At 41.8% G+C, this 72,089-nt stretch overlaps 4 protein-coding genes across 4 annotated transcripts; all 4 read left to right on the top strand.

Moving 5' to 3' along the window:
• Positions 1-40,453: 40,453 nt before the first annotated feature.
• On the top strand, positions 40,454-43,859 carry LOC124308921 (uncharacterized). Its single transcript, XM_046772090.1, has 2 exons — positions 40,454-40,577; positions 43,400-43,859. The coding sequence occupies exons 1-2, from the start codon at positions 40,471-40,473 to the stop codon at positions 43,857-43,859; spliced, it is 567 nt and encodes a 188-aa protein (XP_046628046.1). The 5' UTR covers positions 40,454-40,470.
• Positions 43,860-46,131: 2,272 nt separating this feature from the next.
• Positions 46,132-47,703, top strand: LOC124309454 (uncharacterized). The gene is made up of 3 exons (XM_046773117.1): positions 46,132-46,349; positions 46,782-47,396; positions 47,456-47,703. Exons 1-3 carry the CDS (start codon positions 46,145-46,147, stop codon positions 47,701-47,703), a joined length of 1,068 nt encoding a protein of 355 aa, XP_046629073.1. The 5' UTR covers positions 46,132-46,144.
• A 185-nt stretch (positions 47,704-47,888) lies between these two features.
• On the top strand, positions 47,889-50,067 carry LOC124308920 (uncharacterized). The gene is made up of 5 exons (XM_046772089.1): positions 47,889-47,930; positions 48,758-48,917; positions 49,013-49,121; positions 49,260-49,367; positions 49,956-50,067. Coding segments are annotated over exons 1-5 (381 nt in total). The 5' UTR covers positions 47,889-47,927; the 3' UTR covers positions 49,957-50,067.
• A 6,538-nt stretch (positions 50,068-56,605) lies between these two features.
• Positions 56,606-57,037, top strand: LOC124309453 (protein bfr2-like). The gene has a single exon (XM_046773116.1). It carries the CDS (start codon positions 56,606-56,608, stop codon positions 57,035-57,037), a length of 432 nt encoding a protein of 143 aa, XP_046629072.1.
• Positions 57,038-72,089: the final 15,052 nt, after the last annotated feature.

Raw genomic sequence — 72,089 nt, 5'->3', positions numbered from 1 at the left:
GGTGGTAGAAGCCGCTGCACCCATTCCCTTGGAGTATCGCGCCATCCGTCGAACGGAACTGCACGCAGTCGTGACGCGCTCCGAGCGCAAAACGTATAAACCGGTGTACGTGAAAAGGCGTTGTTGCGTTACGAGTTTCGATACGCTGCCCTACGATTACCGTACTGGATAATGACGAAGAACCTGGACTCCGAGCAGTTGCACACCACCGCCTCCATCTTCTCACCCTGCGGTAGTACAGACACCCGGACGGCAAGCCACGCGCGCGTTTGAGCGACAGACAGATAGACAGACAAACAAATAGACAGACAGACAGAGGACACCGTAGGGATTCTTACTCCAACCGTCTGTTATTCCAACCAGCGAGACACCAGGCCAACCCATCAGATACTCTCTTGTCTGTGTCCCACCAAACTGTATAAAGGTTAGTACCACGCTTGAACCCTAGGCATGGAAAATTGTGAAAAATTCTCGCATTGCTCGTAAAAATTCATCTCGTAAACCGCGGCGGGCCGCGCTATTTTCAAGCTGATATCACTGCGCGCACGCGTACGAATAAGCTCATGGCGTACGCGCCTCACGCACAATCAGCTCGACCGCGCCCGCGCCGATGAGCTCGTACCTGCGCGGTTACGCTTCCGCGTGCGTTTGAATAAGCTCATGGTACAGCGCACGAAGGGAGTGCCGCCGCCGCCGCTACCGCCGCGGCCGCGAGTAAGCTAACGTAGTAAAAGAACGTGTTTTCAATTGTTTCAATTTTTTATAGATCCCGCATCATCCCTGGATTATTCTTCTTCTTCTTCTTTTTCTTCGATGACGGACACACGTTGGAAACATCCGTTTTCGGTCATTGTAGCCGGGCCATCAGGATGCGGTGAATCAAATTTCGTCAAGAACTTGCTGCGTCATGGAACGTCAATGTGCGACACAAGATTTAGTCGTGTGATATGGTACTTTGACGAATGGCAGCCGTTGTACGGCGGGGACAAGAGTATAGAGTACCGCGAGGGGTTACCGCAACACGCCGATTACGAGGGTGACAAAAAACCGAAACTTTTGGTAATCGACGATCTGATGCGAGAGGCTTCAAACAATGTCGTCGTTGATCTTTTTACCGAGGTCTGTCATCATAAGAACCTCAGCGTTTCCAACATAACACAAAATCTCTTTTACAAGGACCACGGTCAACGAGATATTTCCCTCAACGCCAACTACATAGTCTTCTTCAAAAATCCACGGGATCGTGCCCAAATTCAACATCTTACCAGACAGGTGTATCCCGAAGATCCGAGGTTTCTTCAAGAGGCCTATCACTACGCTACCGCAGCGCCACACGGATATCTGCTTTTCGACCTGAAGCAATCCACTCCGGAGAATTGTCGTTTCCGATCAAACATCTTCCGTTCGGACGATAATCACTATGTCTACGTTCCGCGAAAGGATGTTAAGGTCACCAATGCGCACCGGGTTCCAGTCGTTCAACTGTGATGCCTCGAATACGCCGTACCGCGTCCGGCCGCAGAGCTCGTGCCGATTTCACCAAAGCAAACGCAGTAGCGCTGCACGCTCTGCAGAAATTGAACCCGTCGCAGAGATCGGCATTGCTACGCACGGCCGACAATTCGCTGGTAAAGACCATTCGTGAGTGTGCATTGAACACCTTGGAGGGTAACGTAGCACGGTCCAGAATTCGAAAAAATCGTCTGACACGTCATAAACAGACATTACAGCGGTTGGCCAGCAACTTCTATGGTACGACAGCGAGGATGGAGTATCGGATGTATACGACACCGACGCCGTCGGTGCTGACCGAGGTTTCATCGAACGCAAACGGATCATGAGCAATGCATGTACCGTTGATCTGATTGGAAATCTGCACTGTGACGTATTTAATCAAGACAAATTTTTACTCAACGGTGTGGAACTGCGTCTTCGACTTGTGAGATCAAGAGACAGTTTTTGCATCATAGAAGCCGAAAGTCGCCACAAGCTGCACATACTGGAAACTTCACTGCTCGTTCACCGAATGAAGATCAGCCCTGGAATCTTGCTGGCGCACGCACGGACGCTAGCCAAAGGTACGGCAAAATATCCCGTAACCAGAGTCGAGGTGAAATCTTTCACCATACACGCAGGAGTACAGGCAGAAACCCCCGATCTCTCGGCCAACTGTACATCGCACTGGTCTCTCATCAAACATGGAACTCTCTGGGTCGAAGAGCTGTTCGACGATGCCCTCAAAGAAACTGTGAATTGTCTAGTGTACGCTGAATTTGATAATCTTATTGAAGTTGATGCTGCACGTCAGGTCATTACAGATTTTTCGGGCTAAGAAAGAGAGAGAGATCACGCCCCTCCTATCACGGCCGCTTCCATGACATACCAGGTGGTGATTTCCGTTAGAGAGAGAGAGAGAGAACACTGTGACTACAGCACGCCAACGTCTTCAAGGGGAGCAACAGACCGGCTGGAGACACCCGATGAACAAAAATTGAGACGGGGATTGTAACACAAGGCTGTATATGTATAAACACCCGTAACTACGGTGCCGAGCCAGTCAGCATTCAAACTACGCCACTGCAGGTTCACTCTTTCGGCTCTCTATCCATTCAACTACATTCTTTCAAGTTCAAGTATGGATTACGTGATAGATATTCAAGGGTTTCGAAACATCTGTTACGCCCCGACGTACCGCCTTGGCGTAACTTTTTCAAAATTCCATTTCATTTCATTGCTTTAATTTCTTTAATGCACAGATATCATTTCATCAAAATCTCATATTCTAATAACGGCGAGTTCCACCCCTCCTGGCAAAAGTCACGTAGAGACCAACGATGATCCCTAGTATAAGGTTCAACTTTATTCTATTTATCTGGTACCAAGAACTGAGATAGGAGACTGCTGAATTAGCATAAGTAGCGCTCAGCCTGGAAATATCCCTCTTTTTAAATTAAAACTATAATCAATAACTAGGATAAACCACTACCTTTAGAACCACCAAATTAAAATAGATTACTTATTGGAATGTATGAATGAATGTGTGAACATTGCATGCAAATATCTTTTGTTCATATTTTCAATGTCTCACCGACGGGATTGAGAATCGTCGGAACACCGTCGAAGAGCGAGAAGTAACGCTGACCATGTGGATTTGGGCACCAGGAGGTCGCCTTCGCACCTCATTGGCTAATTACCGTTGTAACCAATTACAATTGCAGCTCCTTGGACCCTCGGGCCCAAGAAGCCGCGTCTTTCGTCTGTCAAGTCGCGAAGTGCGTGGACGTAAACCCGGATTAGCCCTCTCGAGCAAGAGTAGCGTTTGGAAAATCTTAATTGTGACCGGCCTAAAGTCTCGCGCTAATTCGTCAAATTCGAGCATTCAGTTATTCTGTTAATTGCAAAAGACTCACTATCTTCTACATTTCCATCTTTTCTGTTCTTTACTAAATCTCATTATTTCGCGAATAGACATTTTTATGATATTCCATTTTCCTTAGTTAAAATTGAGTTCGGCCCTGATTCAAACGAATCAGGTAATCTTAAGTAAAAATAATAATAATTACACTATCGTTTTTAATAAATAATCGTTCCAATCAATTTTAACTCATCATCAAAATCAGAAAACAGACACGTTCAAACTTTCGATAACAAGATATCATTCTAAATTCACAAAGACTAAGTGACCAACGTTCAACATCATTCGATTCATCAACTCTTCCAAATTTGAGGTGAGGGCCCTGGTCCAGCATTCTACCGACGCAGACCTACACGATCCGACGGCTCTCAATCTCATCGACCGATTCACCAAAACGCTAAGTCAATCCGAGTGTTAATCTTCGAAATTAGACGAATTCTTGTTTCACCTTGATAATCAAAAACTACATCAGTAAATTCACAACAACTAAGTCTAGAATTGGCGGCTAGCTTCACTACCCCCAATTAATTCGCACTTATTGTTTCCAAGATTCAACGAATAAGACTTAACAATTATATATATATAATCGATTTAAGATAATCTAAAAAGAGAGATACAATACAATAATCACGACCAGCTAGTTATAACCATCGTTCAGAGTAGATGTTCCTGGTACCAAATGGTACTATCCTCTAGAATAGTATAACACATGATTTTTATAAACTTGAAGACTTTATAAATTGTTATTTTCGGCTCATATATATATATTTATCACCATTGATTGTTACCAAGCATTTCAATAACCAAATCGAAATAGAATATACTTCATCTTTTACCAGTCAAATTATATTAATCATTTATTTTGAACGACCTTCTTCCTATTTTTATTATTGTAATTGCCTCAACAATTTAAACAAACCTCACAGACCTGTACAGGTCTATAGCAACACGATCCTACAAATTACCGGCTTATCGAAAGGTAGGTCTTCTCTTAGTTTTAATTATTATTCATTGTCGTTACGTGGGAGCTAGATTATTCAATTAATCATCAACTACCACCGCTCAGTACACCCTCACCCCCACGTAACACATCTATGGTAAATTTATACCAAAAGAGGTGGCAGTCGTCACCATCGATCACCGCTACTCGGCACATTGGTTAGTAGAACCGCCATATCCCTTCACGGATCTGCCGCTCAAAGAACGTGGCGTGAACAATTACGTAACGTGTTACCATCATGGCATCGAGTGGTTTGAAGGTGACATCTCGCTGCTTCAATTAGACGTTAACCTCCGAGAAATCGCACGTAACGCTCATCGAATCTTTGCCCGTGAACACGAGAAATCTAAATATATTGAAAATGGTACCGCGCATCAAGTATTCAACTTGGATGACATCGATTGCCCGGCGTTCGACAAACTGGAACGGTCTTCGGTATGGCGCTCCTTTGTCACGAGCGTCGCATATTTACTCAAAACTATAATATATTACCGATTATATCAATTATTAGTTTATATATTATTATTATCTTTAGAAACAAGGAAGCATAGTTTTAGTTAGTCTATACAAAATATTTTATTATAACCAGTTCGTGGAATAACCAAGCGCAACGGCGTAGTTGGACAGCCAGCAACGTCAGCGTCTTCGCGCCCGCCAGATCCCGGGTGTAATCAACACCGGGATGAGGCGAGCGCGAAATCACGCGCTTCGAGGATGACTGTTGCGAGGCGAGCCTTTGTTCGAAATTGTGGATTTGGCGAAAACGCCGAATTGTAAATTCAGCGGAAACTCGCTCGCCGCCCGACGTTCCAAGGGATGTCGGACGAGCGAGCGAAGTCAGTCCCCGTTAGAGACAGCTAAGAACGACATCAACGGAACCCAGGCTCCTTCAGAGCTGCTGTGTGAAGAGTATCAGACTTAGAATCACCGACGATTAGAGCGAGAACACCTCTGAATCTACAAGCGGTATTCCGGAGCATCTCGCGTCGTGGCGTCAGTCTTTGAAGCTAGCAATAAGCGCAATTGTATAAGCCACGAACTCTATAGAGCAGTGTAGCCAGTAAGTGAGTGTGTGAAGGTGTGATACTTCGGCATCATCGAGGCTGAAGCAGCAAGAGAGCGAGAGAGGGAGAACGTGAGTAGAATAAGACCAGAATACTGTAAGCTTCCTTGTTTAGAACCATTTCTGCTTTTAGTTTTGATCCATTAAACATTTCTTTACTTTGCTTCCTTCGAAATATTCGCACTTTCAATTGTAATCTTCCAAACCTTTTCCCAGGGAACGTCCTGTAGAGGACGTTCGCCTCCTAACCTGCCTAAAAATTAAATATAAACCTCTGAGAGATCTAAGAGGGTTGAAGTCGTCGCGTGGGAGACCGCTCCGCACGTGACACCTTCCACGGCGTTAAGAAGGAGGAAAATTTCGCATGTGCGATGAACAACGCACTCGAACTGAAAAAATGGATCAACAATAACAATATTCTAACTAAATACGATTATACAGAAGCATTGTCAGCCAGTAAGCGCAACATCACCGGAGAGGGGAGTTCGACTAGTAATCTGCCACGCCAGGTACCAGAAAGAAATTCCTCGCTACAAGCAGTAATACCAGAGTCAGTCGCTTCACTGAAAATTTCTCCTGATCCCTCTGCGCCTACGTCAGACGGCGAAGTTACCGTTCCCTACGACATACTTACTACTGCGATTGACTCACATACCTCCTCACAATCTTCTATGAGTGGTATGATTATCTCCGATAACGAGGGCGAAGAAGAAGAAGAAGACGAGGTACAAAATGGACAGGATACAGATATGGAGCGCGATGCCAGCGATTCCGAACGGGCAGCCCGGGGTTTTTGCAGCGGATCAGATACCCCTCATCTGGACACGCCCGACAGCCTTTGTGTCAAACACGGATCATCACACACGCTCCGGTAGCCACTGGGTGGCGTTTTTCGTCAGTTCCTCGGGCCACGGTACATACTTCGACAGCTTCGGATCACCACGATTCGTCCCTTACCATAAGCGGACTTTACGAAGAAATTGCAGACGATACGACTGGAACGACAGACAGCTTCAAAGCCTCACTTCTGATGTATGTGGACAATTTTGTATTATGTTTATGCGCTTTATGGCTGCTGGTTTTTCTCTGCGGGAGTTTCTCAATATATTTACTCTTGTCCTCAAAAGAAACGATCGTATCGCAGAATTATTCCACAATCGAATAGCCCATGTCACAAAACGCAAAACTAACACCATCAATTCAAATCACATTTATCCTATAAGTTGTATTCAATGTTGTACCTCTAAGAATTGTAATGTTGCTGATTATAAGACTGGCAAATAAAAAAAAAAAACCTTGCTGACATATCTTGTGTAATTATAAGAACATTGTAATCATCATTTATTCGTTATCTGTAATAACCATGTATGTATTTGCACCTGTGTTAACCGAATAAACCTGTGAGGATGAGATTTAATTTTTGTACGCAATTCATTATTGAGTTCTGTTTCCTGAGCCACCCGCCCGCATCCTCGTACATCTAAGTATTCCTATAGTCTTACATTAAGAAAGAGAGAGAGAGAGTGATCAGGTCTATATTTCCTAAGCACACGTAAACCTTAGGATAAACACTAACGGCTGGGTAAGGTCAGTGAGGGGTGGAAGACCTGTAACCCCAAACGTCCAAGTCACAGAGTTCGCTTCATGAACGGAGGTAGCGGGGCAGGTAGGTAGGTGGCCCCAGAGTCTGCCGCACGGCCAGGGGCACCAGGGTAAGGGGAAGTAGATCGTCCCATGGTCAGAGTGCACAGGCCCAGAGGCCATCCCGTAGAGTCCGAAATCTGATTCGCGGTCAACGGTACCCGGGGTAAGGGGTCGCCACACGATATTCACCACTTGGCGAGAGGGTCGCAGGCGAAGGGCTGACGAGCTGCGGAGCTTCGAGGCGGAAAAACCGCTCCTTGGCAAGGGGTTGCGGGAAAGGGGTGGTCGCCCGGAGAAGCTTCTAGAATAAAATACCTCCTGGACGAGGGGTGGCGAGGGAAGGTGATGGCGTCTCAAAGTCACTCCTCGGCGAGGGGCGGCGGGGAAAGGGGAATGCGTCCCAAAGTCACTCCTTGGCGAGGGGCGGCGGGGGAACGGGAAGGCGCCCCAAAGTCGCTCCCTGGCGAGGGGCTGGCGTCAGAGAGGGGTGCGAAAGGGGTTTATTGTGACGCCCCAAAGTGCCCCTATACTACTTCCCTATTATCATATCCATAAAAATTCTGGAAAAATTTTAGAATCGTAACAAAAAAAAAAAATGATTGAATGGAAAAGAGGACCGTCAGACTCCCCACCCAATTCACCGCCGCGATCGCCGACTTATAAGCGGGTGTGCAGAGAGGTGGGTTACGAAGAGGAGGAGGATGATGATGAAATGATCGATAGTGATGCCGATACGTTCATTATCGACACCAAGCCATGTATTGACAACAGTGCTGGTGATGATGATCGCGAGTTTGAGCGAAATTTGGCTGGCGAGCATCATCATTTAGAATCATCACCATCACCGACTGATGTGGAGGATGAGGAGGGGGAGGATGAGGAGGAGGAGGATGAGGGGGAAGCGGACGTGGAGGGTGTATGGAATGACGACGATATTGATGAGGGGCGGGTGGAGTTTGCTAATGATTTTGACGGTTGTGAAGATGTACACGTCAGATTCAGATTGCTTCTTGATGAGATTGATCAAATCCATCAAATGCTGGGAGACATCGATAGAGCTGACGATGATGGCTATTATTCATTAAAATTAAAAAACATTAAAATAAAAATTTAGTATCTTCCATACTTTCGTCGTATCACTCATTTTGAATATGTGGAAACTTTTTTGAGTTAGAGATTTATCATATATATAAATGGTGAGTGCAACAGCATCAACTTTTCCATTTCGGTTTGCTCTTTTTACAGATTTATCATCACGAGTCAATTTCGAAAAAATGGCATCTAATTCCCATCACGAGTATGATTCAAGTGATGACGATGATGGTGACGAATGGGCAATCGTTGATTGGGGTGAGGATGAAGAGGTTGAGGAAGAGATAATTATAGGCTTTTCCGAAGCAACACGCTAGTTCTCGTTGGAGGAGCTTCGGGAACTCGTTGAAGACGCGCGAGCTGCTCGAGTGAGGCCAAACAGCCAACATTATATGTATAAATTACGGGGATATATGTATAGAAATAATTATTGAAAAACGGGCGAATGAAACTATTGTAATAATTATTCTATAAGTTCGGATGTTTTTGTAATCTGAGGTTGTTCGATTCTATAAGATTGATTGATTTATTTTGTATATAAGTAAACTAAAGATTTGTATATTTCCGATTGTAGTATAAATTTCTGTGTTTTCGGTTTTGTCGTGGGTGGAGTCACTGTTTGAGGTGTAGGAAAAGGTTAATCTTTTGTTATTGGTCAGTTTCCGTCTGGGGGGTTGGTCGGATTTAGTCTATGAGCTTATATAAGGGTCGGTCCTGAGGAGTTTATCGTAAATTTGGATTTGAGTTTCGTCGAGAGAAATTTACTTATTCAAAAAAAAAGTTGAAACGTCGCAGGTGTCGATCGCGGTGGATGATCTGAAGGTGAGTTTTGGGTGTTTTAGTTTTTTGTTATTGTCGAGTTTTTCGATCTTGATTATTTGCTTGTTTTAGACCAATCTTAGATTTCGTGATTTGAACGTGAATTTGTGTTTATGTTCTAGGTTTAGTCTACGAATAATGTTTTTCGAGTACCGTGTGGTTTTAAGTTTGGTTTATCTTGATTGTTTTAGTTTATCAGCATCGAGAAAATGAAGATGCGGCGGCTGCGAAGGGCCGCGTTGCGGGCCGATCTCGCATATCTGGAGAGTTTGGCCGAAGTGCCGGGGATCGGAAATGATGACTATATTGATCATTACGGGATCAGATGGATGATGGAGGGCCGGTGGGGGCAACCCAGTCCTCACGACGACTGGTTCCATCCAGCATGGCGTTCAGCCAGGGGACTGTGGTCGGTATACGACTGAGATTTATAAAAAAAAAATTTTCGAGAAGAAAAGGGTGTTTTTTTTTGAATAAATAAACAGTCCTTTGATTTCATCGTACTTGGTTCGTGTTCGTGTTGGAACTTACTTTCCCTCCTGGTAGTCTATAAGTTAGTACGTAGGTTATTTTTAGGTCTTAGTTTTGAGAGAAAGCGAATTATTATGTGTAAGGTTGTTCGTCAGTTCTGTCCTGATATATTGAATTTGGTTCTAATATTCCTGATCGACTCCTGTCTTCATGGTCTTGTGGCAAGTACAAGGTAACGGTTTTATTATTTGTTTTAAATATAGTGACCTCCGTCTGAACCACTTGGTGTCGGTAGAGTTTGTTTCGAAGTTTTGTTCAGCTCTGATTTTGATGACTGTTTTGAGAGTGCATCAATATTATTTTGATTTTCTAAGATATTTGTATTACTCGTAATCTCGATTATTTGCATTTCTACGTCTGAATTTTGTTCTCGTGTTTGTCTAACTTCTCCCGATATTTTGCTCAAGTGTAGTAATAGATTTGTGAGAGAATCCCAAATTGCGCCGATGAGCCATATGCTACATCCGTAAACTGAATGTAACGCGTAGCCGTGAACTAGAGTGTCGATTAAAAACTTAATTCCTCTAAATGTTATCCATGCCCCTAATAAGGTTGCACTGAATGTTCCGACTGTATTAAAAAAATTGTAAACTTTTCCCCAAGCTTCTTGCAAAGATCTTTTGATTGCTTCCTTACCTATAAGTGAATTAACAGATAATCCGTGATCAGCTGAGATTTGACCTGATGCTTCTCGGGCTATTGTATTTAACACGGCTGGTTTTTCTACTGGAAACATTATATTTTCGTGCAATTTTTCTAGATCTTCGTTCGAGTAAATTCCGCCTGTTGCGAAGTTTTCTGGCGTAACGTATTTCCAAGATTTCTTTGTATTCGTAGATATTTCGTCGGGAGCTATTGCAGGTATTAAATTAGGTGAGGTACTGTACCAAGCATTATTGATGTTGAACATCGGTGATAAAAATATGTTACATTCGATTTGATTTCCTGATTTTACTAAAATGTGAGTTCTCGGTAGCATAAATAAACTTTCGTTGCCTCTATAAATTGGAAGTTCTTGATAGCATTCGTTAGTTTTTCTCGTTCTAACGTCCACTGGTACGCATTTTGCTATACGTACTACTTCTCCTGCGATGTAAGCGATATATCCTGGTTGTTTCATCAGATGGAATGCAAATTCTGCAGGTGCTAGTGGGGCTGTTGAGAGCGCGGTGTGTAATACTTTATTTTCTAATTCGCACTGTTGCAGTATGGCGTCGTTATACAGAGCAATGATTTGATTTCTGACGTGTCTTTCAAGATAAATTAGTTTAGAATTTACGTATGTAAAGATATCCATATTCCTTACTGTTATGCCGTTATTTTTCGTAAAAAAGTTTCCGGTAATTTTATCTAAGGGGCCGTTCAATTATTACATAAGCACTATGGGGGGGCGGGGGGGTCTTTGCTTTGCTTATTTTGGATGACATGGGGGGTAGGGGAGTCTAGATGATGATTACGTCATCGGTAGTTATTTTCTTTTTTACACGAATGGCAACCCACACATTGTCTTTGCTTGAAAACGAAAAGCATTTTCGGGGATTCCCGCAAGTAATACATACATTTAGTGAACAGTGCGCGGTAATTCCCCTACTCGCTTTAGAACCGAGTAAGGGAATTACCGCGCGCTGTTCACTTGTCTAAATTTCCTCTATCAGTGTATTGTTTCGTTTGGCTGCTATAGCGAGTAGACGTATTGTAAGCATAGTAAAGCAAGTTAACATTTGTGTTACCATTCATTCCATTATCCAAAGTTTAATGTTTGAATAAGATGTCATTTCAAATAGACAAATCCAAGTTATACCAAAAATTGTTTGAAAGTTTTAAAAAATCTCATACAAGTACGAAAGTACAAAATGTACAAAAGTTAGTTAACGAAGTGTGGCGAAATTATAAATTACAAGCAAAATCCGACAAGGAACTAGATATTATTGTATCTAAGAGAATCGAAGAAGAATTGCAAGCAGCGACTAAGAATAAATCCAATTTACTACATTTTTTTTCTAAGGTGAGTGACGAAATCATTTTAGGTACCTATGAGTACCTACTAGAAATATTAGAAATCGCCAAAAAGTTTCTCTTTGCTAATTAGAAAATATTATGGCCTATCTTAAAGTATAGAGGTAATATTCATTATATAGATTTATTTCTTATAATTGATTCCGTCAATTGGTCACAAAATACAGGATGTCAGTTTTATACATATATATATATATATATACCTACAGAAAACTATACTCTATTCAAATAGGTATTTAACAGAATGTAAACAATCTTTATATGTCTTTTTATTGAAATATGTGGTTTAAAATTGTAAACTGTGTAAAATCTGTTGTGATTCATTTAAAAACTCAACCAATATTAAAAAATTGCTTTTCTGTAAGTACATAAAGGTGCGTACAAACATCGTGAGGCGTGCGCCGCGAATGGTTCGCACGTATACATGTGCCGTAGCATGCCACAGGTTGATGTATGCGAGACGAACCATTTGCGGCGCAAGCCTCGCGATGTCTGTACGCACCTTTACAGATATCTGATTTTATAATTGCATATTTCAATAAAAAGACATATCAAGATTGTTTATATTCTTTTAAATACCTACTTGAATAGACTATAACACCCTGTATTTTGTGACCGGAACGATTTGCTCGTTTAAAGATATTAGATTTAAAGCCATAGGGTTTTGTATTTACCATATTTATTGCCATACTTTGTATTTATGTAGCTTAATAAGAGAATCTTTAGCAGAACCCATAGAAAGTTTTTATTTTTAGGCAACCTGTAAACCTGCAGAAAAAACACAAATTACACAGCCTGCTTCAAATATTAAAAAACAGGAAGAAGATAAAATAAAAACCGGTAATGAATCACAACAGCAATGCGAAATTAATAAAAATACAGATAAACAGAGACCAAAACCTTCTCAGGAAGCTATGAAAAATAAGATTGCTCTACTCGAAAAAAATTTGAATGCTTTGTATTCTGCCAGAGATACTATGTCAATCCGTGCTGAAGTTGATAAACAGATCATTAAGTTGCGCGAGGAAATAAAAACAGCAAAACAGTCTTTAAACAGGAAGGTTCAAAACGCAGTTGCCCAGAAGAAACACAGGGATGGTATGAAAAGAAAGTTAGAAGATATTTGTCATGAAAATCCAGAAATGAAAAAAAGACTATCTCTGAGGGATTCAGTGGGACGTTCTAATCTTGAAAGCAATCAACCTTTACTATTGAAAACAATCGCGGATATAGCTTTATTTGGGAGTGCAGCAGATGATAGAAGACGAACGGAATCAATTCGCAGCGTAAAAACTCTTGATGAACTCACACAAGAATTACGTAAAATGGGATTTGACATTAGTCGCAGTGGGACATATCTTCGTTTGATTCCCAGAAAATCTAATTCTGCAGAGGGACGAAGACATGTATCGACAGTCCCTGTTAAGCTCATTCGGGCTCAAACTGATCACCACAAGAGCCACTTGGATAGCAAGTTCGCTGAAACATCAATCCATTATTTAGAGAACATAGCATCCATACTAGGACCAGATCAAGTATTTTTCATATCTCAAGATGATAAAGCTCGAGTCCCTATTGGCGTAACTGCGGCAAATAAGCAAGCACCTCTTCTAATGCACATGGAATATAGAATCAAATTGCCTGATCACGATTGGGTAATCGCTGAGCGTCATAAATTAATACCATCTGTTTATGCTGGTATCAAAATCACTTCCAATATGCTAGGACAACCGCAAGCCGTTGGATATTCTGGACCAACATACATCGCTATTCGAAGTGGAAAGCATAGTTCATCTACTGCTAATACTCATGCTCAGGATTTCGAGACGCTTCTCGAACTTGAAGAGTTTCGACCATTAGCTAAAACTGACCATGGACTAGTAAAACCAGTGGTAATCATGACGGTTGATGGAGGGCCAGCTGAAAATCCGCGTTATCAAAAAGTCATAGGGTTTGCTATACAACACTTTGAGCGACATGATCTCGATGCATTGTTTTTAGCTACCAATGCTCCCGGAAGAAGTGCGTATAACAGAGTAGAGCGCAGAATGGCTCCTCTTAGTCGGGAACTGGCTGGTTTAATATTGCCTCATGACCATTTTGGGTCTCATTTGGATGAACGTGGCGTTACAATTGATGAACATTTAGAAAGATCTAATTTCGAATTTGCAGGAAAAGTATTAGCTGAAGTATGGAGTTCAATGGAAATTGATGGCTATAATGTTAATGCAAAATATGTTGGGGCAGGTGAACAAGATCTTCCTGATTTTCCAGACATTAAATGGTATTCAGAACATGTGCGTGAAAGCCAATACTTGCTCCAAATTGTAAAATGTAGAAATACAGAATGCTGTCGTCCAAGAAGTGGACTATTTAGATTACTAGACAACAGGTTTCTTCCACCACCTGTAAAAGTAAAACAAACAGTTGATGACTTGGTTTTAGATGAAGGAGGGCAATTTCTTAATCTTCCAGTCAATTTAGCTCTACGCTTAAGTGCTTCACTCAAAGATTTCCTGCAAATGCCATACGATTATTTTTGTCCGACGGTACAATTGAGGCTATCAAGTCGAACATGCAAAACGTGTGGTCTTTATCATGCTTCCGTCAAGTCACTAAATCGTCACATCGAAAAGATCCATAAGAAAGTAAACACGCACACTGATAGGAAAGTTAGACCTGTAAGAGTCGCTGCTCGTCGTGCTAATGAACTGATGTGCATTATTCAAAATTTAGAGCACCATGATGTTGAATGGCTCGATGAGAATGACGTAGACATTCCAAAATCGGATGAAAGCGAGCAGACTCACAACACTGAGCAGCAATCGAAGCAATGCAATGTCATCGAAAACTTAGAATCATGGATTCGGGTTTCATGGACTGAAGACTGTTAATTTGAATTTAATATATGTACCAAAAATTTAAAATAAGTTTGTTATGTTAGTAAGATATAATATTTTTGTCCTTTACTCTATGTTGAATACCGTTTCAGTAAAATATAATCTCTATCCTAAATCTATTTTCTTATTTTTCAAATTATAATTATAACATTATAAAATTAAAAAAACAATACATTAATTGACAAATGTTTACGTAAGCATGGGGGGAGGGGGTAAGAGCTTTGCTTACTTTTGCTGACAAGGGGGATGGGGGGGGTAAATAATTGCAATAAATCTGCTTACGTAATACTTGAACGGCCCCTAATTCCGCAACATCATTCCTGCGTCGAATAATGGATGGCGTTTTCAAACCCACTGCTATTCTTAAGTGCACATTTAGTGGACGCCCTCCTAACGCCCAAGGAGCTGAGAGACAATCCACCAAAGTTGAGGCTTTAAATCGAGACGCAAAAAAAGCTGTTATAGGTTAATAATTATATTATTTTTTTTTTATTTGATACTATATAATTCACTAAATCATTATATTGAAAATATTTAGACGTAAATATTCATTGAACTAAGAGAACTAATTTTTTTTGTTTTGAATACTTAAATGATGAAACATCAAGAAAAAAAATTAACTTGATATTCATAACCTAGTTGTTTAATTATCGATTTTATTTAATGAAACTGATAAAACTAATCATTTTTAATCAATAAAAAAGTACGTGCTACGTATTTCAATATAATTTATAATATATTTTAATTTTTGCTACAGAATTTTGCGATGATTACGCTTCTAAGCAAGGATGGTCAAAAGTAAGCCCCGCAAAAATGCGCAGAGCTATGTCTCAATGGGTTGGAGAAAAGAAGAGATTAATAAGCAAAAATATTGATGAGTGATTAATTTTATTGATTTTTAAGATCAATATTTTTATATTTTATTATTTTTCGTTTTTACTAATTCGCAACATTTCTCAGAAATATAATTTAAAAAATTTTTTTTATATTTTGATGTAGTACACTAATTTGATAAGACTGTTTTAATATGAAATTATTCATTAGAGGATATACTTACGTCGACTGAGCAATGTGCATTATCTTCTGCATTTTTATTTTTGGTGTAATATAAGAAATAACTCGCTTGATCTCAATTTAGATAATGCATAGCAGTAAGATGAGCATTATATTCAATGAAAAGTATTACATATTTAATTTCTTCATCAGTGATTTAGTAATTTGATAGGTTAATAAATCTAATAAATAAAATAAAATAATCTTAAATCTAAATGCGATGTGATAATTATCTACATATGTGGTGCAAAACAGAATAGTTGATACTTTAAGTTAAAATAAAAGTAATTATTGCACTGGAAGTCACTATAAATAGAAAAGACGCATATATAATAATTGATAACTATAAGAATAGATTGGAGTTAAATTAAATATCTTATAAGTTTTATAAATTTTCATTAATGTGTATCTTAAGAAGAAATTTTAATTTTGAATAAAAAAACTAAAGTATGTCAATTGAATACCAATACTTTTTTTGACGTTTTTTTGTATTTAGATTAATACAAATAATTTAGATTTTTCAGAAACAAAAAAAGATTACATATACAATTGAATCAATTTATACATTAATTATACACAATTGTATATAATTGTATTCAATTTCACGGACTTATTATAAACCGATCTTATTGCATATAATTGTATACAATCGTATATAGTCACATACAATTGTATATAGTTGTATACAATCGTATATAATTATATACAATACTACATGATTTTATACGATTGTATACGATTGGATCGGGCCATTTTTTCTATGCAATTTATATACAATTTTATACAATTATATAAAATCTTTTTTAATCGGGAGGGTTGTCTAAAAGTTGCAAATTTACATTAGTATGCTTGAGCATCGCGTCAAAAGCAAGTCCCGGTGCAGTGTAGTAGTGCAACGGATCTAAATCGTATGTTTTGAAGCAGCTAGCGCGGAAATTTTCGAAAATATCGGCAAGCAAAAGAACATCGGTCTTTAAATATAAATCTGAATAGCCCCCCAATGACTCTAAATGGAATTGCCTCCAAACAGTTTGCGCGTGCTCGTAATCGGTGTCCGAAATATTTGCATCGCAGAGGTGCGAGTAGAAATGCTTCTTTGCAGGTAATCGCGGTTCATCGAGTTTCCCCCAACAATCGACGTATTCATAGGGAAAAACGCCTTTGCGGGTCATCAAACTGAACTGAGTCGGGTTATTATAAAATTTACGTGTTATGCGTTTATCGGTATCGGTCAAATATTTGGAAAGTTTATCGATGCTGCTAGCCATAAATCGGAACGAATCGATGAATCTCAAGTGCATCATTGTTCCATCGACGCGTTTCGTGAAGGATATATATTTTTCCTTATTTATGGGTAGCAGCGTAATTTTACCGGGAAAAGTTGACGCGAGGGATTTTATTAAAAAGTGAGAATCGTAACCGGACAAATTGTGGAAAACTATTGGAATTGTGTGCGACTCTCTGAAATTCAAATTACACCGATTATGAGCAGGACCACGATATTTACCCGTGAAGTGACAGTAATCGTAACACTTTTTCTCCTCAGGGGTAAACGGTTTTTCACAAATATAACAATTCTTTGCGCGCATGTGATGATCGCGTTGCACTTGGGTAAGAGACTTCATCGGAATTATGTTTTTGATACGTGACTCTACTTGAAGTGATAAATCTTTAAGCTGTTTCATGAACCAAGCTATGCAATCGACACCGCGTTTACCGTGAAACTCCGATGAAGTCTCATCGTACGCGCAATGTACATAGTACGCTACACTGTGCGGGATATGCTTTTGAATTCCACAAGTCTTACGAGTTTCAAATTCATCCACAGGTTCAGGGATTAATATACATTCGAGATCGGCGTATACGACAAATGGAACGGTGCCTTTGTTTTGAAAATTGGAAAATACTAAATCTTTACACTTGGAAAACTCCATGCGTACTTTATTTAGCGTAATACAATCCTGTCGATGATTGCCGTAGGCGTGTTTCACGCTAAAGTGGCACAAACAATTGTCACATAACAACAGCTGGCCATTATGATCAGACAATTGTTTGCTCACCAATCGGGAAAGATCTTTAATCCAAGCAAAATGGAATCTCGGTGCAAACTCACTAGTCATATCGTCTTCCGGATTACTCTCAACCATTAGAAGATGAATCGTGTCAATGTTTACGCTATGCAAATTTTTACTCAAATAAATTGGCACGATGACGCTTTTATTTGATTTTGCATGATGCGAAAAAGTTTGAGATTCTATACCATATACATTGATACTCAAATTATTCAATCTCTCAAGCTTTTTCACATCATGTAGAGTAGCAGGGAATTTGATACCTGTACAGCCCAACTCGGAAATATAGCGACGATAGTTGGGAGTCCTTTCAGTGTGGGTGTTGACTGGGTGGAGGGCTGCTATGACGGACCAGAGAAGACATCTTTCGTCCTCGTTCCTCACGTTCACCACCGCTCTCTTCCGTTGAATGTCTTGGGGCAGCTCGACGAATGTTGAAGCCCCCGCGGCGAGAGGCTGATAGCGATTGATATTTACAGTGAGGTTAAGGATCTCAATCATACTCCAGCCGGAATCGCGTTGCTCGAAATCTTCCACCTTTGACTGCAGATCACCCCGTGCACGTGTAAACCAACCATTTATATCGCTCGATGGGAGGAGAATCGCCACGTTGGAGGTGTTGAAACTCTGAACTTCGGTCGAGATCTCTTTGTGCTTGACATTTTCGAATTTGCACGATAATATGAGGTTGACCTTCACATTTCCCTCCTCGCGCAGTATCAGCTCCAACTTCTCGGTGACGACGCGCTGCACATCGTCCAGAGAGGCGTCCAAATTTTTATGACGGAGATTTGTGACAACCCCCGTTCTGATTCGGCTGGCAAAAGCGCTATCCACGTCGTCCCATTGTACACCCGCAGGAGTACCGATATTTCAGCCCGTCACCACTGTGCGCTGCTGCAACTGCTCGATCTTCGTCACCCAAGATTGCAGGAGTGCGATCGTATGTTGGATCCGTATTTTCGCACCAACGGTTGTTCCTCGTTGCATGGAAATATCGCGCAGAACTTGGATATTCGCAATTCCAATATCAGCCCAATGATTGATGGCGGCGTCATTCTCTTCTCCGGGTGGTTGCTCTCTCAGCAAATTGTACGTCCTCTCCATCTGCTCCGCAAGTCCCATATACGCTTCGACTGCCATGACTTTGACGTTGATATAAGCTGAACTTTGTATAACTTTTTTGACTTGCACGTATCGTGTAAGACTGACGAGTCTGCATCGGATGCGTTGAGCTTGTATGTATATAGACCGATAAATCGCAAGAATTTGGGAACTGTGCGCACTGCGTTCTGCGCATATCGGAGGATAAAATGACGTCAGAGATGCGGTGCGCACTGCGTTCTGCGCATATCGGAGGGTAAAATGACGTCAGAGATGCGGTGCGCACTGCGTTCTGCGCATATCGGAGGGTAAAATGACGTCAGAGATGCGGTGCGCACTGCGTTCTGCGCATCTCGGAGGGAAAAATGACGTCAGAGACGACTGGGCCCACCCTTTATCCGACCCGCCATCCCTAAATTTTTGGGTTTTATTGCTCTCCCGGCTCTGCAGAGATGATGAAATTCATGTAAAAAATGACGTCAGAGGCGACGGGGTCCGCAGTCCCCCTCCCACCATCCCTAAATTTTTGGGTTTTATGAGTCGTTAAGCAGCGTGAGCCATGTGGTGGGAAAAATCGGTCAACGAAAAGCGAGTGGCGAACAGTGTTTGGTGTCAGAAAAATCTTATCTTGCCCGCTCTTCATCACCCTCCCGACTCTGCAGAGAAGATGAAATTCATGTAAAAAATGACGTCAGAGGCGACGGGGTCCGCAGTCCCCCTCCCACCATCCCTAAATTTTTGGGTTTTATGAGTCGTTAAGCAGCGTGAGCCATGTGGTGGGAAAAATCGGTCAACGAAAAGCGAGTGGCGAACAGTGTTTGGTGTCAGAAAAATCTTATCTTGCCCGCTCTTCACCGGATGGTATGTGCACATGCAGTTTTGGGGTTTTACGACTCTTGATAGCGAGCAAGTCCGAGCCTGCACATCCCCAACCATATTAGCGTGGGGTATGCAATGGAAAGCTGGCGAGCTCTTGAGAAAATTTTCTCCCAGCTTATACCGCCTCCCCCGCGTCACTCTTTCGTCTCTATGTCACGTGATGCGTGCTCTACGAATGATTGGCCGGCTGGGTTTTGCTCGGTGGAGGGCGGGTGCGAGTCCTTTAGTATTTATTCAAACAGTGGTTTGAAAACTTCTCTGGTAATTTTCAAAAATCCTTCGTGTCAAAACAGACGTTTTTGATAAAGTGAGCTGTGAGAAAGAAAAAAAATCAGTGTTCATTGGAAAAATCTCAAGACTTCAACGAGTTTATATTTTTTGTGAGTACTTTATAGAATACACATGTATATGTATATGGTGCTACGCCAATCCTCTTACGATACTGTGAATATTGATTTGAATTCCTTAATGATTATCGCATTTGATTAGTATGTTAACAAAAGTTTTTTTCGATTTGTTTTAACTTTTCTGTATTCCCTATCATCGTATCCATAAAAATTCTGGAAAAATTTTAGAATCATATCGAAAAAATATGAACGGACAGAAAAGGGGGCCATCAGACTCCCCACCCCATTCACCACCACGATCGCCGACATATAAGCGGGTGTGCAGAGGGGCGGCTTATTATGAGGAGGATGATGAGGATGAATTGACTGATAGTGATGCTGATAGGCTAATTATCGACCCCGAGCGATGTATTGACGATAGTGTTGGTGATGATCATCGCGAGTTTGAACATAATTTGGCTCGCGAGCATCATCACGAATCATCATCATCATCGAGTGATGTGGAGGATGAGGAGGAGGAGGAGGAGGAGGAGGAGGAGGAGGAAGCAGAGGTGGAGGGTGTTTGGAATGGCGGTGATGATAATGACGCACGCTTTGAATTCGGTTTACTTCTGGATCAGATTGATGAAATCCGTGAAATCCTGGGAGACATAGATAGGGCTGACGATGATGGTTATTTTTCGGACGAGGATTGGTGAGTAGCACCACATTAAAATAAAATTCTAGTATCTTCCACACCTTCTCCGTATCACTCATTTTGAATAGGTGGAAACTTTTTTGAATTGGAGATTTATCATGCATATAAATGATGAGTGCAGCAGCATCAACTTTTCTATTTCGGCTTGCTCTTTTTACAGATTTTTCATCGCGAATCAATTTTGGAAAGAAAAAAAATGTCATCTCATTCGAGTGATGATAACGACGAGTGGTCGAGCATTGATTGGGGCGAGGATGAGGAGGCTGAGGAAGAGATAATTATCGGCTTTTCCGAAGCAACACGCGAGTTCTCGTTGGAGGAGCTTCGGGATCTCGTTGAGGATGCGCGAGCTGCTCGAGTGAGACCAAACAGCCAATATTATATAAATTACGGTGATACATGTATGCAAATAATTGTAGAAAAATGGGCGAATGAAACTATCGTAATAATTATAGATGTCGAAAATAGCGATGATGATGATAATGTTAACGAACAGGATAGCGATAATGATTTTATGGATTATTTCGAGGAATAAACCACGCTAAATTCATAATTATTGATTATATACATTTCACCAGTAAAAATTCATAACATTTACATTTTGTATGACGAGAATGGGTAAAAGTTATAAAGATATATATTTGTAATGTATCCTATTTCTAGATTATAATTTTATTGAATAGTAAATTTTTTTAATTCCATGTATAAGCTATGATATAATTGAGATTAATTCTATCGAATATTCTACATATAAACGCGAATATAATTGTATATATCGTAATAAATTCTATTGTTATTTTGGTAAATATTGTCCATATTATCTATACACGCGATTGCAAGCTAAACAGTCTTTAATTAGAGGATTCGGTCCATCCACGATATCGCCATCGGGTCCTGGTGTGTAATGTATGCTACATCTGCGGAACCTTGCGACCGCGTGGTCCATTTTCATATTCTCTGGTAGTTTATCCCACGCATCATTGATGGAGTTTGATGCGAACGTGCAGATAAATTCTTTTGGTAAAAAAGCTATATCCTCGGACATCATTCCCCTTAAACCGTCCAATTCTTTGTACAGACGGAAGGATTTCTCGAGGGAGCTGGTACACTCCTTCGAATACCAACTCCTTAGTCGCTGCACATTTTCAAAGGCGCAGTTGTATGCCGGGATGTATTCAGAGTTGTCATCATACCAAATTGAGCCTGGTGCTGCTGCTTGCTGGAGGTTATTCGCTGGAGAGTATCCATGGTTCGCGTCGTGCCACGATGCCGCTTCCATATACCTCAATTTTTCCAGTGCAGGGGGTATGATATGCAAATCTTCCACATTAATAACCCTCGTTGTACCATCGACGATCTCCGTCAGCCATGCTTTCTTCTCCGCCCCTTTGACGTATACGTAACACGCATTTTCAACCATTTTTCTCACAATCTTCGTCACATCCTCGTGAGATTTGTTGCCCGCATTACATGATATTCCGTGGTGATTGTGCGTCAACCATACATTGGTAGCTCTACATTTAAGTGGTAAGCTTGCCAAATCATAGGGCGGCTTGAAAATGATGTAATCCAGACCCGACCCGTTTACATTCACGACTGCGACTTCCTTGGGTACAAACTTCATGTTATGACCGATAAAACATTGCACGTCTAGGATCATCGCCATGTTGGGGAGTGGGAATGTTGCGCTCGATTATATACTGACGGATTGTATGTGGAAGACTGACTATTTCATCTCCAGCACACCCGCTTTTACCCCCTCGTGGATGAATTTTGTGGAAGTAGACGGGGATCACATAGTTCATTTAAGGCGCATAACTGCATGAAAATTCGAACTTGTTGAATTCTCCACCAAGGTATTTCATTTGCAGACGATTTTCTCCGGCCATGCTACACATTTCAGTCAGCTGACTGGAATCTTCTTGTAGAACTCTTGCGATTCTCGGTGGTAAGAAGACGTTGTATTCTCCATCGATTGTCGCCAGAACACGTACCCCGAATTTTGTTTTGACCAGTCGTAACCCGATGACATCATACACTCCCCCAATTTCGAGTTCCGACATCTTCTTGGTTGGCAGATTCTCCAGGCGGCTGACGTGGTTAACTTTTGCTAGATCCATCGCGTTTCGAGGTTGTTTCACGAGCGAGAACAGTTCACAATGAGAATACGATGAGAACAGAGTGACGATCACGATAGACGTACGCTTTATATACCACCCACCCCCACTACAATTTTTCCATTGAAAAGTCTCGACACGCATATTGTGCGAGGAATTTTTATGGGGACCACTCCCCCACTATCCCAGATTGGTTTGAGTGCATTGTCGGCACTATCTCAAAGAGCAATTTCCTGGAATTTTTTCAATAGATCTAACAAGTTTTTACCCTATCTGATTTATGTGCGGCTTTCCGGCGCCAAACAAATCTCGACAGGAATTATTTTGCGTGCGTGCGTGCATGTGTGTGTGTGTGTGTGTGTGTGTGTGTGTGTGTGTGTGTGTGTGGGTGTGCGCGCGCGTGTGTGTGTGTGTGCGCGTGTGTGTCAAATCCTATGGTAATAGCCGCCGAAAATGACCGGGGGGGGGGGGTGCGCCGTGAGTCCTGGGGGGGCGGGGGGGGGGGGGGGCTAGGGGGGAGCTAGGGGGGAACTAGGGGGGAGCGCCGCCATCATTGGATTAGAACTCTCATATATACACTACTGTCCGCAGTACTGATACCCCGGTACGTGCAATTCAAGTGGGAGATGATTGATGATTTTATTTAACAAACTACCACCGCGTTTCTTCCGTGTGCACGTCCTCATAGTCGGGCAACAACTAACGTGACTTCTATAAAAGGAGGAATTTATATACCGTCATCTAAGTTGTCGTTGTCATGCTAACGAAACATCACGTGATTTCAAGATCAGCCCGATAAACTACCTATCGCGAATTTTGATAAAATGGTTGGACGTGGAAAGAGCAGGATAGAAAAACGACATGGAAAATTGCTGTCAAATACCGTGAGAGCAATTTTTTGCGGGCTATCCAATTGTGGTGAAACTAACACTCTTCTCTCACCCATCACCCACGGCAATGGATTGCGTTTCGGAAATGTCTACGTCTATTCGAAATCTCTCATCCAGCCAAAGTATCAATTTTTGCAAAAGTTACTAAAACCCGTGCAGGGAGTGGGTTATTTCCCGTTTCGCGAGAACGATGAGGTTGTAAAACCGGAAGATGCTCGCCCCAACTCGTTTCACGTCTGTGAAATGCAAGATAATATCAGAGCATACTTCAGCATGGGCAGGCATCGCGATATCGATAGCTTTTATCCAAGTCAAACGTATGCGCGCATTCCAAAACACCTAGTGTGTGACAATGCAAACTTATTGGTGCTATTTCGGCAGGATAATATGAATCTGAAACATATGTACAACGATCATGTGAATACGGACATGACGTATCAGCAATTTAAAGACTTGTGCTCGGCATGCTGGAGTGATGACAATTACAGTTTACCGTAATTGACAAGGATAGCGAAATCAATGGGGGGGCGATATAGGAAGGGGTTTTACTGCTTGATAAGCATAAACCAACATAAACTTGCACAGTTTCATCGCAACAATCGGTTCGGCGACATGGAGAGTGCCAAGATTCGTAAACATAGCGATAGATTGAGTGAAATATCGAAAGCATCCGATGTCATACGGTGGAAGCATAAGATGCTCAAGTTGGACAAGGACACGACCGAACAGGTTATGGGAGAGGTATTCAAGCCTTTAGTAACACCGTTGCAAGAATTTGTTAATACCTCAAGACAGCAGCAGCAGCATATTAAACATGAAATTAAAACGGAACTACCGGATGTGACAATGAAAAAAGAAGAAGAAAAAGATGACGAGAGTACCGGGGATGATCATGATGATGAGGAGGATGAGGATATGGATAAGGGGAATCTCATGGATGCAAATGATAAAACACTGAAGTTTGGTGAAATTTCTGCTACAAGTACGCCAGTGAAGAAAACAACGGATTCCACGGCGCAATATTTGAAAATGTTCAGCACAAACAAAAAGAGGGATTTGGATACCACATACGGTGTTCGAAAGTTGACAAACGGTATGATGATTGGTGATACGCTGATCAATTTCACTGATAATCTGGTCAATGTGGGGGATAAAAGTTATGAGAGAACACCTGGATTACTCGAATTACCGTTTCAAAAATCACCTGATGCATCGATTGTAAATGATGCGGATAAGAATAATTATATAAAAATTGTAACGATGACAAATGCGCATCGAAAACGTTATCAGGCCGATGGGAGCATTCGAGATAATTTAAATAGCGCAAAGTATAGAAATTTCATTGCACAACACGTCGGCTCGCCGAAAAAATCAGGTAAAGGCTTACCCGACTATAAGATTGCGCGAAAGGAGGGGCAAGTTTATGACTCGTTAATCAGTGTGGGGCATGTGATAGGAAAAGTCGGTCAACTAAAAGCATGTAGCGAGCAGTGTTTGGCGCGAGAATGTGCACATACAGTTTTTTCTGCTACAAGTTGGTAGTATATCTCGTTTCCGTTTCTGAGGCTGGTGCGAACAGATTCAGTCTATCAAGGGATGTATACGTAATCATTGTAACAGAAGAAAGTTCATGAGAAGAGTTGTGGGTGTATACAGCATGGACCCATGTTATACTCGTGATGTTTGGGCCTTGCGTCGGACAGTAGGCTGGTCCCCGCTTTTCCGACGTACAGCCTTAGGGGTATGTTGTTTGTTATGCCTTAGTGGCCGTTGAAGGAATACGAAGGGAGGGCATCACCGTGTATACCATTTCAATGTCGCAAGATGAGTCTACAATCTCCATAGGTCCAGTATGCATTAGGTCTATAACTCGTTTCCTATTCTGAGGGTGGTACAAACAGTTGCAGTTTATCAATGGCGGTATACATAGACGTCGCATGAGAAGAATATTAACATTATTCTTAAGTACACTTATTTCTAACCGTCACCAACCGCCGAATCAGCTCCACGATTTGAGGTGAGAATGGCGAGTGAATCCATCGGATAGTTTTCTATTTTATCTCTAAATTTCATATGTCTCGACGAATACCCGTTCGCCCGATAATCGAAGTAGGCTTTAGGGTATGCAAGTTTTTCAACAGGATAAATGACGTCAGCTGTACAACTTTGTTGAATTATGAGAAAACCATGATTATCGCTGTCAATAGATTTGTTTTGTCAGACGAAGCAGGCAGCCTCCGCGTTGGGTCCGGGTGGCTTTGGTTTATCTTTCAGCCCGGCTGCGGGTGTCTCACCGCGAACTGCCGCGGAAGGTTTACGCTAGTGGACCGTAGTAAAATTTCGTACTCTTAGCTCAAGAAGTGGTGTGGTAACGTATTGTAATAGCATTTGGCCTAAACAAAACTCGACCTGCTGAACTTATAAATAGTTGTGGGCCCGGAGATCTTCTCAGTTAGAAAATCGCGGTGTTGCTGAAAACAACGATTCTCTCTGTTTCAATTATTGCTATATTCTTAAAATAATGCAACCCATTAACGATCTCCGTTACGCGGTGGTGAAGGCAGCTAGCCAGGCTAGTAGGGTCAACGCGAATCTTGTGCGTGTGTGCCCTGTTTTCCGTCGGGAGTTTTTGTTCCGCATATCACATGCGGGATTGCTTCGGCATTTGCGACAGCTTCCGGCGGTCTGCGGGGCACGGGCCCTGGCGCACCTCCACAGTATCGGTGCGTTGCGGGGTTACAAGTGCCTTAGTGCAGCCGCGAGTGTGATTCGCCAGCGGGGTGACAACCGCTTCTCCGTTGTTCGGACGCTGATGGCTGAGTACAACGAGAGAACCCGTAAGTTGGTATTTGTGTTGTGCGCAGTGTACGTTTGGGTGGAGTTTGAATTACCGGATCTTCAGAGTCGGGTAAAAAGATAAAAGAAAATATGTAATATGGAAAAATTTAGATCAAGTTTTCCAACCGTTAGAATTCCGCGCGATGCTGGGGGGCTCCGCGGAGAATGAGGCGGCTCTTTGCGATGTCGTCGTCGACGTCGCCGATGAGGCGATTGCGTCGCAAGGAGTAGCGCTGGGAAGGCCCGCCAAGGAGCCGGTTTCTACCGCTCGAGACGGTAAGTCCAGATGATTGTCCGTACGCTGTGCCGTAGCAGGGAGTTGTCGCGTATAAATACGTTGTGCGCGAGTGGTATATCAAAATTTCCTTCTGTTAGAATTCATGATGGTCGATACCAGCGAGATCGAGGCAGCTCTTCTCGAGGGCTGTGTTGCCTGCGAGGAGTTGGCGCTTGCGGAACAGACAGGAGTGGTTGAGGCGATGGTGGACGATAGGACCGCCGAGGAGCCGATTTCTGTCGGAGCTCGTGACGGTAAGTCCAGATGATTCGTCGGTTCGATATGCCGTATACCATGGAGTATCCGTGCGTGAATACGTTGTGCGTGAGCGGTGTTCCAAGAGTTCTAGAAATCTTCTTCCACGCGTGTACTGAAGGTTATTGTGTCCGTTGCAGAAATCGATTCATCACAGGCGTCGACCTTAGTGTTGTCACGTCCAGGTTCGTCAGCAGTGTTGGAAATTCAAGGTATTTACGAAAAGTTTGAAAACAAAAATGCAGACCGGGTATTCTGATATGAACTCACGAGCAATTTCTTCTCTGGTGGGGCGGGTAATTAGATCCGGTCGTTGCTCATGAGCCGGCGATAGCAAAAGAAGAAGAAGAAGGTGACAATTATTCTATATCCCCAATGGATGAGGCGATAATATTCTCGTGGCCGCAGACGCCCGAGAGTGGAATATTCACTCAGATGAGCTATACACGGCCGGCAATGGACGAGGATATTTTTTAGGGGAACTGATCACGCGGGTACTCTAGGGTGTGCGTTTCTAGTAAAACCGCGAAATTCAACTATACTTGCGGATTGACGACGCTTTACCATGGAGTTTAGTCTTATTTTTGTTCTATATCTACAACAGGGGGCCTTATGCAAACTGTTGGACCGTTTCGCGTGAACGAGGGCGCCAGTACCTCGGGCATACAGATCGGCGGGGGTAGGGCCCGGAAGGCTCCGAGTTACGATTCTGACGTGACATTAGAGTCAGGGGATAACAATGACGATGCCGATGACGATGACGAGACACAGACAGCTTCCGACGTGACGTTTGAATTCGACGACGATGCCGACGACGACGAGACAGAGGGTGCATACTCTGGAAACATGGGCAGAGAATCGGAGCTGGAGAGTAAAGCTGCGAGCGAGATGGAGTCAAGTCAGGCATCCGATGACGGGGCTGATTCACTGGGTAACCGTTTCACGGTTATCGGTGAATCAACGAAATTCATTCGTAAATTCGCGGTCACAGAGCGTGAGTTGCGAATGAAGATCGCGGCCCCTGAATCGGGTGGTAATCTAGTGGAGTAGCTGGAGGACGCGTTCAGAGATCTGCATGCGTATGCCGTAGCAACGTGTCGGAGTAGCGCCTACATAGATTTCACGTTTAGCGCGGAGAGTTTTAATCATGGTCCTGCGTGGTTATCGTTCCGGCCGGTGAGGGACTCGCGGTACAGTGACCTCTGGAAGTTAGTTTTCAGCGTAGCCCAGAGCGCATCAGAGTTTGGCGTCGACAGCGTCTTCACCGTGACGGTACACAGTGTTGGAGTACCGGAGGGTCGCGGAAAGCCGAAGCCGATCACGCACGCGGGGGTACTTAAAAAATCCGTCGTGCAGATTGTCAACAGTGACGGGTTGTGTTTACCTCGTACCCTCGTTGTAGCCAAGGCTCACGCCGAGTGAGGCCCGAACCGCAGTGGCGCTCTGTACGAGCATTAAGAGATGGTGAGATTCGCTAGGTCCAGTTTCCAGCGTGCAGAAGCGCGTAATCTTGTTGCGAACGCCGGTGTCGAGATTCCGCTGTCACGAGCATCCCTTTAAAGAACGCGAATCTAAAGGAGGGATACTTACCGCGAATCGAAACTCAACCGGGTGTGTTTATCGGAGAAGGTATCGTTGCTCCTACGGGAGGATCGTGCTACGTCTTAGCAATAAACACGCTATTCGACGATGTCGAATTAGAAATCGAGCCTCAGGAACTCGAAGATTTCGAGCACTATCGGGAGAACGGCTATTGGAGCATCATAGGCAATACAAACCGGGCGGGATACCAAGGAAAAGGGAATCCAAACCGACCACCTGGTCATCTTGGGGGGAGAAGAGGCTCCCTTCTTGATAGACTACAGGAGGTTGACCAGGGCGATGATTCCCGCCGTCCGTACGCGGATCCTGGGTCGCTGGATCGCCCTGGAAAGGGAGATAGAGCAACTCCTGGGACCCGCAGAGGAAGAAGAACCGGCAGAGGGGAACCTCATCCAGTGGGAGGAACCACAAGGCGAGATTCCACCCGCAACGCCAGGATCTCCGGCGAACCTCGCGGACGTCCTGGAGGACGAACCGGAGGTCGTCGAGGACCTCATCCAGTGGGAGACTCCACCCGCAACCCACCAGGCCGAGCCGGCACAGACGGAAGGAGACAATAACACCAAGGCTGTCTGAGGAGACCTGAGGACCAAGCTCACGAGGGCGACGCGGCTGGCGAGACGCAAGGACGACCGAGCGACGAGCCAGTAGTGTGGTGACAAGTGAGTGATAAAGCCAAACGAAAACAAAAAAAAAGTGTTGTGTGTGTGTGTGTGCGGGTCATGAAAGAGCGTATGTGCAACACACAAACAATGTAAATACCGAATGTATGAAATATGCGGTCAGCTGTGAGCCAACCCTCCAGTGTCCGTGTCACCGTCGGCCCGGCGCACCGAGTCGATGAGGGCATCGACACCTAAGGGGGGAGGGATGTCACGAGCGCCGCACATTTACCCAAAACTGTAATATATTACCGATCATAACAATTATCATTTTTCATTATTATGTTACATCCTCGATCTCCTCTGCCCCTACCCACTAGTTTTATCTTTTTATTACCTCTTAATTTAATACATTTATATTTTATATTTTTATCTTTTACTTTTATTTTTGCGTCTCCGTATGCATTGCATGCATACGGCTCTCTTTATCACCTTTTTATAACTTCTGGAAATGAACACGTGCAACGGATAGATCCGTATGGGTCTATCTCAAGTGTCTGTTTAGGCAATATTGGCCCGAACATTAAAATAAGGATATCTTTATTATATACAAACATAAAACGGAAATTCCTACCCGCACGTGTGGTGAAGGCGGGATAGTTAATGATAAATTCTCATGCTACACCGTACCCGATGGGCGGGGGTAGTCTTGACGAATAGAAAAACTCAAAATTTTATCAGGCCCTCCTGATTGGTCCAGCATCCCTTAAGGATACTGGTAACCAATCAGGAAGTAGTTCAGACAAGACCACCCGAATCTTTTAAAAGAGATTAGTCAATGAGTAGTCAATGGGTAGTCAATGAGTAGTCAAACAGTAGTCGATCAGTAGTCAGTCAGCTTTTAAGAAGAAGTCTTTCTCTCAGTTTTTTATTACAAAATCCAATCACGTCAAGCGCTGAGCGAACTCCGCGTTATTTTACTCAAACACAAACTTCCTTTCTACCATAGTACATAACTAACCTCATTTTTATCGAATAAACGTATAATTGTAATTAAACCCATATCGAGTGTAAACCAGTCATTTAATACCGTATACCTCCTCGCCGAGCACGCAGAGCCGCCCCACAGAGCCCGAAAATCAACTGCTAACAACAAAGGTAAGTGACCATTTTTACATCAAAGCCAGTTTAATTAAGGGGGGAACGGTGTCAACAAATTCAAATAATATATCCGGAAAATTTAGTCTCAACTAAGCGTTATACGTATCGAGTGGTTTGGTCTTCAGCCAACCCAGCTCATAACAATTATTATCTTTAGAGACAGGGAAGCATAGTTTTAGTTAGTCCATATAAAATATTTTATTATAATCAGTTCGTGGTATAGCCAAGCGCAACGGCGTAGTTGGACAGCCAGCAACGTGAGCGTCTTCGCGCCCGCCAGATCCCGGGTGTAATCAACACCGGGATGAGGCGAGCGCGAAATCACGCGCTTCGAGGATGACCGTTGCGAGGCGAGCCTTTGTTCGAAATTGCAAAGTCAGCGAAAAGCTCGCTCGCCGCCCGACGTTCCAAGGGGTGTCGGACGAGCGAGCGAAGACAGTCCCGTTAGAGACAGCATCAAACCAACATCAACGGAATCAGGCTCCTTCAGAGCTGTCGAGTAAAGAGTTATCAGTCTTGGGTCTCCGACGATTAGAGAGAGAGCATCCCTTTAAATCTACACGCGGTCGTCCAAGCATCTCGCGTCGCGGCATCAGTCTGTGAAGTTAGAATTAAGCGCAATACGCAAAGCCACGAACTTAATCAAGCCGTGTAGCACGTAAGTGAGTGAGTGAAGGTGTAAACTTCGGCACCTTCGAGGCCGAAGCAGAATCCGCGAGAGAGAGTGCGAAAGAGCGAGAACGTGAGTAGCATAAGAACGTAGTGTAAGCTTCCTTGTCTATAACCTTGCTGCTTCTAGTTATTTCATTAAACATTTCTACTTGCTTCTTTCAAAACATTGGTACAAAATAATTGAAATCCTTCAAACCATTTCCCACGGAACGCCCTGTAGAGGACGTTCGCCTCCTAATCCACGTAAAAATTAAATATAAACCTCGTTAATAACAAAGAGGGTGAAGTCGTCGCGTGCGAGACCGCTCCGCACGTGACACTGCCAACGGGGTGCACAGTGCATGAAATCGCACAGTTCCAGAACTATCTGGCACGCGAGGGATTGCTCATCATAGTGTACGAGTTGGGGAGGCTAGGTACCGGCGAAGCGGCATTTTACGACGGCACTGCCGTGGTGAGAGCAAACGGAACAGGCGATGTCAGGCACCGATTGAATCTGCTGTACTATCCGGAAGAACAGCATTATTGTCCAATTGTAATATTAACCGCGGCGACAGCAGGGGCCTTTTTCTGTCAACCCTGCAATAGGAAATTTAACAACGGGTACGAACACCGATGTTCCGTGAAGTGCCCACAGTGCCTCGCATCGCCACCGTGTAACAGCGAGTCTCGCGAAATTGAGTGTCCCGATTGCAGACGGGTGTTCCGCGGTAGCGGTTGTCTGGAGTACCACCGCAGGATCGGCTCCTTCAGTCTGCGTTCTCCGTTTGTGCAACGCTGCGTATATGCCAGAATTGCGAGCGATTCGTAAATCTTTGGCGGAGGGCACACATTTGTGAAACTCGTTTTTGCGTCACGTGCCGGTGCAACAGACCGTACAATCACTACTGCTTCATGACGCCACCGAAAGACGCGACAAGACCGAAACGTTATATCTTCATTTTTTATGGTTTTGAAACGCAGCAATGCGACACGGTAGACGGTGACGCGACAAGAAACATACATGTGCCGAACTTGTGCGTAGCGCAACAAGTGTGTACGCAATGTATCCACGATCCCGATATATCGAACGGCTGTTTCGCTTGCGGGCTCGTACGTGAGTTCGTTTTTCAGGAGGGAACCGATGAAGGAGTTGGTAGACTTTGCTACTCGGCCCGTTCAGGACTTTGCCCACATCGTATGCATTGCGCACAATGCAAAAGGTTTTGACGCACAATTCATACTGCCGCATATGGTTGAGCGGATTGGAAATCCGCCGCAGGTCATCCTAAGCGGCAGTAAGATCATTATGCTCGAAACGGGTCACACCCGATTTCTGGATTCCTTAGCATATATGCCTATGGCATTATCGGCGCGACCGAAGGCTTTCGAACTACCGACTACTTCCGTGAAAGGTGTATTCTCCTACCTTTTCAATACCCCTGAAAACGTGGGTTACGTGGGAGCGCTCCCCGCAGCGAAGTTTTACTCTCCGGATAACATGAGTAGCGATGCGCGAGCAGAGTTTTACTCATGGTACATCGAGGCTGTAGCTAACGACCATCGGTTCGACTTTGACGCGGAATTGTTGTCGTACTGTCGGTCGGACGTGGATATTCTGCGACGTGCGTGCGTAGCGTTCAGGGACATATTTCTGGAGTGCGGCAGAGTGTGTCCCCTTACCTAGAGCACGACAATTGCCTCGGCTTGTTCGGTGCTGTTCCGTAAAAATTTTTTACAACCGGAGCGAATAGGTATCCTGCCACCGGGCGGCCATCGTCTTGCCGATGCCCGGTCTTGTAAGGCTCTGGAGTGGTTGGTCGTGAAAGAGCGCGAGCTGGGTATTGACATCAGGCATGCCGGAAACGGACGTGAGTTTCGGATTCCGGAGACGGGTCGAAAGGTGGACGGATACCATCTCGCGGGCGACGGTACGCGACACGTCTACGAGTTTCACGGTTGATTCTGGCACGGCTGTCGTAAATGTTTACGAATCAACCGCGATAGGCGTAGCGTCAACGGCGAGATGTTGGATAGGCGTTACGAGGACACTCGTGCAAAGATCAGCCGTGTGCGCGAATTGGGTTACCGCCTGACGGAACAGTGGGAATGCGTGTTTGATCGGAGCTTGAGGGAGAACGAGGAGATGAGGGAGTACGTGGCAACACACCCGCTGACCGCTAGCACTGCCACGAGCGAAGCACTCAATCCGCGCGATGCGTTCTACGGTGGTCGAACGGGGATCGCTTCCCGATACTAGAAGGTGAAAACAGATGCAACGGGCAACGCGTACGAGGAAATACGATACATCGATGTTTGCTCGTTGTATCCGTTCATCTGTAAGAATGGATGGTTTCCTGTTGGCCACCCGATGGTCTACGTTGGAGAGGAGTGTAAGCTCTTGACAGGGTCAAGTGGTTCCGACATCACGCGAGTTGAGGGGCTCATCATGTGCCGAATTTTACTGCCTTGCAATTTTTATCACCCTGTTTTGCCGGTGCGCATGCATGACAAACTCATGTTTGCCTTGTGCCGCTCATGTTGTCAGAGTTTGAGCCAGGACGAGTGGAGACATGATGACCAGGTTACGCGAGAATTCAAGGGCCCGTGGGTATCGATCGAATTAAAAAAAGCCGTGGAAATGGGATACAAGATCAGGAGCATGCGCGAGATCTGGTCGTATACGGTGACATCGTTTGACCCGACTACTCGTCAAGGTGGGCATTTCGCCGGCTATATCGACACCTTCCTCAAGATTAAGGAAGAGGCAAGCGGCTGGCCTGCTGAATGCGAGGACGAGCCGGCTCGAATGCGCTACCTTGATGAGTACGAGCGGGCCGAGGGTATACGGGTAGATCGCGACCGTGTTGCTAAGAATCCCGGCATGCGATCAGTTCCCAAACTATGCTTAAATTCGTTTTGGGGCAAATTCGGGCAACGCGAGAATCTGGTAAAAACAAAGGTTATAAAGACGCGTCAGCAGCTGCTCGAGCTTTTGACCAACCCTGAAGTCGAGGTGTCCGGTTTGCTGCCCGTGAATGACGATGTGTTCTACGTGCGTTGGTCACACGCGCAACACAGCGTTGAACCGTCAGCGCTGGCAAACGTCGTGATTGCCTCGTACACCACTGCCCAGGCTCGGCTGAAGCTCTTCTCGTTCCTTGAGAAGCTCGATCGGCGCGTGCTCTATTACAACACCGATTCAGTATGTAGGAGTAAAGAATATTCTCTATGTTAAGTTTATATTTTAAAGTAAAGATAAGATTGTGTTTATTTTTAAGTGTCGTAAATTTAAGGATTATGTTGTGACAAAGGCTATCCAACATGCTGTTGCCAGATGAGAAAACGTGGCTAGTTGGTGAGTCTCGGTCACTAAAGTATTGTATAATTGAGATGGATACGAGTCGTGTGAGAGCGAGAGAGAGAGCCAGGTATGAAGTATGGAGTACAAAGTATAAGTAAGGGTATGAGGGTGGGGGTGAGAAAAGGCCAAGAGGCCCTGCATGTACCTAATAGCTAAGCAAAAGTCAGTCTAAGACCATCGGGACTTCTGTAAAGATGTACTTGTCACTTTGTCATAATAAAGAAATACTTTTATAAAATTCAAACCTGCCGCCACACTGCAAATCTTCTTTAGTAAAATTAATAGCATCAAACCTATTATTATCATTATACTACAAGTAATTTATACCTGAAACCTCCAGAGGCCAAATGAGTATGAACCTCCCACGGGCAACTTTCTTGGCGACCTGACGGACGAGTTGGCGTCTTACGGCCGTGGAAGTTTTATACGCGCTTTCGTCTCGGGAGGGCCAAAATTCTATGCTTTCATCATTAAACGTCCGAATGGTGAAGAGGTGGAAATTTGCAAGGTGAAAAGCATATCACTGAATCACACGACGAGCTCGAAAATCAACTTCGAGGCCATCAAGCGGATGGTGGTAGAAGCCGCTGCACCCATTCCCTTGGAGTATCGCGCCATCCGTCGAACGGAACTGCACGCAGTCGTGACGCGCTCCGAGCGCAAAACGTGTAAACCGGTGTACGTGAAAAGGCGTTGTTGCGTTACGAGTTTCGATACGCTGCCCTACGATTACCGTACTGGATAATGACGAAGAACCTGGACTCCGAGCAGTTGCACACCACCGCCTCCATCTTCTCACCCTGCGGTAGTACAGACACCCGGACGGCAAGCCACGCGCGCGTTTGAGCGACAGACAGATAGACAGACAAATAAATAGACAGACAGACAGAGGACACCGTAGGGATTCTTACTCCAACCGTCTGTTATTCCAACCAGCGAGACGCCAGGTCAACCCATCAGATACTCTCTTGTCTGTGTCCCACCAAACTGTATAAAGGTTAGTACCACGCTTGAACCCTAGGCATGGAAAATTGTGAAAAAATCCCGCATTGCTCGTAAAAATTCATCTCGTAAACCGCGGCGGGGCGCGCTGTTTTCAAGCTGATATCACTGCGCGCACGCGTACGAATAAGCTCATGGCGTACGCGCCTCACGCACAATCAGCTCGACCGCGCCCGCGCCGATGAGCTCGTACCTGCGCGGTTACGCTTCCGCGTGCGTTTGAATAAGCTCATGGTACAGCGCACGAAGGGAGTGCCGCCGCCGCCGCTACCGCCGCGGCCGCGAGTAAGCTAACGTAGTAAAAGAACGTGTTTTCAAATGTTTCAATTTTTTATAGATCCCGCATCATCCCTGGATTATTCTTCTTCTTCTTCTTCTTCTTCGATGACGGACACACGTTGGAAACATCCGTTTTCGGTCATTGTAGCCGGGCCATCAGGATGCGGTGAATCAAATTTCGTCAAGAACTTGCTGCGTCATGGAACGTCAATGTGCGACACAAGATTTAGTCGTGTGATATGGTACTTTGACGAATGGCAGCCGTTGTACGGCGGGGACAAGAGTATAGAGTACCGCGAGGGGTTACCGCAACACGCCGATTACGAGGGTGACAAAAAACCGAAACTTTTGGTAATCGACGATCTGATGCGAGAGGCTTCAAACAATGTCGTCGTTGATCTTTTTACCGAGGTCTGTCATCATAAGAACCTCAGCGTTTCCAACATAACACAAAATCTCTTTTACAAGGACCACGGTCAACGAGATATTTCCCTCAACGCCAACTACATAGTCTTCTTCAAAAATCCACGGGATCGTGCCCAAATTCAACATCTTACCAGACAGGTGTATCCCGAAGATCCGAGGTTTCTTCAAGAGGCCTATCACTACGCTACCGCAGCGCCACACGGATATCTGCTTTTCGACCTGAAGCAATCCACTCCGGAGAATTGTCGTTTCCGATCAAACATCTTCCGTTCGGACGATAATCACTATGTCTACGTTCCGCGAAAGGATGTTAAGGTCACCAATGCGCACCGGGTTCCAGTCGTTCAACTGTGATGCCTCGAATACGCCGTACCGCGTCCGGCCGCAGAGCTCGTGCCGATTTCACCAAAGCAAACGCAGTAGCGCTGCACGCTCTGCAGAAATTGAACCCGTCGCAGAGATCGGCATTGCTACGCACGGCCGACAATTCGCTGGTAAAGACCATTCGTGAGTGTGCATTGAACACCTTGGAGGGTAACGTAGCACGGTCCAGAATTCGAAAAAATCGTCTGGCACGTCATAAACAGACATTACAGCGGTTGGCCAGCAACCTCTATGGTACGACAGCGAGGATGGAGTATCGGATGTATACGACGCCGACGCCGTCGGTGCTGACCGAGGTTTCATCGAACGCAAACGGATCATGAGCAATGCACGTACCGTTGATCTGATTGGAAATCTGCACTGTGACGTATTTAATCAAGACAAATTTTTACTCAACGGTGTGGAACTGCGTCTTCGACTTGTGAGATCAAGAGACAGTTTTTGCATCATAGAAGCCGAAAGTCGCCACAAGCTGCACATACTGGAAACTTCACTGCTCGTTCACCGAACGAAGATCAGCCCTGGAATCTTGCTGGCGCACGCACGGACGCTAGCCAAAGGTACGGCAAAATATCCCGTAACCAGAGTCGAGGTGAAATCTTTCACCATACACGCAGGAGTACAGGCAGAAACCCCCGATCTCTCGGCCAACTGTACATCGCACTGGTCTCTCATCAAACATGGAACTCTCTGGGTCGAAGAGCGGTTCGACGATGCCCTCAAAGAAACTGTGAATTGTCTAGTGTACGCTGAATTTGATAATCTTATTGAAGTTGATGCTGCACGTCAGGTCATTACAGATTTTTCGGGCTAAGAAAGAGAGAGAGATCACGCCCCTCCTATCACGGCCGCTTCCATGACATACCAGGTGGTGATTTCCGTTAGAGAGAGAGAGAGAGAGCACACTGTGACTACACCACGCCAACGTCTTCAAGGGGAGCAACAGACCGGCTGGAGACACCCGATAAACAAAAATTGAGACGGGGATTGTAACACAAGGCTGTATATAAACACCCGTAACTACGGTGCCGAGCCAGTCAGCATTCAAACTACGCCACTGCAGGTTCACTCTTCCGGCTCTCTATCCATTCAACTACATTCTTTCAAGTTCAAGTATGGATTACGTGATAGATATTCAAGGGTTTCGAAACATCTGTTACGCCCCGACGTACCGCCTTGGCGTAACTTTTTCAAAATTCCATTTCATTTCATTGCTTTAATTTCTTTAATGCACAGATATCATTTCATCAAAATCTCATATTCTAACAACGGCGAGTTCCACCCCTTCTGGCAAAAGTCACGTAGAGACCAACAATGATCCCTAGTATAAGGTTCAACTTTATTCTATTTATCTGGTACCAAGAACTGAGATAGGAGACTGCTGAATTAGCATCAGTAGCGCTCAGCCTGGAAATATCCCTCTTTTTAAATTAAAACTATAATCAATAACTAGGATAAACCACTACCTTTAGAACCACCAAATTAAAATAGATTACTTATTGGAATGTATGAATGAATGTGTGAACATTGCATGCAAATATCTTTTGTTCATATTTTCAATGTGTCACCGGCGGGATTGAGAATCGTCGGAACACCGTCGAAGAGCGAGAAGTAACGCTGACCATGTGGATTTGGGCACCAGGAGGTCGCCCTCGCACCTCATTGGCTAATTACCGTTGTAACCAATTACAACTGCAGCTCCTTGGACCCTCGGGCCCAAGAAGCCGCGTCTTTCGTCTGTCAAGTCGCGAAGTGCGTGGACGTAAACCCGGATTAGCCCTCTCGAGCAAGAGTAGCGTTTGGAAAATTTTAATTGTGACCGGCCTAAAGTCTCGCGCTAATTCGTCAAATTCGAGCATTCAGTTATTCTGTTAATTGCAAAAGACTCACTATCTTCTACATTTCCATCTTTTCTGTTCTTTACTAAATCTCATTATTTCGCGAATAGACATTTTTATGATATTCCATTTTCCTTAGTTAAAATTGAGTTCGGCCCTGATTCAAACGAATCAGGTAATCTTAAGTAAAAATAATAATAATTACACTATAGTTTTTAATAAATAATCGTTCCAATCAATTTTAACTCATCATCAAAATCAGAAAACAGACACGTTCAAACTTTCGATAACAAGATATCATTCTAAATTCACAAAGACTAAGTGACCAACGTTCAACATCATTCGATTCATCAACTCTTCCAAATTTGAGGTGAGGCCCCTGGTCCAGCATTCTACCGACGCAGACCGACACGATCCGACGGCTCTCAATCTCATCGACCGATTCACCAAAAAGCTAAGTCAATCCGAGTGTTAATCTTCGAAATTAGACGAATTCTTGTTTCACCTTGATAATCAAAAACTACATCAGTAAATTCACAACAACCAAGTCTAGAATTGGTGGCTAGCTTCACTACCCCCAATTAATTCACACTTATTGTTTCCAAGATTCAACGAATAAGACTTAACAATTATATATATATAATCGATTCAAGATAATCTAAAAAGAGAGATACAATACAATAATCACGACCAGCTAGTTATAACCATCCGTTCAGAGTAGATGTTCCTGGTACCAAATGGTACTATCCTCTAGAATAGTATAACACATGATTTTTATAAACTTGAAGACTTTATAAATTGTTATTTTCGGCTCATATATATATATTTATCACCATTGATTGTTACCAAGCATTTCAATAACCAAATCGAAATGGAATATACTTCATCTTTTACCAGTCAAATTATATTAATCATTTATTTTGAACGACCTTCTTCCTATTTTTATTATTGTAATTGCCTCAACAATTTAAACAAACCTCACAGACCTGTACAGGTCTATAGCAACACGATCCTACAAATTACCGGCTTATCGAAAGGTAGGTCTTCTCTTAGTTTTAATTATTATTCATTGTCGTTACGTGGGAGCTAGATTATTCAATTAATCATCAACTACCACCGCTCAGTACACCCTCACCCCCACGTAACACATCTATGGTAAATTTATACCAAAAGAGGTGGCAGTCGTCACCATCGATCACCGCTACTCGGCACATTGGTTAGTAGAACCGCCATATCCCTTCACGGATCTGCCGCTCAAAGAACGTGGCGTGAACAATTACGTAACGTGTTACCATCATGGCATCGAGTGGTTTGAAGGTGACATCTCGCTGCTTCAATTAGACGTTAACCTCCGAGAAATCGCACGTAACGCTCATCGAATCTTTGCCCGTGAACACGAGAAATCTAAATATATTGAAAATGGTACCGCGCATCAAGTATTCAACTTGGATGACATCGATTGCCCGGCGTTCGACAAACTGGAACGGTCTTCGGTATGGCGCTCCTTTGTCACGAGCGCCGCATATTTACTCAAAACTATAATATATTACCGATTATATCAATTATTAGTTTATATATTATTATTATCTTTAGAAACAAGGAAGCATAGTTTTAGTTAGTCTATACAAAATATTTTATTATAACCAGTTCGTGGAATAACCAAGCGCAACGGCGTAGTTGGACAGCCAGCAACGTCAGCGTCTTCGCGCCCGCCAGATCCCGGGTGTAATCAACACCGGGATGAGGCGAGCGCGAAATCACGCGCTTCGAGGATGACTGTTGCGAGGCGAGCCTTTGTTTGAAATTGTGGATTTGGCGAAAACGCCGAATTGTAAATTCAGCGGAAACTCGCTCGCCGCCCGACGTTCCAAGGGATGTCGGACGAGCGAGCGAAGTCAGTCCCCGTTAGAGACAGCTAAGAACGACATCAACGGAACCCAGGCTCCTTCAGAGCTGCTGTGTGAAGAGTATCAGACTTAGAATCACCGACGATTAGAGCGAGAACACCTCTGAATCTACAAGCGGTATTCCGGAGCATCTCGCGTCGCGGCGTCAGTCTTTGAAGCTAGCAATAAGCGCAATTGTATAAGCCACGAACTCTATAGGCCCACATAACACAGGACGTCCACGGGATATCCCAAACATATCCCAAATGTCCTTAAGATATCCCGGATATCCTCAGGAGGTCCCGAATATTCCGGGAATGTCTTGGACGTCCTCTGGAGCTCCCAGGGATATCTCACAAGATTTCATGAGTTGGTTAGTTTTTTGACACAAATAGGACATCCTTAGAATATCCTGATGATATCTTCTGACGATATCTTTGTAGTGAATTATGTTGCATCAGACTACTACGAGAAAATAATGTGGGATTATCTCATTTATAAAGCCGGAAAAACTTTGAAAATTATCGACCGCAATGGTATTTTGGTTGAGGCACATCACATGTTGCGCGCTTTGCTGTCTCGTAATATTAAATATATACAGGATGCGCCGAATATGTGCGCAACACCGTTGTAGCAGATCCGACCTAACCTATATTCCGTTTTCACATCAGTCTTTACGTGCAACTAATAATTTGATCGCATAACATCAAAGATCTATAAATTACATATAATATATAATATATAATATAATATATAACAATAAACAGCAGTAACATCAATAGTCATAGTGACAATAATATAATAACGATAATATAAAGTATAAAAAAAAATTCAAGGTGAATTTAAGTTCTGAAATTCTCAGACAAATTTCGTGTTTCTCTCAAACAAAAAATTTACTATCATATTAAATTTTTCTAAACTCCCTACTTACTGCTGAAATTTCATTCCAGCATTTATATAGCTGTGGTTTGGTATGTTTTTTTTCCAAATAATATAAAAAATTCTCAGATCTCAAAATTTTTCATGTGCTTCAAGTTCTGAATTTGATCGAAAATGTCAACAGGCTTTCATATTATAATATGATTAGTTGTTCAACAAAAGTTCCCCAAATTTGAATTTGATTATAACAACCAATCCTTAATGTTGCTATATTCGAGGTTCCATTTGTGGGAACTTTTCCACGGAAAAACCGGGAATCTCACAGCATAGAAGGCACAGAACAGTTTACGTTGACATGAAATTTCAGAACTTCAGGCACATAAGTTTTCCAAATTCTCGAAGAGAATTTTGAAAAAAATATCAAAATCTTCAACAAATTTCATATAATAACCAGTAAAGTGAATAGTGATCCAGAATTTGAAATAAAAACTTGAACTTCATGAATAGCGGTTACGTGTTCCGTTACATTAACAATTTGAGAAAAGATTGGCATAATCGTCGCGAATTTTGTGCTCCGTTTCCAGTCGATACAATATCTCTAAAAACATGCCCAAAGAAAAAACTTTGAAGCCTGTCCGGAAAATATCTAAGCGTCAACTCCGGCGGCAGGTCAATGAGGAAAGTTCACTAGAGTACCTAAACATTTTCCAACGTAATGATGCGAATATGGATGAAATGCGACTGATATCTTCTTCTGATAATAATGCTTCCGTGTTGTCAGAAACATCAGATTTTGCAAGCTGCGCTGAGAAGAATATATTCAGTGAAAATGTAAGAGAATCTTGTTATATCTCTGATAAAAATCATGAAAACGCCACACATCCAGATGAATCCATTGTGGCTGAAGAGCCATATAACGAACCAGAAGTTTGGTATTCATCTGACTCATCGGAGAGCAGCGAGTTAGCTACTGCTGACAATGAGTCAGTATATGTTGAAAAGCCTCCTGTACCTACGTCTGAGGATTACAACCTGCAATCTTTTCTTGCTCAGTGGGCGGTATGCAACAGAATTCCACATGTGGCTATATCGTCGTTATTGAAGAAGCTAAGGCAGCATCCATGTCATTCGCACTTACCATCTGATCCCAGAACTCTACTAAAAACACCAAGGTCTACGATTACAACGGATGTTCACCCAGGAAAATATATTCATCTAGGCCTTGCTCGTGGATTGAATCAATTACTTGTCAAGTATTCAAGTGAAATAGATACCGATATTGAGTTAGCCATTGGTATTGATGGTCTCCCCATATCAAAGTCGTCCAGGGGTTTTCTATGGCCGATTCTGGGATCAATCGTTGGGTTTAATGATGTATTTATGATTGGAGCATATTATGGCAATGAAAAGCCTGGTGTCGCCGGCGACTTCATGCGAGATTTTATACAAGAAGCTAAAGACCTATGTGAAAATGGATTATCGTTTCAGGATACGTTGTACACGTGCAGTATAAAATTCTTTGTATGCGATGCTCCAGCGAAGTCGTTTGTTTTGAATGTCAAAGGATGTACTGGGTATTCTAGTTGCACAAAATGTACAATTGAAGGTACCTATGCCAATGGACGCATCTGCTTTCCAGAATTAACTGCACGGGAAAGAACCGATACAGATTTTAGAAACAAAACGGACGATGATTATCATGCAGGAGATTGTTGCCTTGAAGAAATTCCACGTTTTGACATCATCAAAAATGTACCATTGGACTATATGCATCTAGTCTGCTTGGGAGTTGTGCGAAAGCTTCTTTACTTGTGGTTATTTGGGGACCTAAAATACCGTTTGCCACATCGCAATGTTTTTTCAATTTCAAATGCTTTAGAAAAACTCAAGGGGTTTATCCCTTTAGAATTTGCACGGAAGCCACGGTCTCTTGATTTTGTGAAACAGTGGAAAGCCACAGAATATAGACAGCTCTTGTTATATACTGGTCCAATTGTTCTGAAAGATGTATTGCCATATGATGTTTACATGAATTTTTTTGACACTTCACGTTGCAATAAGAATTTTGTGCAGCACCAATACAACTTCACTTTTCAACTATGCGCACGACCTACTCAAACATTTCGTTACATCATTTATGATACTTTATGGAAGGCACAGCGCAAGTCACAATATTCACGGCCTCATCCACATTGTACAAGATGTTAAGAATTTGGGTATTTTGGATAGCTTCAGTGCCTTCAAGTTTGAGAATTATATGCAAACTTTAAAGAGACTACTAAGGAAAAGTGATAAACCGTTGCAACAAATTTTTAGGCGCTATGTTGAAATAGAAAACAGCTCAGAAAGTACCACATCAAAAAAACGAAGTTGTAAATTCGAAGTACTCACACAGTCTTCTCATTACGATGGGCCATTGCCAGACGGCTGTGAGAATCCACAATATAAGATTGTTAACTATTCAGACTTTAAATTAAAAGTGGACAGCTTGGCGGACAACTGTTGCGGTTTAGTGAATGGGGAAATAATTTTGGTGAAAAATATTGTGTATGACTCACGTAAAGGCATACTTGTTTTAACAGGAAATGAGTATGAGGAAAAAAACAATTTTTACACTGAACCATGCGACTCTTCATCACTTGACATATGGTCAGTTGGAAAACTGTCAGAGTTGAAAACATGGCCTTTAGAAGATGTTCGCCAAAAGTACGTGAGATTGCCATATGGATCCAACAACTTCGCGGTTTTTCCGATGCTACATGTAGAACTTAATTAATTTGAGCACAAAAAATAATGATAATAATGATAATGATAATGATAATGATAATCAAAAGAAGAAAAAGAAGAAGAATTAGAAGAAGGAAATCATCAATCAATATGTTAATAATGAATAATAAAATAAAATGGAATATAAAATGGATGTACCCACGTTAGGTACATACCTGCGCTGAGGGACCTTGTACACATTATCATCGCATACGGCCCTAGCGCGTCATCGTGAGCGCAACACGGCCCCCCCTCATATGCGCAAAAATCATGCGTGGCAGTTAGCCGGCCGGTATTAACTTGTAACTGGTGCAAGAGCTAATGAAAATCGGCACGAAATTTTAGTTAATTGGGTAATAAAGATATGCCGCATTCCCGTTTCAAACTGTACGGGCGATGGATAGTGAGAACAGCCGTTTTGTTGTCGGATTGTCGCAAATAAATTTTCCAACGGATCCTGGTTCAACAAGTATGATATCCATGCCCTGAAAACTCGACGGTTGAACCAGGATCCGTTGGAAAATTTATTTGCGACAATCCGACAACAAAACGGCTGTTCTCACTATCCATCGCCCGTACAGTTTGAAACGGGAATGCGGCATATCTTTATTACCCAATTAACTAAAATTTCCAGCTCCCCAGAAGCTACGAATGTATTCATTAATACATACATCAGAATTCGTTGCTATTGGGAAGCAAGATTCATAAGACGAGCATTAGCGAAGTCCGTAGTACAGTCGAAGAAAGTTGTAGGCGTAGAAAGTAGTAATAAGAAAAATAACGAAAGGAAGAAAATGACTAAATTTTTGTAGTATAATCATGTATTGATATATTGTGATACAACTAGTTTTATCCGAATTTATTGTGATTAATAAAAATATATATCATGTAAATTGTGTTTTCAATTTATCTCCAATTCCTTCATGATGTTACGTTGCGTGCGTGTGTTTGGCGGAACCAAATTGAATATACCGCCTTTTTCGAATGTTTTACGGTTCCGACTCGACAGATGGCGCTAAAACTCGTATATCCTCAATTTACATTGCGGCCTTATGGCAGCTTCCACTCTATCCTATACTCTTTGCTCGGCACGTGCTCGGCACGTTGTAACAGTCACGGTGTTGACGAGCGATTCAAACTGTTTTGTGAACGAGAAGACATGTGGGCTGTTTCTACCTATGCAGGGTAAGTGCAATAACATTCTAACTCCTATTTTTCTTCTTGTAAGCTACACGATTTGTGCGATATTCTTGATATACACAGAAAAATCACATTAACGAAAATGGAATATGGCGACGCATCAGTGCAAAACATCTAGATGTCTCATATTTCGGGCTATTAAGACGATTCCGTAACCATATTTGGCTAACATAAACGGGCAGGTAGCCGAGGTAGAATCACGCTAAATCTCACGTGAAAATTTACGAGGTATTACGGTCATAGCCATAGTTTGGCTCATTAAGAGTAAGTAACACCGATAGCGTGGTTTCTACTTCGCGCACGCGTGAGTGCCAAGTCACGGGAAATTTTTGCGTAACTCGAATAGAGTGTCGAACCGTGTGAATAGTAGTTTTGTTTCGAAGAATTGAAGTACCTATACGAAAAAAACTTGATACGAGGTGTTGCGAATTGTGTTCCGCATTATTCTGTGTCTTTTTGACCCCTCGAGGGCACACCTTCGTAGAATTACATAAAGTGCACACGAGATCAAAATAACTCCAAGCAATTTTCAAATTCATATACCTCAAAAAGTATGCATTCTTTCGGGTAAAACGTAGAGACACTTTCCCCAGTTTTAACCCAGTTTTATTACTTTTTATGAAAAAAATTATTATTTTTTCTCAATTCATAGTCATTTCAGAGGTTTCGAGATTTTATAATGTTCTACAGATTGTTGTGTTGCCTGTTTCTCTTCTTAAAGTTCTTTGTTCACTGGTTTGTATAGTATTCGCGTAGATAAATTTGAGAACTTGTGAGAACTCCCATTTCAGACTCAAGCATTGCTAGCAGAACGAAGTATCATTTTTTATTTCCAGTTATTGGCAAAGTAGCAAACCACTTGCAGAATTTAAAATCGAAAAGCTTTATTGAATGTGTATATTCAGCATTGAAGACGTATGCACGTTTCAATACACCCATATTAGTATAGTTGTGTAGGTGGTTCTATATTTGTTACAAAAATCATGATCAGGATTTGCTTACAGTGCTGAAATTATCTTGTTGAAAAACTGTAACTATTATTTGAAAATGTTGATTACCTAGAGTATTTCTTTACAGTGTAATTTAAGCAAAGTCATGGCGCAATCCAAAAATTATGTCATTGTAGAGTTTGAGGATGGAATTCAATTGATAGCGAGTAATTGGCTAATTGAAGAGACCATGGAAGCTTACTGGCCTAATTTTACAACGATGAATCGATATTACAAGGCTGTGCAAGTATTGGAACCGATTAAAGATTCGTGGAAGTTGTTCAAAGTAAAACGTATACTGGCCAAAACTTGTAAGTTAATTTTTCTTTACACCCGTGGTATAGGCTCAACTATGTACTACGATGACCAGAATTAGTATTCAGTCTACCATCGTTTTCTTTTTGAACGAGTTGGGTACAGATAAAACATTATAGTTTGTCCGTTCGGTTTAGGTGGACATTAACCAATAAGGTTACGAGAAATTATGAGTAATCTGAAATCCTCAATATCATATTATAAACATTTGTTTGACCGCTTTCGTTACTAGACTGCTATTCTAGACATTAATATTTTGAGCTTTGGATCCATTTCTGATATGACGTCACTTTCTCTCACGTAGCCATCTTCCTTAACTGAATGAACAAGCTGTATTTAAGTCGTGTATTGTGAAAAAGAATTGTAATGTAATTCAGTAATTGCCAATGGTGAATTTTTTTACCTCAAATATATTTACAAAATTTTAGATAACTATGAGAAAGGAACAAAAATTTTAAAAGATGCGGAAATATTTTCCGATCTCAATTCGGATGTTGATGATACATGTCTAAAATTGAGACGAAGAACACATGCTCGCTTAGTATATTCTGATAGCGATGATGAGGAGTCGGGTATGGAAAATAACAGTCGATCCAAAATTCCTCCTCTTCCTAAGCCCTATGTGAGTGAACCATTCATTCCACCGCAAAAACCGATAAAAAACAGCAAAGCATCAGCTGTTACTTCAAGGAAAATGGGATGTCACGAGCCATTGAACAATAACAACTCAGATTTCGAGGATGCGGAAATCCATTGCCCCAAGCAGACTGGCAAATATCTTAATATCCAAGAGCACTCAGAAGACGATGCCGAATCAGAATGTTCACTTGCTACAAACACACTTGCAACGGCAACTCTTCCACATACTAACAATACAGCGTCAATCAATCCTAAACAACATAACAGTAATCCACAAGTTACACACGCACATAGGGAAATGCCAGCCAAGAAAGTAATACAACCCAAAAATGTTGATCCAGATTTGGAAAGCTGTATGCGGAAGACAAATATGAATGAACCTACTATATCTCTTGACAATGAAGGTAAAAAATGAAATACGTTAAGTAATTCCATATCTTGAGACATCAACTTTTTTTTCCAGATTTCAGAACTTATCAACGCTTTGTCATACGCTCTTTCACTATGCTGAAAGCCAAAAGCAATAATGTTATTGATGTTGTGGAGGTGATGAGTAAGAAGCTAGATGGTATAAAATGTACTGATAATATTCCGGATGCGAATCAAGAAGCTGATAACCCCGAACTTGAAGTCATGAATCTTTTCCCAATTTGCCATGTAAAAATGTTGCAAAGAGTAGAAAAAGAATTAACGAACAATGCGATGAAATAAAAATTGGTGAGTATATAGTTTTTTATTCCAAATATACCAAAATAGATTTTCCTTCTGGCATTCAACAATTTACAACTATTGTAATGGCGCTTGCTATAGAAAGCAATTGAAATTTGAAAGAAATTGCTTGTTTTGTTGGTAACATGGTAAAAAAAAGCAATTTTTTTGGCAGATTTTCATGAATTCATACAGCAAGCACCATTCTGTAACAACCAAGGTGTTAGATGGTAAATAAAAATTCTATTTTATTGCTCTATTCAAGAGTAACCCAATAACCTGCAGTAATAGTAATTTAATCAAGCATAGCATTGCCTTAACCAGATGATCTGAAATTTACACACATATTGACTTCAAAAGTTCCACACAAGTAGTCAAAGATGAAATATTTACGCAAGAATATTGTAAAAAAGATTAATATTGACATTAAGTGAGGTCTCCCCTTACTATATCTGTTTCATACATGTCCCGAAGTATAACAGGTGAAGCACAAAGGCACCTCCGATGTAAACTATTAGCTGAGGAGGTTCGTTTGAGCATTTCTGTAGAGGACACTTCGTTAGTATTTACACTATTGAGCACAGAATTTTCTAAAGTGGAATCAAGTTTCATGCACAAGCGATGGAGTAGTTTAATCATTTTGAAATAGACCTTTCACAATCAATTCCAAAGGATATGATTATGTACATTTAAAGCTGCTAAATAATCTTTTGCAGTTCAAAGAATTTCGAGATACCAAAATAACCGTTCAAATACCTTTTTCTGAAATGACAACTTGCAGGTTATTGCTTTCTGATCACTTTCTCTTTGTTGACTTCTCAGCTCTTCTGTTTCCTTTTTAGTAACATTACGTTTACACTCACATTCTTCTCGAGTCTACTCATTTTTCTCATTTGTTATTGAAAAATCAGTTATACCAGATCCCTATAACAGTAAAGACAAATGACTTGTGACTGAAAACGTTAATTCAAAAATATTGTGAATTGTGAGTTTTGATTTAGTGGAAAATTTGGTATTATTCATTTTAATTTGATCAATTGTATTGAACATTTTCCAGATGACAGCATTACTAAAAATCGGTGGAAGTGATTACAAAAACACTACCACTAGATTGATGGAACGGCTTTTCAGCAATTATGTAGCTGAGAAATTTAGCTGGGTCGGGTCAAAAGGAAAAAGAATTTTTTCAACACTTCATTTGTGTCGTGTTATTCTAGGTAAACTGATTCATACCATATTAAATTAATTGTAACATTTATCATGCACGTTGGTAAAATGTCCATAACTTATTTACATTCTAACGTTATTGTAGATGTTGTCGGGAAAGCATCGACCACAAATTTGGTCACAGAAGATATGATTGCGAAAGTCATTAAAGATTGGTTACGGCACGCGAAGGAACGATTGTCACGAGAGAAACCGTGAATATTAGATTTATTTAGTCATGTTTGTTCCTATCAATATGAAACAAACAAATAATTGCATTATGTCGAGCAGAATGTTCTCAGAAATATCTGTTCCAAATTGAATTGTAAATCTCATAATGTATACACTTTCAGGCCCCTATCTTTGCACACAGATGCAGAAGAAAACTCCGCCAGAGAACCAGATGCCGAAGTAGAACTTAACGTTCCTGGAGTAGCTGAAGGGACTGATTATTCCAACTAGTACGTTTTCTTGTTCTTACTACAAAATTATTATTTTCTCAAAACTTGCCTATAGTGAGATGTTTTAGTAGGGAATGATTCAGATATTAATCAGAGTCCTTGTGTTGTCTTAGCTTCTCTTACCAGCTTGAGAATCAACAACGGACCCGTTTATACAAAAGTTCGGTTGTTCAGAAGGGGAACGTTAACGTAGGTTATTCGTCTTTTATTTTAAAACATTGGATTTCGTACTTTCAGTAACTAGGACATTATTGCAATGTGTGCTAATAAGAAACACGTACTTCGGACCTACCGATAAGATACCACGTATTTCTTATCCTTTTACGCAGATGATACGTGTTCTTTTATCCTAATGCATGAGATAATTGTTTCTTATTAGAAGCCATTGATTTGGATAAACCCATTTTAAAGAATCAATCTAGTCCTAAGTCCTATACACATATTGGCTCTACCAAGCAGCGCTTTTGACTATGTATCGTTCTACGCTCAATGTATACATTGTTCACCCTTATAATCTTATCACATTACTGCTGTACATGTATAGCATAATACAATTATAACGATAATGCATCACTATATTTTTTTCAGAAATACACGCACATACCAAATGACTGCCTAAATTGGCATTACATGATGAAAATATCTGATGCTTCTGCGACTGTGATTATAAAATTAAGTGGCACATTTCTATCCGTCTGCTGGTTGAATGGAAATAAAGCTAATGCCTTTTAAGTATTATTATCCTTTAAGTTCGACAGCGCTTTAAACAGCGGTTCAAATACTATATTATTTATTGCAATACATTGCAAGCAAAGCAAGTTTTATGTTTCAAATAATACTATGAGATAATGACTGACTCTACGTACTACATGATGTAGCCAAACTAATCGTAAGTATATTATTGAAGTTCCTTATGGACGATTCCGTACTATTTCCCATATTTCTGTGTTGATTAAACAAGATAGTATGTTTTTATTTTGGTAATGTGTTAGTATTTTTTTTGGTATAGTTATTAGGTATTGGCTGCATTCTCATTATGTTACTAGTATTCAATTTTGTTTCACTATTTATCGTTGAAAGTAGGTTGGAAATGCTCTGTGCACTACATTCCACTGTGCTTCGATTATTAGATTAATGATCGTTCTACAATGATATTGTTAACCGTATCATTCGTAGCTTTTTATTTATTATCGTACGTTTTTATATATTCCGATGTCCTATGTAGTATTTCTATTGTTTCATTCCACTTAAATCCTATCGGGTGTAGCAATATTGCATTGTAAAAGTCGATGTAAAAAGTCAGATTTGATGTGAAGCATTACAAATTAATGAATTAATTTGAAAATTAATTTTACTGGTATTGAAATGAAAGGCATGGAAGGTACAATGCAAGAACCTGTGCAATGATGTCTATCAACTGGAATGTAGTATCAATAGGTTAGACCGAGAATACATTGAATGTCGCTCATAGTTTGCTTACGTCTCTTATATGACTATTGGTAATTTATTTTGAATTACTTTCCAGCGGGCGATGATCTGACAAATGAGAACATCTTTGGTTGATGTTAAAAGAAGACCCTTCTTAAACTTGATTATCAACGGCTAAAAATTAATTTTATCTCTAAAAAGTACATATCCATTATACATAATGTCCACGACTATATTTTTAGGGATCGATTTCGAGATTCGATACTTTTTGGTAATGAAATTAATTTTTTTGCCATTTTCAACCAAGTTTCAGCAGAGTCTTCTTTTAAGGAGGTTCATGGCGTCATCGATTTCATATTTTTACCGTAATGACAACTATTTATAGCTGGAGTTTTATAAAAAAAATGAATTGACATTTTTATAAAATGTTTCAAATTCCAAATATCGTGTCATAAAAAAAGATTATGATCAAAATAGTTTAATGAAGTCATTTGCTGTACTTCATCTTGTTACAAAAAGGATCTATATGGAATCACATTTGTCAAATTTATGCAACTTGACTGAATATATGTATATTTATGCACCTACCACGTGAAGTTTGTTTGCTCTTAAACCAATTGCCAATTAATTTTAATGACAGTAGCAATTAGTGATTCATATGTGCAATAAATGCTTCAGTACAGAACTCTTATTAGGCTGTTTGAATAAATAGTAAATATAATTACATTTATATAATTAACTTGTCTTTCATTTCACATAAAATACTCACCCTGAAAAATTATCATTGTTTGCGAAAACAATTCGAATAAGAAGCCTGGCTTCTCAACCAATTCAAAATAAGTATTCACGCGTTTACCGCAAAATGCTATAATATTTGAAACATTGCATGTGTCGAAAAACCCATGACGTCAAAAATTGACTTGACGAAGGCCCAAAATTGGAAAGTCTGATCAAATTTTTCCGTGAAGACATTGTTATATGTGATACCGAAAATGTGCTGATATTCGTTTTGTGTGAAACTGCCACAATAATCGAAATTATACTTCAGTACATGTAGTTACGTCTCGGCCCTGAAGGGTGCTCTGAAAGCTGAAATTGTTATCTATTGGTTTCAGCAAGAATAACAGTGATACATGCGAAAAATAATACATTTATTACATGATCGTATTCTGTTATTTTTGCTGAAACCAATGAATAATAATTTTAGCTATCCTCGTCCCTATATATTAACAAGAGACCGCTTCTGGGTCGAAACATAATTTCTACCAGAGCTTAATTTCATTGCTTTTTTACATGGCTTTTTTACACCAGAAAGATACCAGTGAAAAAAGGATGTAACAATTATTACCGAAAATATCAAATCAAACCAATCCCAGATGCTCCGGGAAGGTCATTAAAAGGATATCCCTATGACGTCCTATAGATATTGTCAGGAGGTCGTGAGTTATCCACCGTGGACATCCTGAAGATATTGTGGGATCGGACATTTTTATATCCCTAGGACATCCACGGGATATTGTGGGATATCGTGGGATGATCCCTGGATATCCAGAATATCCCAGTCTGATGTCCACGAGATATCCTAAGGATGTACTTGTGCTATGTGGGGTATCGACGTCACAGCAATGCGAGGTAGCGATGCTAATAAACCCATCAATCGACGCATATAGGCACTGCGATGTGAGGATACAAACGACGGATGACCCGTTCTGGAAGCATCTACCCTCCCAGGGTGGATGGCTCTATTCGTTACACGCATCAGAACATATCCACATACTCTGTCCAGCAAGAATGGAAGTCTCAACCATGTTGAAAGGTGCCGGGATACTCCACCTCAGCGCTGACTGTGTTGGACGCACCCGAAGTACCTCCCTCACTGGAATGCGGATTTACGAGAGTCGTGAACAATACTTTTATGCGCCGGAAATTTCACTGAATATTTCTCTAATTGCCCCCAGCTTCGGAAAACCGTTGGAGGAAAAATTAGAAAACTCAGGTCAAGGCAATATACTGTCGCAATATACCGAGAAGAACTCAGCATGGCGAATGTCACGTGGTGACGAATCCCTGGACGACGTACAACGGCGACTCTCAGAAATCGGCGGCCACCGCCGTGACAAGGAAGAACAGCACATCCTGTTTACGACCGGGTTTGCCCTGGACCTCCTTCTTGGAATAATATTGGCTACTTACATATGGCGAGCCAACATCTACAAAGTGGCTAAATGGATTGGGTTGCCATGCGGACGCCCGAAGCGTACGGCACCTGCTACACATTACGAAGATATCGAGCTCGCCCAGACAAAACAGGACCCATGTCGAGACCACGGCGGCGCCGGAAACTCGAGTGCGGCCCCAGAAATTGCCCTACGTACACGGTACGAAGTGGAAAAGGAAAGAACAACGGGTCAACCCAAGGGAAGAGGAGGAGAGTCTTCTTGCCCCCTTCCCCGGCAAGAGGCTGAGGTGGCATACTAGGAAAATAACACCCTCAGAAACATCGAGACTTCTCCCACTACCACGCCAAAGGGAAGGAGAGCCAGAGGGCCTAACGATACGCCATTCGATTCCCGGAGTTAGACCCGAGCAGTCGCAATTTTAAAAGAGAATTCAGCACCTTTCAAAATCGAGAAGAAAATGTCCGACGCGGTTTACCTAAACACGTTCGCCAGGGCGAAGGCAACCAAGGAGTGCGCGGTCTGCCGCGAAAACCTAACGCGTTGCCCAAACTGGGTAACTTGCTACCTGAAATGGGCGGATCAGGGGAATGGGTCGGACCTCAGCCCCTGTCCACTGTGTGAAACGGAGCAACCAGGAGAGGAACGGATGGCTCACGCGCTCTCGTGCTTATCTAAGTACGAGATAGCGATCCGGCCACCAGTACGAGTACCAGCGCCGGTACGAGAGCTACCACCAGCAAGAGCAACAGCGCCCGAACCAGCACCGGCTGAAGCGGCGGTTTCGACCGTTTCGCCGAAGCTGGTGGTGACAGCGCTACCTCCGACGGCGAAGGCAACGACGGCAGCGATGACTAAGGCAGTGGAAAAGCTAAGGAGCGGCACCTGTCCGACCTGCGGAAAAAGCGGAGGAAACCAGCATTGGGAGGAATGCTACTTGGAGCGTTTCCTCTCGCGCCGGAGGTCGAAGAGCTCGACCTGCACACTCTGCGGCGAGAGTGTCGGAAACAGGCCGGGCCTACACGCGGGCCACTGCGTGGAAGCTTTCGGTCGCCTCCTCGTCGAGAAGAAAGCAGCTCCTAAGGCAACCCGAGAAGAAAGACCAACGTCAAAGATGAACGCGCCAGTGCAGGCAACGACTTCACGGCGCCATACCCCCGCAACCAAGGAAAAGGCAATACAAACCGGGCGGGACACCAAGGACAAGGGAATCCAAACCGACCACCTGGTCATCTTGGGGGGAGAAGAGGCTCCCTTCTTGATAGACTACAGGAGGTTGACCAGGGCAATGATTCCCGCCGTCCGTACGCGGATCCTGGGTCGCTGGATCGCCCTGGAAAGGGAGATAGAGCAACTCCTGGGACCCGCAGAAGAAGAAGAACCGGCAGAGGGGAACCTCATCCAGTGGGAGATTCCACCCACAACGCCAGGATCTCCGGCGAACCTCGCGGACGTCCTGGAGGACGAAACGGAGGTCGTCGAGGACCTCATCCAGTGGGAAACTCCACCCGCAACCCTCCAGGCCGAGCCGGCACAGACGGAAGGAGACAATAACACCAAGGCCGTCTGAGGAGACCTGAGGACCAAGCTCACAAGGGCGACGCGGCTGGCGAGACGCAAAGACGACCGAGCGACGAGCCAGCAGTGTGGTGACAAGTGAGTGATAAAGCCAAACGAAAACAAAAAGAAAAGTGTTGTGTGTGTGTGTGTGCGGGTCATGAAAGAGCGTATGTGCAACACACAAACAATGTAAATACCGAATGTATGAAATATGCGGTCAGCTGTGAGCCAACCCTCCAGTGTCCGTGTCACCGTCGGCCCGGCGCACCGAGTCGATGAGGGCATCGACACCTAAGGGGGGAGGGATGTCACGAGCGCCGCACATTTACCCAAAACTGTAATATATTACCGATCATAACAATTATCATTTTTCATTATTATTATCTTTAGAGACAAGGAAGCATAGTTTTAGTTAGTCCATATAAAATATCTTATTATAATCAGTTCGTGGTATAGCCAAGTGCAACGGCGTAGTTGGACAGCCAGCAACGTCAGCGTCTTCGCGCCCGCCAGATCCCGGGTGTAATCAACACCGGGATGAGGCGAGCGCGAAATCACGCGCTTCGAGGATGACCGTTGCGAGGCGAGCCTTTGTTCGAAATTGCAAAGTCAGCAAAAAGCTCGCTCGCCGCCCGACGTTCCAAGGGGTGTCGGACGAGCGAGCGAAGTCAGTCCCGTTAGAGACAGCATCAAACCAACATCTACGGAATCAGGCTCCTTCAGAGCTGTCGAGTAAAGAGTTATCAGTCTTGGGTCTCTGACGATCAGAGAGAGAATTCCCTTTAAATCTATACGCGGTCGTCCAAGCATCTCGCGTCGCGACATCAGTCTGTGAAGTTAGAATTAAGCGCAATACGCAAAGCCACGAACTTAATCAAGCCGTGTAGTACGTAAGTGAGTGAGTGAAGGTGTAAACTTCGGCACCTGCGAGGCCGAAGCAGAATCCGCGAGAGAGAGTGCGAAAGAGCGAGAACGTGAGTAGCATAAGAACGTACTGTAAGCTTCCTTGTCTATAACCTTGCTGCTTCTAGTTATTTCATTAGACATTTCTACTTGCTTCCATTCAAAATATTGGTACAAAATAATTGAAATCCTTCAAACCATTTCCCACGGAACGCCCTGTAGAGGACGTCGCCTCCCAATCCACGTAAAAATTAAATATAAACCTCGTTAATAACAAAGAGGGTGAAGTCGTCGCGTGCGAGACCGCTCCGCACGTGACACGAATAAACCTGTGAGGATGAGATTTAATTTTTGTACGCAATTCATTATTGAGTTCTGTTTCCTCAGCCACCCGCCCGCATCCTCGTACATCTAAGTATTCCTATAGTCTTACATTAAGAAAGAGAGAGAGAGAGTGATCAGGTCTATATTTCCTAAGCACACGTAAACCTTAGGATAAACACTAACGGCTGGGTAAGGTCAGTGAGGGGTGGAAGACCTGTAACCCCAAACGTCCAAGTCACAGAGTTCGCTTCGTGAACGGAGGTAGCGGGGCAGGTAGGTAGGTGGCCCCAGAATCTGCCGCACGGCTAGGGGCACCAGGGTAAGGGGAAGTAGATCGTCCCATGGTCAGAGTGCACAGGCCCAGAGGCCATCCCGTAGAGTCCGAAATCTGATTCGCGGTCAACGGTACCCGGGGTAAGGGGTCGCCACACGATATTCACCACTTGGCGAGGGGGTCGCGGGCGAAGGGCTGACGAGCTGCGGAGCTTCGAGGCGGAAAAACCGCTCCTTGGCAAGGGGTTGCGGGAAAGGGGTGGTCGCCCGGAGAAGCTTCTAGAATAAAATACCTCCTGGACGAGGGGTGGCGGGGGAAGGTGATGGCGTCTCAAAGTCACTCCTCGGCGAGGGGCGGCGGGGAAAGGGGAATGCGTCCCAAAGTCACTCCTTGGCGAGGGGCGGCGGGGGAAGGGGAAGGCGCCCCAAAGTCACTCCCTGGCGAGGGGCTGGCGTTAGAGAGGGGTGCGAAAGGGGTTTATTGTGACGCCCCAAAGTGCCCCTATACTACTTCCCTATTTTCATATCCATAAAAATTCTGGAAAAATTTTAGAATCGTAACAAAAAAAAAAAATGATTGAATGGAAAAGAGGACCGTCAGACTCCCCACCCAATTCACCGCCGCGATCGCCGACTTATAAGCGGGTGTGCAGAGAGGTGGGTTACGAAGAGGAGGAGGATGATGATGAAATGATCGATAGTGATGCCGATACGTTCATTATCGACACCAAGCCATGTATTGACAACAGTGCTGGTGATGATGATCGCGAGTTTGAGCGAAATTTGGCTGGCGAGCATCATCATTTAGAATCATCACCATCACCGACTGATGTGGAGGATGAGGAGGGGGAGGATGAGGAGGAGGAGGATGAGGGGGAAGCGGACGTGGAGGGTGTATGGAATGACGACGATATTGATGAGGGGCGGGTGGAGTTTGCTAATGATTTTGACGGTTGTGAAGATGTACACGTCAGATTCAGATTGCTTCTTGATGAGATTGATTAAATCCATCAAATGCTGGGAGACATCGATAGAGCTGACGATGATGGCTATTATTCATTAAAATTAAAAAACATTAAAATAAAAATTTAGTATCTTCCATACTTTCGTCGTATCACTCATTTTGAATATGTGGAAACTTTTTCGAGTTGGAGATTTATCATGTATATAAATGGTGAGTGCAGCAGCATCAACTTTTCCATTTCGGTTTGCTCTTTTTACAGATTTATCATCACGAGTCAATTTCGAAAAAATGGCATCTAATTCCCATCACGAGTATGATTCAAGTGATGATGATGATGGTGACGAATGGGCAATCGTTGATTGGGGTGAGGATGAAGAGGCTGAGGAAGAGATAATTATAGGCTTTTCCGAAGCAACACGCTAGTTCTCGTTGGAGGAGCTTCGGGAACTCGTTGAAGACGCGCGAGCTGCTCGAGTGAGGCCAAACAGCCAACATTATATGTATAAATTACGGGGATATATGTATAGAAATAATTATTGAAAAACGGGCGAATGAAACTATTGTAATAATTATTCTATAAGTTCGGATGTTTTTGTAATCTGAGGTTGTTCGATTCTATAAGATTGATTGATTTATTTTGTATATAAGTAAACTAAAGATTTGTATATTTCCGATTGTAGTATAAATTTCTGTGTTTTCGGTTTTGTCGTGGGTGGAGTCACTGTTTGAGGTGTAGGAAAAGGTTAATCTTTTGTTATTGGTCAGTTTCCGTCTGGGGGGTTGGTCGGATCTAGTCTATGAGCTTATATAAGGGTCGGTCCTGAGGAGTTTATCGTAAATTTGGATTTGAGTTTCGTCGAGAGAAATTTACTTATTCAAAAAAAAAGTTGAAACGTCGCAGGTGTCGATCGCGGTGGATGATCTGAAGGTGAGTTTTGGGTGTTTTAGTTTTTTGTTATTGTCGAGTTTTTCGATCTTGATTATTTGCTTGTTTTAGACCAATCTTAGATTTCGTGATTTGAACGTGAATTTGTGTTTATGTTCTAGGTTTAGTCTACGAATAATGTTTTTCGAGTACCGTGTGGTTTTAAGTTTGGTTTATCTTGATTGTTTTAGTTTATCAGCATCGAGAAAATGAAGATGCGGCGGCTGCGAAGGGCCGCGTTGCGGGCCGATCTCGCATATCTGGAGAGTTTGGCCGAAGTGCCGGGGATCGGAAATGATGACTATATTGATCATTACGGGATCAGATGGATGATGGAGGGCCGGTGGGGGCAACCCAGTCCTCACGACGACTGGTTCCATCCAGCATGGCGTTCAGCCAGGGGACTGTGGTCGGTATACGACTGAGATTTATAAAAAAAAAATTTTCGAGAAGAAAAGGGTGTTTTTTTTTGAATAAATAAACAGTCCTTTGATTTCATCGTACTTGGTTCGTGTTCGTGTTGGAACTTACTTTCCCTCCTGGTAGTCTATAAGTTAGTACGTAGGTTATTTTTAGGTCTTAGTTTTGAGAGAAAGCGAATTATTATGTGTAAGGTTGTTCGTCAGTTCTGTCCTGATATATTGAATTTGGTTCTAATATTCCTGATCGACTCCTGTCTTCATGGTCTTGTGGCAAGTACAAGGTAACGGTTTTATTATTTGTTTTAAATATAGTGACCTCCGTCTGAACCACTTGGTGTCGGTAGAGTTTGTTTCGAGGTTTCGTTCAGCTCTAATTTTGATGACTGTTTAGAGAGTGCATCAATATTATTTTGATTTTCTAAGGTATTTGTATTGCTCGTAATCTCGATTGTTTGCATTTCTACGTCTGAATTTTGTTCTCGTGTTTGTCTAATTTCTCCCGATCTTTTGCTCAAGTGTAGTAGTAGGTTTGTGACAGAATCCCAAATTGCGCCGATGAGCCATATGCTCCATCCGTAAACTGAGTGTAACGCGTGGCCGTGAACTAGAGTGTCGATTAAAAACTTAATTCCTTTAAATGTTATCCATGCCCCTAGTAAGGTTGCACTGAATGTTCCGACAGTATTAAAAAAATTGTAAACTTTTCCCCAAGCTTCTTCTAAAGATCTTTTGATTGCTTCCTTATCTATAAGTGAATTAACAGATAATCCGTGATCAGCTGAGATTTGACCTGTTGCTTCTCGGGCTATTGTATTTAACACGGCTGGTTTTTCTACTGGAAACATTATATTTTCGCGCAATTTTTCTAGATCTTCGTTCGAGTAAATTCCGCCTGTTGCGAGGTTTTCTGGCGTAACGTATTTCCAAGATTTCTTTGTATTCGTAGATATTTCGTCGGGAGCTGTTGCAGGTATTAAATTAGGTGAGGTACCGTACCAAGCATTGTTGATGTTGAACATCGGTGATAAAAATATGTTACATTCGATTTGATTTCCTGATTTTACTAAAATGTGAGTTCTCGGTAGCATAAATAAACTTTCGTTGCCTCTATAAATTGGAAGTTCTTGATAGCATTCGTTAGTTTTTCTCGTTCTAACGTCCACTGGTATGCATTTTGCTATACGTACTACTTCTCCTGCGATGTAAGCGATATATCCTGGTTGTTTCATCAGATGGAATGCAAATTCTGCAGGTGCTAGTGGGGCTGTTGAGAGCGCGGTGTGTAATACTTTATTTTCTAATTCGCACTGTTGCAGTATGGCGTCGTTATACAGAGCAATGATTTGATTTCTGACGTGTCTTTCAAGATAAATTAGTTTAGAATTTACGTATGTAAAGATATCCATATTCCTTACTGTTATGCGGTTATTTTTCGTAAAAAAGTTTCCGGTCATTTTATCTAATATGAAAAGCTTAGGGTGTTCTGTTTTAATTAATCTATATCCGCATAAGGGGTAGGTTCCGCGAACTGATAAGGCAAAAGTTATATCGTTTGTTGTTACTGAATAAATTTCTTGACCATATTTCCCAATCGTATTATCTTTAATTTTCTGAGCTGCACCTTGATATAGAACTGAATATTTTTCGAAACTACATCTGTCTGCTTGGATTATGTCCCAATACGTATTACCGCCTTCTACGTCAATGCAATTCCCTGATGAATATTCACATCGTACGCCGGATCTAAGAATTATTTCGTTTCTCTGTATATTTACCGTAGCTTCATAATCTTGTAATGTGATAAAAATTTGTCCGTAAGCTACCACATCGTTCCAGCTTCCATAGTGATCGGAAAAGTGTTCTCCTTTGCAATTCCCTGAGTTGTCTACATCTCCGGCTAGGACTATAGGTCTCGATGTCGTTGAGTTCAGTCGTATTTGTGTGAATAGTTGTCTATGAGTTCGGTAAGAGCGTGCGTAGTGTAGGTCTCTGCATGCGTCAAGGGATATTTCGTCTATGTATTCGATGTCGCCATATGAGACAGCTGATATGTGTGAGTGCATGCCGCAATGGAATACTGATCTATGGATTTCTACCTTGCATTGGATTACTTTGACGCTTGAAAATTCGGCTACCTGAAGTAATTGTATACTTGTATCTATTGCAACTGGGTTCGAAATCGGAATGTTACATTCTTTGATGTTGATTAACGATAATGTTGTAATGTTCATCGATGGTGCTCCACAGTCGTAAGCTACAAAGCTATTACCTGGCGGCATGGCAAGTATCAAGAGTGTTCCGATGAATAGCAATCTACGTAAGCTCGCGTCCATGATTACCTGAAAAATTGTTATGCTTCATCAGCAATCCGAGTAATTGAAATTTGAATTTGATTAATAAGCTATCTTTGCTCTGTCACAGTGAATTATTTTACGTTTGTTTTTCTCTAATTCTATTTCTATATCATTCTTTTCTGGAAATACTTCTGTGATTCTGTACGGTCCCTTGTAATTGTCATCTAACTTTCCTGTCTTTTGATTTTTCACTAGATAAATGCTTTGTCCTATTTTGAAATCAACTGGATTTATTTTTCTGTCGTAATACTGTTTCGATCTGGCTTTAGCTTTTTCTAAATTTTCGCGTGCTGTATTTCGAATTTCTATAGTTTTAAGCATTAGGTTCTTTACGTAATCGTCATAGGTCAGAGCTTCGTCGAGGGGTGGGAATTCTGAAGGCATGCGGGCGTTCCGTCCGTAAACTATCTCGAATGGGGTGTGGTTTGTCCCTTCGTGTCTGCTTGTATTGTAAGAAAATGTCGCGTGAGGCAACCATTCGTCCCAGTCTCTATTCGTTAAATAATGTTTCAGATAATCTACAAGTACTTGATGGCTTCTTTCTAAAGAACCATTTGATTGAGAATGGAATGCTGTAGTCTTGAATTGTGTGATTTTGAATGCTTTTGCAACTCGTCTCATTACTTGACCAATGAATGCTGCTCCTTGATCTGTTAATATTGTTTTTGGACATTCGTATTTACAGATGAAGTTTTTCACAAATGCATCGGCAATATCTTCAGCAGTTGCATTTACTAACGGTATTGCTGAACTGAATTTCGAAAGATTGTCTTGCATGGTCAATACATACTTGTAACCGTTTGGGGATGTTTCGAAGGGTCCGACTATATCTAGTGCTACTTTGTCAAATACGTCTGCAGATGTGTCTGTTATAACCATAGGTTGTTTAGTTTTAATGCGCGTTAGTTTTTTCTTTTGACAGCTGACACATTTCTTTATAAAATCTTCTATTTGCTTTTTCATATTATCCCAAAAATATTTCTGTCAAATTCTGTTATACGTTTTCGTGATACCTTTATGTCCTGCGATCGGAGATTCGTGATTTTCTTGTATTATTCTGAGTCTAATATCTGGAGGTGGAATGATAATTTTGTCTTTACAGATCGTTATGATAATTTGTGTTCCGGCGAATACCAGTCTAATGATATTTTTAATTTTAATCCATCCAAGATCGTTGATTCCACTTTTACCTTGCGATATGCTTGCTGTTTTAATATTCAAATCTTCCATATTCTGTTTCAAATTTACAAATGCATCGTAATAGTTATTTTCCAAAGGTGTATCTTGTTCATGTTCTTGAGTAACTAATGCAATTATTCGTTTCTTTGGTGTTCCCAATATAATTATGTATCCTATCTGATATTCTGTAACTGGTTTAATGTTTTTCAAGTATCCTTTTTCATCTAAATATTTACCTATCTCGCCTAGTGCTATTCCGTTAGTGGAAATGAAGCATAGATAATTATCTTTTTCCATTTCTAAATTGTCTCGAGTTTCTATCAAATTAGTAGGTTCTTGTCTTCGTAATTCTACTGAGGCTTGCGAATCATCAGATACTGTGATATCCGATACGTTGTCTAAGTTACTTATTTCAATCGATTTATCTTCTAAATTCTGTGGATCATTAAGTTCTACTATTGCATCTAGATCTGGTAAAGCGTTTGAAATATTTATCGATATTAGATTTCGTTGACTCTGAGGATCTGGAGTTATATTTATTTTTGAAGATTCTTTGTTAACGTTCTCAAGTGAAATTGGAGTCTTGGGAGTCTGCGAAATTTCCACTGCCTGTTTTCTAATTTTTAGACTGCTAGTTTTGTTTCTCACGGCTTTCGGTTTTGAAGGTTTACTTGCATGGGTGCCTTGGTGGCCTCCTAAGCCTTTGTAACATGCGTATTCATATGTCGGTCTATGTTGTCTCGTCGTACGTCGGGGTTCTGGCATATGGTTTACACCACTGTTAGGTATAATTATTTCTGTAACTTCGATGTTTAGTTTAGACGCAAGTGTCCTCGGTTTTACGGTCTCGGTCTACTTTTTCTGTTCGTCTGGAAAATGTCGAACTGGTGACTGTTCTGTCTTTTGTTTGCCGCTAGCGTCACTTTCGCTTGAGGGTATGTTTATTGCTTCATGTTTGAAATCTTGAAGCGTCTCGTCAACGTCCATCTTTTGTGTGGTCCTGAAGGATTCGTCTACACATATGGATTCTTGCAAGGGGTGTACGTCTGCCTGAACTGTGATTGTATTAGTTTCTTCGCTTTCTGAAGCTGATGCAACTTCTGAAGTTATAATGCGTCTTCCTGTACATTCCTTGTCCAATTCTATTTCGTCATGAAATTTCTTTTGTCTCGAAATTATGTCGTTTGTTTTTGATACAGGGTATGGAGCAATTTCGTCTGCGTCTGTTATTACTTTCAAATTATCTGTAATAGTTTTACGTCTTGTTCTAAGTAATGGTGAAGGTGTACATTCAGCTGTTTTAGAAGAACGTTTGTTTAATAAATCTCTGGCTAAGCTTCTCTGAAAATTATTCTTCCTATTGGTGGAAGGTGTTCCTGAACGTGTCGGTGTATTAGTAACACTTGGCACGGATACAATCTTAGGGGTGCGAAAAATCGTAGCTGAAGTATGCTCTTGAGTGGGTGTCGAGGGTGAGGCTATAGATTGCCCGCTTTCTGTGACGACTGTAGCTGTATTTTGTCTCGGACTAGGTACACTCGATTCCATATTACTTTTATTAGCTCTATGGTTTACTGGATTTAATTTATAAGAATCGTCACTATCCAGTGATGAGGATTCAGAGTCCACATAATCTGGGAGTAACGTAGATTGATTTTTCTTTGATCTTTCATCCATCGAAGATGAAGATTGAGAATCTGATTCTATTTCTATGATAGCAAATTGTTGATTTTCATTCGATTTATTGCTAGCTAAGGTTCTTTGATTTTCTGGGGAGTCTGATAGTTCATCCGATGATGAATCTTCGTATTCAGAACAATGTCTGAATGGAGTAAAGCGTTTAGCACTTGATTTTTTTTTTATTAAGGATTTTTAATTTCCTTTGTTTACCGGTTTCCTGTGAGTTTGTATTTTTGTCTACGAATTTAGATCTAAGACGACTGGCAATAGGTTGCGCAGGCCTATTGTTATCCATCGTTCGATTTTTGCGATAGTCGGAATTTGAGTCCGATCGTGCGCCTCTCGGGTTTGTCACGTTTTTAGAATCTGCGGTTCCGACATGTTTATTTCTATCTGAGCTCGGAAAACCTAAAATGTCTTCCTCGTCTGTACTCATTGCAGCTTCTTGGGTATTGTAATCTGCCTGTACAGTTTTTCCTTTCTCGGAGGAACTACTTACATAACGTCGTCTAATCTTCGCGTCTCTCTGTGTTAACTTTTGAGCGGAGTCAGATGACGACCGTAGTCTGGCTATACCCGGTGCTACGTTAAGAGCAGGGTCTGTTGACCGTCTCCACTTAAATTTTATGGGATATACGTCCCTTTTTCCAATATCAACGGGGTTTCTCGACAACGCGTCTGAGTTTGTATTTATTTTACCCGCTTTATACTGAATTTTATACTGGAATTTTTTTAAACGTTCTCTCCATCTCATTACACGTGACGTAGGGTCATTCGTAGAATTTACCTATACTAACGGTCTGTGATCGGTTAACAATGTAAATTGTCTACCATAGAGATATGGTCTAGAAGTTTTAATTGCATAAACGATTGCCACCATTTCCTTCTCAGTTGTCGAATAATTTCTTTCATGCTTGTTCAAAACTCTAGAAGCATACGCGACGGGCGCGTCTCCGCCTGACTTTCCTTGCGATAAAATGGCTCCTACTGCGAAACCAGATGCGTCTGCTGTAACTATAAATTGTGACGAAAAATCAGGATATTGTAGTATACGTGCTTCACAAAGTTTATCGCGCAAGATTAAGAAAGCTAAATGCGTATTAGAATCCCATTCAAATTTTTTATTTTTGCTAGTTAATTCTGACAAAGGCTTAGCGATTTTAGAAAAGTTCTTAATAAATCTACGATAATATCCGGATAGTCCTAAAAATTCTTTAACATTCTTCGTGGTTTTCGGAACAGGAAATTTCTTTACAGCTTCGATTTTTTTTGGATCTGGTTCAACTCCGTCAGCTGATATAATATGCCCTAGATATTTCACTTCTGTTCTAAGAAATTCACACTTGTCCGATTGTAACGTCAAGTTTGCTTTTCTTAAGCGTTCGGCGAGCTTTATAAACTTAGTTGCATGCTCTTCAAGTGATCGGGCATAAATTACAATGTCGTCTAGGTATACGAATAAAGCTATTCCCTGTAAACCTCGTAAAACTAAGACCATAAGTCGTTGAAAGGTTGCTGGTGCGTTTTTCAGTCCAAAAGGCATTCGGTTGAACTCATAATGTCCGTGGGGTGTTGTGAATGCTGTCTTATGTTTATCGTCTGGATGCATAGCGGTTTGATGGAATCCTGAGGCTAAGTCAAATATTGAAAAATATTTTGCTGCACCTAGTTGGTCGAGTATGTCTGATATTAAAGGTAATGGATATGCGTCTCCAATCGTTTTTTCATTTAATTTTCTATAATCGATAACTAATCGCCATCGTTTATTTCCTTTTGAATCTTCTTTCTTTGGTACAATCCATAGTGGTGAATTATACGGTGAATTTGATGGTTCTATGATATTCATTTCAATAAATCTGTAATCTGTTTCTCAATTTCTGGCTTTTGAAAAGGAGGATGCCTGTACTGTCTGGTGTTGACGGGTATCTCGTCTGTGGTTAGTATACGGTGCATGCATGTGTTAGTAACTCGCAGGGGTTCTCCGGGGATGTGAAAAAGGTCAGCATACTCATCGATTAAGAGAGCAACTGCTTTACGCTCTTCTGAGTTCAAATGGTCTAATCGCAATAAATTTAATACTTCATTAGCGCGGTTTCCTCGCGTCCGAGTTATTGCGTGCTCTAAAGTTTCACATTTCATGCTATTACGATCCTCGTCTGCGCTTGTATCGAAAGGGTACAAGGGAATTACGGGAATTTCCATTTCAACATCTTCATCCAGTGTGTTAATCGCGTACAAATAAGCTATTCCATTATTATTTGAAACAACGGTTTCGCCTATGAATATACCTTCCTGCGTATCTAAGCGCGGTACGTAACCCTCTAAAATTTCCGTGTTCTTGACTCGAATAAACATCGCGGTTTTCTGTCTGGCCAGCAGCAGTACGCTTTCTGTTTCTGAGAACGTTATGTTGATCTTGTTTAGGGTCACGGACTTTGTTCGATAATCGATCTTTCCGTCATTGTCATGCATAAATTCTGATCCTATAATACCTGTATAATTTAATGGAAAATCTTGTGAAACTACATTGAATTCTCCGAGAATATTATTAATCCTGATTTTAATTTTTCCTAATGTCATTGGTTAGTCAACTTTTGAGACTCCATTAAGTTCGTAAGTAATCGAGGCATCGATCGATTCTGGATTTTTCAATTCACTTATTCTTATCAAATTTAATTGAGATCCTGTATCTACTAAAAACTTTCCATTTTTGAGTTTGAGATCTTTCGATTCTATAATTATTGATGGTGATCTATGATTTGGGGATATTGAACCGATATTAAATTCAGCACTACGGGTTTCTGGTGCATTTTTATTTTCTGTATTGGACTTTATTACTCTGCTACCTGACGCTGGGTCTCGGAGTTTCCCGTCGTCGCGTCTATTCGAGGGGAGGCTCGAGCGTTTCCCGCTTGTGTATTAGTGACGTTGTTTGTCTCTGTATTGCCTCCTTCACGCCTCCTATTATTATAAGCGCGTTTTCTACAATCTCGGATAATGTGACCTATTTGCTTACAATAATTGCATTGTAGGTTAGCATTCGGATTCGAATTTTGAATTGTTGATCCATTGTTTTTATTTTTTAAGTAACGGCATTGGGGGCGTCCATAAATTACGTGAGGTGTTTAAGGGGGGGAGGGGGTCGAGTCAAATCTCATCTAATCTTACGTTGGAGAGAGGGGGGGTCCCGGCAAATATTACGCAATTTTTTTCTGATTGAAACAAAAAAAAATTATACTATTTGGTCCATTTAATCCAGATTGTACATGCTCAAGATTCAATCTTAAGCGTAATCGTAATACGATTAAGGGCGTTGCCTATGCCTCGAAGAGCGCGCGCAAACAGAGACTCACGATTTTCCTTCTCATTTCCTCATTTTTGAAGATAATTAGGTTCTTAGGGGGTCATTTTGAAGGTAAAGGATAGATCTGTGTCGCCTTTTTTGCCGAATTTTCGATTTCGCTTTCAGATTTGCGTAAAACGTACTTGAAAGTACGTTATGTTTGAAGTGAAACACAGCGGACAGTGAATTTTTTTTCGCAATTCGGCGAAAAAGGCGACACAGATCTATTCTTTATCTTCAAAATGACTCCCTAAGAACCTAAGTATCTTCAAAAATAAGGAAATGAGAAGGAAAATCACGAAGCATAAAACAGCAAATTTTCGCGCGAAAGGCGGGCGGCTGCTAGCGCCACGACTGCGTTGGCGGGCGACCATGCGAATTACAGGCGAGGAGAGTAGACTCAACACCCCCCACTACAATTCCCCTCCATCGAATCCTCGTCGCTCGGCACGTGGATAGTGTTCCGCGCTTTTATTTTTGCTTGTGTTTTTCTACAGTGTTTTTTATTATTTCGAATCAGTATTTATTCCCGCGATGGCTAAGAAGAGAGGGAATGTGTCTTTGGAGAAGAAGAAACGACCCGGCATAAAGATTTTGGCTAAATTTCAGGAAAAAATGAGGTAAATCGAATTATTTATATGATTGATGTCGCATCCTCTCCGACTTCGAGATTCAATCACTTGAGTACGAACAATCGCAGGGCTTTAATTTAAGAAGGTACTTTCAAGAGCCGATAGTGCTGTTCATAATAGCAGTATACATTCATTCTCTAGTTTTTTTATACATACGAAAATATAAACTAGAATGCATTGTGACGTGTGGTACTAGCCCGGTTTGCATTAGTCGCTAAAATATGTCATCAATTTGTTACGTGTTCAGGTTAAATGATCGAAATCGATATTCGGCAATTAGCATGAGTGTTTACACTTTGTCGATCATAAGGAATATTCTTATCACTTATTGTGACTACCTAAGTATCCAAGGTAAAATTACAATGTACCTGGCAGAATTTTCCATACAAAGTAAATACGGCGCGTACGTATTAGGCCACTAAAATACGCGCGTTTTGTTTTTAGAAATAAACTTGACGTAATTCTGGGGTAATCATACATGCACACATTACTTACAAATCAGCCACCTACAAAACTGTCATCAAATCAGATACTACTGCCAAGTATAATTTATTTAGAAACTAATGATGATTTTGATATACTATAACTAATGATGACAAAAAAAAAAAAAAAAAATTGAATTCAAAATTGAAATTCTAAAAAAAAAACATAAATTTTGATACTTGGCGGGCCCATGCTTATATTGCCATTACAACATTGATATAGCTCGACTTGTATTTTCTTGTGCTTGTTTTAAAAAAGCCCGCCTTTACCACTATCTCCAATTTTTTTTTTTTCAATAAAAATTATTTTTTTTTTCAATTTCAATTTTGATTTCAATTTTTTTTTTTTGTCGTTATAGTATATCAAAATCATCATTAGCTTCTAAATAAATTATACTTGGCAGCAGTATCTGATTTGATGACAGTTTTGTAGGTGGCTGTTTTGTGGGTGGCTGTCAAATTAATATACTTGGCGAAAGGTTTTTGCAACAGAGGTGCTTCTTGGGGATATCAGTACTTTTTGTGGGATTTCGCTTGAACATTTAAAAATTTTGCTCGCTCGCTGCGCTCGCTCGATAGATTTTTGGGATACAGAATTAATATTTGAGACGAAAATAATCGGTGGAAAAGCCAAGTTAGAGCTTTCTCATAATTACATGTATCAGGTCCAAGGTCTTCTACACATTACGAATAGGAAGTGGTGCTATTTTATAGTTTGGACGTCAAAGGGATTGATTTTTGATAAAATAAAACGTGACGATAAATTCTGGACCGAAAAAATGGAGAATAAATGAGCAGATTTCTTTTACTTTTGTTTGTAACCCGAAATCGTAGATTCTAGACGCGCCCGACAACGCTCAATCCGCGAACCCCCTCAAATGATCGAAGCTCAGATAAGGCCGCGCGTAAGAAACAGTAAATTCACGACCGACAGACGACAAAACACTGTAATCTAAATATATGTACATATGTACATAAATATAATAGCTTTGTATATAGCTTACGTGCAATATTTCTGTGATTTATGTTTAGTTAGTTATATGTATTACTGTGCTAAAAATTTGCTAATCATATCGTTATAATTATATATCTGATTATTCATTACAGGAATAGTTTCTACTTTCCGTACTACTTTCCATAGTTTGCGCTTTCTATAGAATTTATTTAGCCATGTAATGTATACAATGCTCGATGCTTTGTTATATCAATTTTCTTTATCAAGATTACTGTCATGTTTCACTTATACTGTTTCAATTTAATTTCTATGAGATCCTTCTCATACAGATTTCGTGATTATGTTTATTAAGTTTAAACGAGTTCAATTTTACTTTTATCTGTATTTGTTTGGTGCAAACCCGATCATGGTTGGGAGGTAGGGACGGGTTAGGCGGGTCTCTGTTTGATAGCGACCTCCACGTGGTGAGACCTGGGAGATTGATGATATTTTCGTTGCTATATCATGAATTTGTTCACAGCTATTCGTTGCATTTTCAATTTAAAATGACCTGTGACGACGTCTGGCCGGTATTCGTAAATAGTTACGTATTATTTTCGAGACTGTATTAGGAACAGCTCTCAGCCGATCAAGCTATGCTTTCAGCTGCCTCAAGACAGTCCTGCAAATCGAACCTGACTATGAATACCGGCTATTAGACTATTACCAGTCACGTGATCGCATTGCGTAGAAATACGGACGCCGGTGAATATAATTTTCGTTGAAATATGAAGAATGTATATCTATATCAACATACGTATAAGGAATTCTACGTCACGTCAATCAAAAAATGACCTCGTATTTTTTCAAACTATCCATACTTTTTTTCACATGAAATAAAGGTAAAAAGAATCGACACGCATTTTGGTGTTCGTCCGAATTATGTTTGTTTTCGAAAGTTACAAGACAATCATTCAATTTTGATCCAAAAGGAGCTCGGATATATCCGGTTCTATTCGACGTAAAGACATCATTTACAGTGCATTCGGAAGGTGAACGAATAAGCTTTTATAAAAAAAATGCAATGTTGAACATTATTGAAAATCCCAATTTTTATAAACAATTCAAATATTTGACGATTTTTACCTCATTAATGACAAGTTTTCGAATTATAAAAAAAATAATTTCGGGTTCCTTATTAAATTCTGTATTACTAGTAAATTTTTCAAGTGGAATCTGAAAGGAGTCTACTTTTTTTTTCTATTATTCATCAGGCGCTGCGTCGTGCCGAGCGCGATACACTGGGCTGTTTAAAAGTATTTGAAACCGAATGCCCGTGAGGGGTGGTCACTAATTCGTTCGAAAGAAAATAATTTCATTCATACTTCGACGCTATACATCTACTAACTGTCAAACCACCATATTTGTTTTATACCAAATAGCTCAATTTAATCTGAATTTACGGTACAGTGTAGCCCGTCCTTTGTTTTCGCGCCACTGTCAGCCGAACACGCGACTCGATGAACGAGAGCGTACGAGCTGAGTGGCAGTGACACACGGACAGGTTCCAACCTGCCTTGTTTATTCTTGTAAATGTTTTGCTCGACTCAGTGCATGCTATTACTTATTTAAAATGAGTTATCAAGATTTTTATAACACATAAGTAGTGTATATATGAGAGTTCTAATCCAAAGATGGCGGCGCTCCCCCCTAGTTCCCCCCTAGCCCCCCCCCCGGACTCACGGCGCACCCTCTCTCACGCGCCCCCCCCCCCCCCCCCCCCCGGTCATTTTCGGCGGCTATTCCCATAGGATTTGACGCACACACGCACACACGCGCACACACACACACACGCACACACACACACACACACGCACACACTAAATAATTCCTGTCGAGACTTGTTTGGCGCCGGAAAGCCGCACATAAATCAGATAGGGTAAGAACCCGCTCGATCTATTGAAAAAATTCCAGGAAATGACCCCTGAAGGAAGGTTTAAAATGGTGTTTTGAATGCTTTTAACAATTTTTTTATTTAACACCAATTACATTTAGTTTTCTTATTGTATTCTCAATTATCTTATTCTAAATTTTAACGAGTAAAATTATACATATTATTTTCAATATCCATATTAATTAAACATATTGTTATTCCAAAATTGACTTATACCAATTTTTTAACAGTACCACTGATCGGATTATATTCAACAATGCGATCATGCAAGATCATGCAGTAGGCAGAAGTGTGTGGTGGGAACGTAGTGCTAGCGTCAAATTCCAATCGAATGTCCACAGGTCCAGTTTTCAATGTTTCGTTCTGCTTGGAGCAATCGATGACGATAAGGGGAGCTTGGTTTATAAATTCACGCCTCGATAGCAAAGGCTCAGCTTCTTTGTTATAGTAGCTCATTTGAAACCGAACATACATATCATAGAGAATGGCGTATTGATTATTATATATATCGATATAAGCTGAACTTTGTATAACTTTTTTGACTTGCACGTATCGTGTAAGACTGACGAGTCTGCATCGGATGCGTTGAGCTTATATGTATATAGGCCGATAGATCGCAAGAATTTGGGATCTGTGCGCACTGCGTTCTGCGCATATCGGAGGATAAAATGACGTCAGAGGCAACTGGGCCCACCCTTTACCCATCCCCGCCATCCCTAAATTTTTGGGTTTTATCACCCGCCCGACTCTGCAGAGAAGATGAAATTCATGTAAAAAATGACGTCAGAGGCGACGGGGTCCGCAGTCCCCCTCCCGCCATCCCTAAATTTTTGGGTTTTATGAGTCGTTAAGCAGCGTGAGCCATGTGGTGGGAAAAATCGGTCAACGAAAAGCGAGTGGCGAACAGTGTTTGGTGTCAGAAAAATCTTATCTTGCCCGCTCTTCACCGGATGGTATGTGCACATGCAGTTTTGGGGTTTTACGACTCTTGATAGCGAGCAAGTCCGAGCCTGCACATCCCCAACCATATTAGCGTGGGGTATGCAACGGAAAGCTGGCGAGCTCTTGAGAAAATTTTCTCCTAGCTTATACCGCCTCCCCCGCATCACTCTTTCGTCTCTATGTCACGTGATGCGTGCTCTACGAATGATTGGCCGGCTGGGTTTTGCTCGGTGGAGGGCGGGTGCG

Source organism: Neodiprion virginianus, chromosome 7, assembly GCF_021901495.1.
Source record: "Neodiprion virginianus isolate iyNeoVirg1 chromosome 7, iyNeoVirg1.1, whole genome shotgun sequence".
In the NCBI taxonomy this organism is placed as follows: domain Eukaryota; kingdom Metazoa; phylum Arthropoda; class Insecta; order Hymenoptera; family Diprionidae; genus Neodiprion; species Neodiprion virginianus.
This window is presented reverse-complemented; position numbering and strand designations above follow the sequence as displayed.

What these genes read in the sequence shown, in the direction of transcription:
- LOC124308921 (XM_046772090.1), top strand. Translation starts at nt 40,471, where the DNA reads ATGTCCTTAAGATATCCCGGATATCCTCAGGAGGTCCCGAATATTCCG. An exon ending in TCACAAGATTTCATGAGTTG is followed by an intron (nt 40,578 to 43,399) that starts GTTAGTTTTTTG and finishes ACAAATTTTTAG; the next exon opens with GCGCTATGTTGAAATAGAAA.
- LOC124309454 (XM_046773117.1), top strand. Translation starts at nt 46,145, where the DNA reads ATGGCGCAATCCAAAAATTATGTCATTGTAGAGTTTGAGGATGGAATT. An exon ending in ACGTATACTGGCCAAAACTT is followed by an intron (nt 46,350 to 46,781) that starts GTAAGTTAATTT and finishes ACAAAATTTTAG; the next exon opens with ATAACTATGAGAAAGGAACA. An exon ending in TATATCTCTTGACAATGAAG is followed by an intron (nt 47,397 to 47,455) that starts GTAAAAAATGAA and finishes TTTTTTTTCCAG; the next exon opens with ATTTCAGAACTTATCAACGC.
- LOC124308920 (XM_046772089.1), top strand. An exon ending in TTTGTGTCGTGTTATTCTAG is followed by an intron (nt 48,918 to 49,012) that starts GTAAACTGATTC and finishes ACGTTATTGTAG; the next exon opens with ATGTTGTCGGGAAAGCATCG. An exon ending in CGATTGTCACGAGAGAAACC is followed by an intron (nt 49,122 to 49,259) that starts GTGAATATTAGA and finishes ATACACTTTCAG; the next exon opens with GCCCCTATCTTTGCACACAG.
- LOC124309453 (XM_046773116.1), top strand. Translation starts at nt 56,606, where the DNA reads ATGATTGAATGGAAAAGAGGACCGTCAGACTCCCCACCCAATTCACCG.